A 71515-nucleotide genomic window follows, 5' to 3' on the forward strand; every position below is an offset into this window, starting at 1 on the left:
GACCATCAAGCTCCACTTACAATATTCTAAGGCTGAATTTCCAAACTTTTCTAAACTCCTTTAGCAAACCAACTCCAAACTCTTCTGAATCACAGGGTCAAGGTTAATCACAGCTCCAACCCAACTTCTCAGTACCAGTTTCTGGATTAGTCAGCTTTTCAGCACTGTGATCAAAATACTGACAAGAGCCATTTAGAGGAGGAAAAGTTTATTTTGGCTCATGGTTTCAGAGGTCCATGGCAAGCTGACCTCATTGCTGGGACCTAAGGTGAGATAGTACATCACAGCCAAGGAAAGCTGCTCAACTCATGGCCAACAGGAAGCAGAGACAACATCCTGTTCTTAAAGATAAGTAGAGTTAGGAGTTGGACGAGAGTTCAGCCAGGCTGCATGATTATTATGTGGGTAATTTGACTTGTCAAGAATCATAAGATGATTAAAAACTCTATTGTTTGAACAGCTTCAGCACTCCAAGGAATAGAACATTTATATCTTCCATATTTGAGTATTGTTTAAAGGTTTTGTGTTTCTTTTTTCAAACTTTCCAAAATAATCAAGAAATGGTTCTCTGGGTTTTGGAGGGACATTGTTGAATCTTTTTCCAATCCATAGTTTTAGGGAAGACTTGGGAAACAGCCTGAGCTGATTCTTGTGCCCTTTTAGCTCTTGGCTATCTTAATTAATTAATTAATTTATTTTCATTAACATCCTCTATAGATTTGTCTATCTAACCTCAGTTAGCCAGATTTTAGCTTTTAGTTTTCTCACATATACAAGTTGATAAAGATGAGAGTGGCCTGGCTTATATGTTCAAATAATGAATTCCTTGGCTATCCCTACTGGGTCAGGGAACCCTTAATGATGGTACCTAACTTAGCCTTAGTCCAAGGGATGCACAATGTTGAAGGCCCCTCTTGACATGTGCCAATTCCCATGACAGAGAGATCAAACCTTGTGAGCGGCTGGTGATGACAAGACAGCAGTGCTGGTGAAGCAGAAAGGGAAGAGAAGAGATGAGGTGAGGCAATGGAGGGAGCAGAGGGCATAGAGGAAGAAGCAGCGATGGAAGAGTTTTATCCAGAGATAGTCTCTGTTGGTTTTTTATGTAGCTCAGTGGTTCAGCCCTTGCCTAGCATGTGGGAGACTCTTGGTTCCATCTCCAGCATCACAGAGAAAAACATTTTGATTTACCAGTTGCAGAGAGGCTATAGGCTGCATTTAGAAGTGTCCAAGTACCATTTAAAACAAGTCTTTCATTCTTTTTTCTTCTTTCTTGGTTTTAAAACTGGATTTTGCCAAATGAGCAAACCAATTTGGAATTTCAAAATATCTTGTTTTGGTGATTGGAGACTTTTTTTTTAACCATTTCTTTTTTTTAAAAAATTATTTTTTATGTAATTTTTAAATTTGTATATGACAGCAGAATGCATTACATTTCTTATTACATATATAGAGCACAATTTTTCATATCTCTGGTTGTACACACAGTATATTCACACCAAATCGTGTCTTCACACATGTACTTTGGATAGTAATGATTGATTGGAGTTTAGGATCATCCTTAGTCAGATTAGACCACTTTCCAAGGTACCTGAAAGATGAGGCTTCTTAAGTGTCATGCATGAGACTAGCTGGGGCACAAATGGAGAGTCCCGAGTAGAGAGATCCACTGTGGAACATTGGCTTCCTGTAACTTTGGTTCCTGTTCTGGGTCAAGTGTGTTGCTTGTGGGTATGGCTCCCCTAAGGAGTCACCATGGAGAACCTAACACCTCTTCATGTGTCACAGGAATTCAACTGCCTATGGTAAGTGTGGTGCTTGAGGTGCCAGGTTAGCAGCCACTACTTGCACCTCCTGGAGAGCCAAAAGTTTCCTAAAGATGTTCTTCTGGTGGCAGAACCCATGAGACCACTGCAGGCCACAGACCAACAGCTCAACCCTTCTACTGGGCTCTATTCATCTAGGACACACTTTTGGTGTGGAAGGGGCAATATTCCTTTCTGCAGCAGGGTTCATGTGTGGTGATGATAAGGAGCATAGGTTGGTGGCTTTCCAGAGACAGGTCTAATGAAACGGATTACTTAAACAATCCTAATTACCTTATGTGTGCACATAAGAACCCCTATGGGCAAGAAAAAAAAGCCTTATTTTAAGATTTTAAGTTACCCTAATCCTGGGAAAGGAGGCAATGGCCATCCCCCCAGCAGAGATAGAGACCGAACTTAGTGCCTCATGAGTCTAATGATGGTGTAACCACCACTAAAAAATTTTGGAGGCTCAAGTTTCATAAGAAATTCACCCCTATAATGTCTCACCCCTCTGGGACCCCATTGCTATAGTTAGGATCCTTGTGTCCCCATAGAGGTCCATGTGCTATTGAGAGGCAAGGAAGGATTTAGAGGTGGGGCCTAATGGGAGGTCTCCAGGTCATTGGGGGCGTGCCCTTGAAGCAGGTAGTAGGACTTCCTCTCTTTTGTTTTCTGGCCATGAAGTGGGTGGTTTTGCTCTACTGTGCATCCTGCCATGATTGGCTGCCAGAAGCCCATAGCAAAACTTATCATGGAAGGAAACTTTGAAAACTGAGTCCAAGGTGGACTGCCAAAGTTGAGGGGAAGATTTGCTCCAAGATCCCATCGTGGTTGCAAGCAATGTTACCTTGAAACACAAAATCTTCTACAAGTCAATAAAAGAAGGATTTCCTCTGAGCCAAGAGTGAGAATGGCCATCTGGGAAAACAGTCTAGTTTCCCAGAATAAGGCTCCAAGATGGCACCTGTGGGGACTCATATTAGAGATCCAAACAACAACAGTGGAACAACACGAGGGCTACAGCAAGTTATTTGTTAAGTCCTTTCAGTCAACAAGAAGAGAATACGTCACTCAACAGGCTGTTGTTCACTTATGATAAATATACTGGTGGCATAATTCTGGAATCCCAACAACTTCTGAGGCAAGAATTGAGGCAAGTGTGAGCAACTTTGTGAGACTGTCTCAAAATGAGAAAAAAAAATTCAAAGGGGGCTGGAGATATAGATCAGTGGTAGAGTGCCCCTGGGTTAAAAAAAGAGAGAGAGGTAAGCAGAAACAAGGCATTCCTAAAATTATTTGTACTCCAATTAGCGTGTCTATAAGGAATTGGATTGAAATGGTTAAAGGTCAAGATTGACTAGATCATGAGATTTTGGAACCCTGGAGGCTGGGACTGCTGTCTGACAACCCATGTCTACCAGACCTGGTGGAAATTGCAGACCACCTTTTTTTTTTTTTTTTATTGGTTGTTCAAAAACATTACAAAGCTCTTGACATATCATAATTCATACATTTGATTCAAGTGGGTTATGAACTCCCATTTTTACCCCGTATACAGATTGCTGAATCACATTGGTTACACATCCACGTTTTTACATATTGCCATACTAGTGACTGTTGTATTCTGCTCTTTCCTATCCTCTACTATCTCCCCTCCCCTCCCCTCCCATCTTCTTTCTCTACCCCATCTACTGTAATTAATTTCTCTCGATTTTTTTCCCTTTCCCCTCACATCCTCTTATATGTAATTTTGTATAACAATGAGGGTCTCCTTCAATTTCCATGTAATTTCCCTTCTATCTCCCTTTCCCTCCCACCTCTCATCCCTGTTTAATGTTAATCTTTTTCTCATGCTCTTCCTCCCTGCTCTGTTTTTAGTTGCTCTCCTTATATCAAAGAAGACATTTGGCATTTGTTTTTTAGGGATTAGCTAGCTTCACTTAGCATAATCTGCTCTAATGCCACCCATTTCCCTGCAAATTCCATGATTTTGTCATTTTTTAGTGCGGAGTAATACTCCATTGTGTATAAATGCCACATTTTTTAATCCATTCATCTATTGAAGGGCATCTGAGTTGGTTCCACAGTCTAGCTATTGTGAATTGTGCTGCTATGAACATCGATGTAGCAGTATCCCTATAGTACGCTCTTTTAAGGACATCAGGGAATAGTCTGAAAAGGGCAATAGCTGGGTCAAATGGTGGTTCCATTCCCAGCTTTCCCAGGAGTCTCCATACTGCTTTCCAAATTGGCCACACCAATTTGCAGTCCCACTAGCAATGTACAAGTGTACCCTTTTCCCAACATCCTCGCCAGCACTTGTTGTTGTTTGACTTCATAATGGCTGCCAATCTTACTGGAGTGAGATGGTATCTTAGGGTGGTTTTAATTTGCATTTCTCTGACTGCTAGAGATGATGAGCATTTTTTCATGTACTTGTTGATTGATTGTATATCCTCCTCTGAGAAGTGTCTGTTCAGGTCCTTGGCCCATTTGTTGATTGGGTTATTTGTTTTCGTATTGCTTAATTTTTTGAGTTCTTTGTATACTCTGGATATTAGGACTCTATCTGAAGTGTGAGGAGTAAAGATTTGTTCCCAGGTTGTAGGCTCCCTATTTACCTCTCTTATTGTTTCTTTTGCTGAGAAAAAACTTTTTAGTTTGAGTAAGTCCCATTTGTTGATTCTTGTTTTTAACTCATGTGCTATGGGTGTCCTATTAAGGAATTTGGAGCCAGACCCCACAATATGTAGATTGGAGCCAACTTTTTTTCTATCAGATGCAGAGTCTCTGATTTGATATCAAGCTCCTTGATCCATTTTGAGTTAACTTTTGTGCATGGCGAGAGAAAGGGATTCAGTTTCATTTTGTTGCATATGGATTTCCAGTTTTCCCAGCACCATTTGTTGAAGATGCTATCCTTCCTCCATTGCATGCTTTTAGCCCCTTTATCAAATATAAGATAGTTGTAATTTTGTGGATTGGTTTCTGTGTCCTCTATTCTGTACCATTAGTCCACCCGCCTGTTTTGGTTCAGGTACCATGCTGTTTTTGTTACTATTGCTCTGTAATATAGTTTGAAATCTGGTATCGCTATACCACCTGATTCACACTTCCTGCTTAGAATTGCTTTTGCTATTCTGGGTCTTTTGTTTTTACATATGAATTTCATGATTGCTTTATGTATTTCTACAAGAAATGCTGTTGGGATTTTGATTGACATTGCATTGAACCTATAGAGAACTTTTGGTAATATCGCCATTTTGATGATGTTAGTTCTGCCTATCCACGAACAGGGTATATTTTTCCATCTTCTAAGATCTTCTTCTATTTTTCTCTTTAGGGTTCTGTAGTTTTCATTGTATAAATCTTTCACTTCTTTTGTTAGGTTGATTCCCAAGTATTTTATTTTATTTTATTTTTTTGAGGATATTGGGGTGGTTTTCCTCATTTCCATTTCAGAGGATTTGAGGCTGATGTACAGGAATGCCTTTGATTTATGCGTGTTGATTTTATATCCTGCCACTTTGCTGAATTCATTTATTAGCTCTAGTAGTTTCTTTGTAGACCCTTTTGGGTCTTCTAGGTATAGGATCATATCATCTGCAAATAATGATAATTTAAGTTCTTCTTTTCCTATCTTAATGCCTTTAATTTCTTTTCAGACCTCCTTTTTTTAAGTCTTCAAAGTTAAGGGGTGTGGTCTGTCTGGCTTGCTGGATGACAGACCCCATTCTGAGTGCTTTACATGTTACTTACTCCTTGTAATAACTCTCAGAGGTGGAACTGGGTATTATTCTTCCCATTTTGCAGAGAGGTGATGCGACTTACCCAAAGACACGCTGGAGAGGGTGGAGTTGGGAGTGGCCCAGGCATCCTGGTTCTGAAGCCCACTTTTTGCACCTCTCCACCATCTGCCTTACATAAAAGTGCCAGGTGGGGTGGGGCGGGGACGGCTATGGGCAGGCAGCAGGGAATAACCACTGTGAGCCACCTGTACACACCCAGGAGGGTGTGTGGGGTTGTTTTTGTAGCGTGACCAACCATTCCAGTTTTGCTGGGACTATTCACCCTGGTTCTTGACCTCTTCGCGTACTAGCAGCATAAGGATCAGAAACCCACTGGGAGAGACTCTGGGGTCCATATTGCCCATACAACGAGGCTTTTCACCCCATACGGGCAGGTCTCCAGCAGGCCCTTAACCCAGACACAGGGAGGAATTCCCGAGGAGGACCGCTGTGCTGGCTGCACCCCAGGGCAGTATCTGTCTCCTGCTCAGCAGTTGCTAAGAGGTTCTGGAGGACAGGTGGGAATCCTGCAGGCTCTCCCCTGGAGCACTGACCTCAGACTCCATCTAACTACAGTGGGAATATACATTTGCAGGGAGATTAACTCTGTTATCCTAATTTAGGAATCACTGTCATGTCCAGCTTTGAATCTGAACTCACTAAAGCCCAAACTGACATCTGAGGAGTGAGCCAGGCCATGGACTTAGACCCACCGTCCTGAGACCTGCCCAGTCCCATTAAGGCCCTGCCCTTGAGATGCAGGATGCGCAGGAGCTGGGCAGAACTATGCCTGGTCTAGAGGGGAAGAAAAAGTTCTGTGTGCTGAGGGCCCCCAGGGGCTACCAGAGCCAGGAAGGAAGGTACGTGGAGAGAGGACTGTGACACCATCCTGGGGCTGAGGGATCCCCAGTCAAGGGCTCAGGCTAAAGGCTGTTGGTTCCAAGTGGCAGATTGCACACATTTATCTATGTGCACTCTCCTCTGGAATTCCAAGAAAATGACACATCCAGATGTTTGGAAATGCTCATCTACCAGGACAAAGATGACATGTGAGCCCGTAACACCCAACGAGAGAAAGCAACCAAATTCTGGATGCTAGGAAGCAGATGGTAAGGGGGACTGGCAAGGGACAGAGGAGGTTGGCCCCTGACTGTGAGGAGAACCACTGGGACCCAAGACAGCTTGAAGAACCCCAGAGAGGTTCAGAGGTTGGAGGGACCAGGACCTTGAGGTGTGGGCAGGACTACACTCCGGGAGCAATTGGACATCTAGGTCCCCTACCCCAGTTGGCACAGACACGATGAAACCCCTCCCCACCATGGCAGGGACCCCCTGGCTGGAGAGTCTGGAAGGGTAATCTGAGGTGATGGTCACACAGGGCTCAGGACTGGCTGGCACATTCAGCTCCTTAGCACTCAGATGGCCTTTTCGGTTTTGCTCTCTTACTCTTCTCCTCTGGGTCACAAGGAGGCTCAAAGACTTAAGCATGAACAGGTGACATGGAGAGCAGCACCTGGTGTCCTATTAACCAGCCTTCCACTTATCCACACATCCCTCCTCACCCTCTGGGTTACTTAATGTGGCAGAAATGGCTGGTGGCCTTCCAATATCTATCTACTGTTCTCTTCTTTAGTAACAGAGCCTCCCTTTTTATCTGGGTACCTTGCTTTCCGGCTGAAAGACATTTCCCAGTCTCTTTGCAATTATTTGGGCCATGTGATTTTACAAGTAGAAGTTGTAAAGAAATCTAGGGACCTGGAGCTTTCAGAGAGGCATAGCAGCTTCTCTTCTTCCACTCTGATCTCTGAACAGCAAATGTGATGGCTACTGCTCCGGCAGCCATACTGGACAATGAGGAGAGTGGCTGCACACAGGAATGACAGCAGAGAGATGGAAGGTGCCATCTTCATGGGGTTGCCCTACCAGCCTTGAGTGGCTGTCTCTGGGCTTCTTTAATATGTCAGAGAAATACACTTCTATCTTGTTTTTACTACTATCCTTTGGAGGGTCTCTCTTGTGTGCCAGTGATGCTAATCCTGATGTGAGTTGAGATGTGAGTTGAAGGACAATCTCTCTGTTGTCTTTTCATTGAGACATCCTATGAGAATCAGCAGGGACCTTAAGTGTATGGAGTCCACAGGTTCAAGGACTATCTGGTGTACAAATTTTTGTTGTTTTTATTTTTCTGGAATTGAACCCAGGGGCACTGGGTTCAATTCAATTAACCACTGAGCCACATCCCTTAGCACTTAATTTTTTATTTTATTATTTTTTTTAATTTGGAGCTAGGGTCTTGCTAGAGAGTTGTCTATGTGTTATCTTATGAACCAGGGATGTCCATGGAAATCCTTATACATGAATTGGGGACATCTATGGCTTATCCCATGAGCTAGCATGAGTATGTGCTATCCCCACTCCCCAGATGAGTAAACCAAGGTTTAGAAGGATTTGCTGAAAGCCACAGAGCTGTGATTGGGGGAGCTGAGATTCCTGATCATCTGCATTCCATATCTGTCTGTCAACATTTGAGTTTGCAACCTTTGACCTCCTAACCCTGCTCAGTTTCATAGAGGAAAACACTAGAGATAAGGAGGAGGAAATATTTACAACCATGTCCCAGAACAGTGATCCTTTCACTTTCTGAATGTAGCCCTCATAGCTCTGAGGCTTATTTTTTAAAAAAATACTTTTTTCTCTCTTCTCCCCTCCCCCACTCCCTATCAAGATTAGGGAGACAGGGTTACCTTTTCCTCCCCTAGTTGACTGCCCTCCCACACACCCACTACAGGAAGGAGATGCCTGCTGGAGATCTGGGGAGTGACTATCTCCCAGATTCACAAATGAATCCTGTCACACCATCAGGGAGCCCTGGGACCCCCTACCAGAGCACACCTGGAATGTAACCCTTAAGGTTCCTTTAAAACCCCTCTGTGCCCCCTGATAGGAGAGTCACAGCCTTTGGGACAGGAGTCCCTTGTGTTTCTCCTTTGCTAGCAAAGCCATAAACCTTCTTTTTCCTTTTTCTCAAAACCGTGTCCTCATTATTAAATCGGCATTGATTGGCATTGGGGACAGGGACAGAGCTTTCAGCTACAGTCATACTGTGTCAAATTGGGGAGCTGGTTCCCTGCTGCACCATGAGCAACGAGTGGGTTTCCCCTCTATTGTCAGTGCCTGGAACAGAGCCAGCCTAGGAGACTGTGAGCTGAACAAACAGGGGACCCACCCTCAGCCACATGGAGCCAGAGCAGAGCCGAATGCAAACCCAGGACTCCTGCCTGCCCATGCCTCTTCCTGCCACCAGGCTCTTGTCCAACCTAACCTGCTTTCTTCTGATGCTGACAGAAAACAAGCACACTGGCTCTGACATCTAGCACATTCACACCCAACCCCGGTTGCACTTCTCACCAGCTGTGCCCACTTTGAGCCTTGGTTCTTCCCCCAGTGATGGGGCTAATCATGGTGTCCACCTCACAGGGAAGACAAGGTGAGATCATACATGTGATCCCCTCTCAGGGTGACCAGCATATAATAGGTGCTCAATAAATAATAGCTATTGTGATCTTTTGTGTGAACATGTGTGATGGGGAGGCATGACTGCAGACACCTGGGAATCCTCACCCTTAGGCATCAACTTGCCCTCCCTTAACCCAGGCAGCAGAAGTCCTGCTGCCCATGAGGGCTTCTGCTGCACCCCAGGACGATGGTCTGAACTGCCCACTTACATCCTGCTATTTCTCCAACACACAAATACTCTTCTCTCCACCAGGCCCCAGACTAGGGCAGGAGATCTGGAGAGAAAATTGGCATTGGGGACAGGAACAGAGTAACTGTCTTGATTAGATTATCAAGATTAGCCAAGGCCATGTGACTTTTTGATGCAAGGAATGTGATGGCAAGTCTCTTGGGAAGGGAACAAGAGTCTTCCTCAGGAAAGGTGCCCCACTCCCAGGGTTTGCTGGGAGTGCTGAATACATTTCCCAGGCTCCCCTACAACTCCACATGGCCAGGTGCAAAAGCTGTGGTGGCCTGGAGTGAAACCTAAGGCTTCCAAGTCTGGGTCTCCCCAAGCCCTGATACTCTCTCCCCCTTGAATGCATGGAATAAAGATCACAGACAGGGTGACCTTGAGCAATAGGCTGCAGCCTCAGCCTGAGGTCCCAGAAGGATTGAGAGGACAAGGACTCCCACCCAGAATTGTTACCCCAGCAAGAACTCTATGTGCATCATGTGGGGGTTATTTGTAATATTCTCTGTGCTACAGGAGCTAGGGTTACCCTCACTAATGTATCTTCCTTGAAAGAAAAAAAAAATTCATGTAGTTTTTCCCCTTCAAAACTTTAACAGTTACATTTGCTGTCTTGGTACTGTGTTACCAAAGCTATCCTTGCAATTGCAACTGAGTTCTTGGTTTCTCTGGAGAGAACTCCTGACCAGTTTTCTGGTGTTCTTGTATTCTTTCACATTGGGATTCATTATTTCTCTTTTGTTTTTCTCTTGCTTTGTTTTGTTCTGTCAAAGTGAATCAGATCTCAGACTAGATTTTTCAGAAAGGCTATGTGAGTTAGAATTCCTGCATGTGTGAGAACATAGCTCTGATGCCTCCTTAGATCAACTCATGATGTGAGCATAACACGTCTGGGGAAGGTGTCTGTCTCCATCCCTCCTCCAGCTGTCTGTGGACATGTGCCCTCTGTGTGTGATGTAACTCAGTAACTCAGGGTCAGCTTGTCTCACCCAGGGTCCTGGTAGGAGCCAGGTGATGCACTACAAAAGAAAAAGAAAAACAAAAACAAAAACAAAAAAAGAGGACATTTAATTAAGGAATTATTTTAAAAGGTGTGGCCAGGGGTGGTGGGTAGTCAGTGTCTACCCAGAGGCTCTCGTGTCCTTGGCATCACTGCTACATGGCAATGGCTACTTATGCTAATGCCTCAGCCTCAATATCTATCATCTATCTATCATCTATCTATCTATCTATCTATCTATCTATCTATCTATCTATCATCTATCTATCTATCTATCTATCATCTATCTATCTATCATCTATCTATCTATCTATCTATCTATCTATCATCTATCTATCTATCTATCTATCATCTATCTATCTATCTATCTACCTATCATCTATCTATCTATCTATCATCTATCTATCTATCTATCTATCTATCTATCTATCATCTATCTATCATCTATCTATCTATCTATCTATCATCTATCTATCTATCATCTATCTATCTATCTATCTATCTATCTATCTATCATCTATCTATCTATCATCCATCTATCTATCTATCTATCTATCTATCTATCTATCTATCTATCATCTATCTATCTATCTATCTATCATCTATCTATCTATCTATCTATCATCTATCTATCTATCTATCTATCTATCATCTATCTATCTATCTATCTATCTATCTATCATCTATCTATCTATCTATCTATCTATCATCTATCTATCTATCTATCTATCTATCATCTATCTATCTATCTATCTATCTATCTATCTATCTATCTATCTATCTCTCCCCTCAGGTGTTAACCAGCTGTGGGAGTGAGCTTAGCCAGTTATGCTGATCTCACTGAAAGTGCCAGGAAGTTAGTGCCCTGGAAGCAGTCCTAGAAATACAGAGCAGGCCTGGGGATGGAGCTCAAGGGTAGTGTCCTTGCCCAACATGTGGAGGTCCTGGGTTCAATCCCCAGCACTACACAAAGCAAATACCAGAGTGGGTGGATAAGCCCTCAGCTTCCTGGCCCCTCAGTTGGGGTGACTCAGACACATTGTCCATCATCTCCCAGAACTGACTGGGCCCTGAGCTCCAGGAGCAGAGGCAGTAACCTGCCCACACTGGCTTCCTCCGCTCCCTGTCTTATTCCTGCTCTATCCCTCCTGTGTGTCCTGGGATTTCTTCCCAGGTCAACTATTTGCATTCCAAAGTATCTCAGCCTCTGCTTCTGGGGAAATCCTACTCCAGAGAACAGAGTTTAGGGAAAGAACAGGTCATACAGTAACTGGGGGCTGGTTTAGGAAGGAAGGAAGGAAGGAAGGAAGGAAGGAAGGAAGAAAGAAACTAACTTTACCCTTGGAGAAAGGGCAGGAGGGGACCTGGAGAGGGAGGGGACTGTATGGAGAGGAAGGCCTGCCATCAGCCAGAGCCATGGCAGAGCCATGACCACCCCCATGACTGCAGGGAGGGAGAGAGAATAAACACCTGGCTTCTGCCTCCCTCTCGCCCAATCTGCCTGTGCCCATCATTGACTAAATAAAGCCAGAAGCCAGAGGCAAGGGGACCTATGGTGTTACCCACAGTGCAAGGCTGGGGGCACAGAGCTGTGGCAAAAGGTAGAGTGCGCCTGGAGGACACACAGGGTCCTCAGCATAGACTCTGCTTTCCTGGGTATCTAGTCTGCCCAGAAGGCAGAATTCCAGTAACCTAGGATCTGGGAAAAGGGTTTTTCCAGGTTTTAGGATGAAATTGCCCCCTCACCCCCAACATTCCAGCTCAAAAGAACAGCCCTCTCACTAGCTATCACAATTGTGTAGGCCAGGAGTTGGGGCTGGGCTCGGCTGGGTACTTCTGTTCTTCATGGTATTGTCTAAAGTCAGGCTTCCAGCTGATCTGGAGGGTCCAGCATGGCGTCAGGAACATATCCAACTTCTGGGTGGGCTTGGCTGAAGGGCAGGGCTCAGGTGGCCCGTGAACTGGAGTGGCTGAATATGGGCTCTCTAGGAAGATGATGGTCTCTTCTAGCAGCTCAGGGCTCCAAGAAAGAATGTAAAATGGAATTAATAATCCCAGTGGAATTAAAGACTTCTTATGACCTAGACTCCATGTTCAGGGATATTGCTTCTGCCATGTTCTATCAGTTGGTGAGTCACTCGGGCCAGCTCAGGTGCCAGAGGAAGGAAATTAGACTCAACCTTGCACTGAGGGGAACAGTAAAGAACTCCCTTTAACTAACTGTAAGTCATCCAGGTTGACCAGGGTTTTAGGAACATGCCGGGAAGCGGTGGGGCTGATTTTGGAGAGATACTTGAATGTCAGGACAGGATGAGGAGATGATGATTAGGTGGAGATTCTAGAGTTAAATTCAAATTCAAATCCCAGTTCTGCATTCTACTTACAATGTATGAGCCAGGCATGTTGTTCCCTCTGACTCAGAGTCCTTACCTGTAAAATGAAAACAGTTCCTGCTTTGCAGGGCATCTGGACAGATTCAACGGGATGGTTTGGATAAAGAACTTCCAGGGTAGCTGGGGCCAAGGGCATTATCAGCATGGCAGCATAAATATTTATCCTGAATTATACCGAGAGATCTTCACAAAGTGACTCTGGAGCTTTGATAATATATAGAAAGGATTATTTTAGACTCTCTCTCATTCCCATAGACAATCCAGCCCCAGGTTCAGCTAATTTTTTTTTGTGTGTGTGTGTGCAGAAGATTGAACTCAGGGCCACTGGACCACTGAGCCACACCCCAGCCCTATTTTGTATTTTATTTAAAGACAGGGTCTCACTGAGTTGCTTAGCACCTCACTTTTACCGAGGCTGGCTTTGAACTCGCTATCCTCCTGCCTCAGCCTCCCAAGGCGCTGAAATTATAGGCCTGTGCCACCAAGTTTGCCCCAGGCCCAGCTAATTTTGCTTGAACATATGTAGCTTGAATCTGAGTCTCCCGTCTTCCCTACTGTCACCACCATCTTCCATCCAGACCACAGCTGTTGCTCCTTTCTGGTCTTGGACTCTCAACTGAACTCCAACAATGAATTCTTCCCTTCATGGCAGGGCACTCAGTCTTCTCAACCTGTGCTGTGGACTCAGAATGCCTAGGGGATCTTGTTAAAACACACATTCTGATAGTGGCTCCAGAGACCTAGAATGGGGTCTGAGATTGTCCATTTATTTTCTTCTCATTTTTTCCCCAGTACTGGGGATTGAACCCAGGAGCACTCTACCACTGAGTTGTATCCAACCCCTTTTTATTTGTTTATTTTGAGACAGGATCTAAGTTGCTGAAGCTGGCCTTCAACTTGCAATCCTCCTGCCTCAGCCTTCCCATGCACTAACTATGCCTGACTCTGAGAGTGTCCCTTTCTACCCAGCTCCCCTGGGATGGTGATGCTGATGGTTCCCAGGCCACACTTTGAGCAGCTGGAGAATACCCTCCCCCCCAAATAAAAGCTTGATCCTGGCTTGTAAACACTTAAAACCCTTCATGGATTCCCTAGCACTCTCGGGGGAAAGATGAAACCTCACTCAGTCCCACAGGCCCCACATGATCTATTTTGCACCTGACTCTGTAGTCCTTACCCTCTCACGCTCTTTCCCCCTTATTTATGAATTCGTTAATTTATTTATCTATCATTTTGAAGCAAAACCAGCATCCCACCCCAGACTGGAATACTATCAATAACTTGAGCAGCCCTTTGTGCTCCACTTGTGAGATAGTGTTCTTCGAATATTTATGTTTATCTTTCCTTTGCTTTATATTTTTCCTTACTGATGAGTGTATCTAAATATGTATGTTTTGGGTTTTGCTCTTATTTATTCTAAAAATTGCACCATAGTGTGTGTAGCTTTCGGGATTTTTTTTTTTAAACTCACATTATCTATTAGTAGATGTCTGTTTTTCTCTTGCTTTTGTTTTGTTTTTAAACAGGGATTTGCCTAGACTATCCTCCAACTTGCAATCCTCCTGCCTCAGACTCCAGACTCACTGGAGTCATAGGTGAGCTCAACCACACCCAGATACCAGATGCCCCTGGTGCGGTCTGTGGCTGAAATCATTCAGTTTCACTGCTGTAAAGGAGGCCACGGTGTGGATATTTCAGTTGATTTGCTCATCCTCCTGTGAATGGGCCTTAGGGTGCCTCCATTACAGCCAGTGAGGGTGTGAATGTTTGGTACAGGTCTCTGTCTGGGCAGGATTCTCCGGGTAATTGCTCAGACTTACTGTGTCCTGGTCCCCTGGGGGTCTCCAGCCACCCTGGGTTTTCTTTCATCCCCAGCGCCCTGGAGGCTTCTGCACCGTGACCCCTCCATTGGAGCTCTCTAATCACACAGATCTGTCCAGAGATTCTGCAGAGAGCTTGGATCTGACACGTAGACCCAAGCCTCCAAGGCTTCGGAAGCTCACCGGTCCCCTCACCCCACCGACCCCCCCAACCCGGCCGCCTCTAGCTCTGGCCTGCACACAGTAGGCGCCCAGGCAGCAGCAGAAGGGTGGATTGTTGTTGGAAGCGCCGGGAAGGAGGTAGAGCCCGGCTAGGCGGCTGCGGCCGAGCCCACAGGTGGCTCTGCAGGAGTTTTCGTGTCTGTGACAGCCCACCAGATCCCGGGGTCAGGAATACCATGAAAGGCGCGGGTCCCAGGGCTGCAAGGCTGGGGCTCCGGGGCGGGGCGGGGCCTGCGGGCGGGGCGGGGCGAGCGGGTGGGCGGGGCGAGCGGGCGAGCGGGGCGGGCGGGGCGGGCGGGGCGGGCGGGGCGAGCGGGCGGGGCCTGTGGGCCTGGCCCATAAAGAGCAGCGTGGCGGGCAGAGGACTGTGAGGGCCACGCGGAAGAGGACCTGCCACTGAGCCAGAGGAAACCCACCGGCCTTTGGCGGAAGGAGCAGCGCCGGGACGCACGCTTGGCACCATGACCCAGAGGCCCACCTTCGACAAGCCCAAAGTGAGCGCGGGCCGGGGCTCCGGGTTCGGGTCTGGCTCCCGATCTTTCGGGGTTTAGGGGGCCCAGCCGCAGGCGTGCTCACCCCAGAAGCACCCCGGAGCTCCTGCGGGCGCTTTCTTCCCTAGGATCAAGTCTCCGCCCGCCTCCGGGTGTTCAATGGGCGGCAATGAGGCAGGGAACGTCCAGAACCCGCGGGCGTCCCTGGCCGGCCTGCGGTTCTGCTTCTGCCCCTGACTTGTTCTCTGGTCTCAGCCTCCCCGTCTGCCAAATGCGCGCCTCGCGTCGCAGCATTGAGCAGCTGTGTGAACCTAGGCAGGGGCTGGGCGTCTCTGAATCTCAGCGTTATCGTAGTCCTGAGGTCTATGTCTGTAGGCACCTAGCTTTGAGCCAGGGCGCACTGAGGATCAAAGCAGCAGTGAACTTTATAATGGCTTTCCCCGCGCCAAGGAGCCCAGGTTTGTGGATGCCCCCATGGGATGAACCCTGAGCCAAGCCAGGAAGGGGAGGGAAGCGAGGGCGGCGCGCCCCTTCCTATGCTGAGGCCAAGGGACTGTGAAACCTGGGCTTCGAGCCACAGTAGGATTCAGTGGGGCCAGGACAGGGCCCCTGCCCCCAAGAGAGAGCCCCTGCTCTCTCTGCCCACCAGCTGTGGAGTCTTTGTGGCATCTTGGGAACAGCGGAATCAGGGTGGGTCTGGGTCCACTTGGCCTGCTTTGCAGCTCTACAGATTCTGTATGGGGAGGGGCGGGTCCCAGGAGTCCACCAAGTCCTGCGAATCAGCCAATAGGGTGTTGAGACTGAGAAGCCTGGGGACCTAGTCAACTGCAGCTGGTCTCAACTTATCCAAGAGAGGACAGCAGATATCACAAAAATTTTAGTGAGAATCATGGGGGACAGGGGGAGGAGATAGGAGCAGGCAGGCCTGGACCCCATTACTGATGCCCCCACCACAGAGAATGCTCCGCTACACCCTGTCACAAGTAAGGAGTGTCGGGACAGCCCTACTACCCCAACCCAGGCCTCCATAGCGTCTTGTCTAGAAGCCCCTGCCCATCATTGCTGCTCATCAGTGCCTTTTGCCTTTGAAGGCATTTATTTTTTATTTTTAAAATGTTTATGCTTTAGATTCCCTCTACCCTTGGGCTGCCAACCCCCATACCCTGATGTGAATGTAAGGGAATAAGGGTGAAGCACCTCGATTGGGTGTGAGGTGGAAATTATGGAGCCAATAACAGGTGACACTTCTATAGTGTTTGGTATGTGCACCAATTTTGTATCAGTCCTACAGGGAGGCCTCATACTGTGGTTCACTGTTCTGGGGTCTCATCCAGTCTCCTCATCTGATTCCTACTGGCAGGTCATTTCTTCCCTCTGAGCCTCAGTTTCCACATCTGGGGAATAGGGCACCATTTGCTTGCATGGGTGTCTGGATGCTTGAGAGTAATGATGGCATGTCACCTGACATGTCTGAGATATGACAGATCTTGTGTCATTGAGCTGGCAGAAGGGTAGGAGAGGATCTGCTGTGTCTGGGCCTTCCTGTGGGTGATCAGATAATATGTATGACTACTGGTTATCACAGGAGACACTTAACCGAGGGCTGGTTTTTCTGTGCCAGGCACCAGCCTAAACACATAACTACAAGAATTTATTGGATACTGGCAATGACCCTGTGAAGCAGCCAGACTCATCCCCATTTAGAGATGAAGAACCCGCACAGAGAACTTAACTAGGCCCGAGTTCAAAGCAGCTGAGTTGAGATCTGAGACCTGGGAAGGAGGCTTTGAAATTCTGTGCCCCTAACCACCTCTCCTGAGCTCTGTTTGTGGGAGCCTTGGGGATGGGGATGCTGGTATCTAGATGTAGACATCTGAGAGAGGGGCATTTGCTGGGTTCTTTAGCTTCTCAAACCTGTCACTCGCTGGGGCCCAGGACCTGGCCAGCTTTAAGAGACCAGCATAGATGGTACTTTTCAAACTTCATGTGCACCCAAATCAACTGGCTTTGAGTGTTTGAATATTTGGGCTCTTGTTGGGTCTACAGACACCTGTAAGAAGCAAAGCCCTCGGATGTGGCTATCCCATTTGATTATCATTCCAACAAATGCTTCCCAAGAACTTTCTGGGCACTGGAGAAGGAGGCAAGGGGGTAGATGTATGTCCCTTATCACTCTTTGTTCCCAGGAAGCAGGGCTAGAAAATCCTGTGGTCCTCAGGTGTTATTTGTCGGGAGGGCAGGGCTGACCACACACCATTTTTGTAATTATAACAATAGCTGTCCTGTGAGTGGCCTTGGGTACCCTCTGGCAATTTTTCCTCAGAATTCTGGATGACCAACAAGGCAGATGTCTTCATCCCCAATTATAGATGAAGAAACTGAGACCTATAGAGGTGAGGGAACTTGCCCAAGGCTACCCAAAATCTGAGCACCTTGAAGCTATAGACTGGCATGTGAAGCACCCTGGCTGGGGAGGGGCTGTGCTATCTCTTCCCCATGCAGAGGGATTGGGACTACCTGAAGCACCAGTGGCTTTTTCTTTCACACACTTAAATATCTACTCTCTACCAGGCACAGTTCTAACTGCTTTGCATATGTTAACTCATTACATGCTCACATAGCCTTACATATGAGGAAACTGACTCAGAGAGGGGAGGAACTTGCCAAAGTCACACAGCCAGAAAGCAGCAAAGCTAGATTTGAACCCAGATGGACCTAAAACTCAAGTGAATTCTATTAACTGTTTTCTGTTTTGCTACATTCTCATTCCCACTTTGTCGGTGGGGGTTTGGGGTAGTAGAAGGAGGAAGGAGGGTGTGGGCAGTGAAATTAGAATCAGGGTGGCAACTTGGCCTTGCACTTAAGATACACCAGGGTTGAATACCTGCCTCACCATTACAAGTCTTGAACCTCAGCTACTTCTTCCATAAAGTGAATTGAAAAACACCAATGTCTTTCTGGGCTTGGGAGCACATACCTGTAATCTGGCTTTAGGAGGCTGAGGCAGGAGGAACATAAGTTTGAGGCCAGTCTGGGCAAATTAGTTGATCCCCAGTACCAAAAACAAAAACCAAAACAACAACAACAACAAAAGCAAACAAAAAATTCAAAACACAATGTCCTGGGGTTCTTGGGGAAAACTGAGGTGCCAGTGTTTCTTCTGCAGTGATTGGCAGGCCCTCGGGTGTGGGTGTCTTAGCTGTGGGGTCTTTGGAAAGCCGCCCACACACAGAATGGCACTCCTTTGTGTCCCTGTGACAAAGCCTCTGATTGCTCTTGTCTTGGCTCTCAGTGCCTTTCAGTAACCAGAGCCACCTGTCAGAACAAAAAGGCCACCAGGACAGCCTGCCTACTATGGGGATGGTTGCTGGGAGGAGAATGAAGGAGACTGGGTTTCATTAAAGCCTTTTGTTTGACAGAAAAGGACAAGGACCCAAGAGGGGAATTGACCTGTGGGTCCACAGGGAGGCAAGGAGGCCAGCCAGCCTCATGATTCCACATCCAACCTCAGCATGGTCTGTGTGGGGGGTGGGGGGAGCTGGGAGGACTTGTCCTCCCGCCCAGGCATTCTGAGATGATTTCTATCTTGCCCCTCTCAGGATGCTTGGGTGGGAGGACAAGTCGGGGAAGGTGACAGTATGGTCTGACCTTGGACCACAGTGGTATGGAGGAGCCCGAGGTGAAGGTTGATGGTGCTGAGGGAGGTTCACCCTCACCCCTAAGTGCACCAAGGTCCCAGAGCAGCTGGGGGGCAGATAGCCACTGTGGTTTTGGTGCCTGTAATCTGGCTTTAGGAGGCTGAGGGAGGTAGAAGAGCTGAGGATTTGATCTTGAGCCCTAGACTGGGCCTGGGTTGCCCAGGTCTGAGTCCTGATCTCCCATTTATTAGCGAGGGAATTTGAATAAGCTACTTCACCGTGCCTCCGTTTTTCCCCGTAAGATGGGAATTTTACCCACCTGCATCTCACAAACCTGAAGCCTGGGCTCAGCATGGACACCAGAGCTAGCTGCTGTTGATTAGTGAGCAGCAGCAGCAGCTGCAGCCTAGTTGTGAGTCGTGCTGCTTGACTTTCCCATGGTATACCCAGCCCTGGCCTCGCAGGGTGCGGGGGGCTTGTTGCAGCAGTGAGAACTTTTGGATTTAGGGTCAAAACAATTTCTGGCCGTGGTATCCATTAGTCTCTGACACTCATCAGTCTTACGTTGATCTCTCTGAGGCTTAGTCTGGTCACCTAAAAAGTGGGAGTAACTGGGTCATTTCTAGGCTGTGTCCCCACATAGTTTCCCTTAAGCAGAAAGCACATCTTGCCATCTGGGAAACCCCTGGGGAGGCTCACGGCAGCAACAGAGAGCTCAGCCAGGCAAACAAGGGACTGCTCGGCCAACACCTTCTACTCTGTATCTAGCAGCTGCAGAAGCCCAGAGTGGGCTGAGTATGAAGGGCTTCCTGGAGGAGGCAGGGCTGAAACTGTGTGTGGACCCAGGGCTGCTGTCTACTGACCGACCCCCGCCCCCCCCAAAAAAAATTCAGTTGAGAGACATGGGGGCATGAGGCACTGACCCTGGCACCACCCAGCTTGTTGTCAAGAGCAGAGTTGGGAAGGAAGGGCTCGTAGCTGGCAGTCAGCACCTGTGGCTCATCTGGGTTCTGGCTGCAGTGCTGAGGCCCCCAGGGCTGGTCAGGCCCTGTCTGGATTCTTTTCCAGGCCCAAGGTGGGAAGTCAGTCCCTTCCTTACAGCAGAGAGAGGACCCGGCATTGCAGACGTGGTGCAGGGGAGGAGATGGCAATCACTGGTTCATTTGAGCATGTTTTGTAGTGCCAGGTGCTGTGCCAGCACTGAGGGTACAGCAAGTTGACACAGACAAGGTCCCTGCCATGGGGGGCGGGGGTGGGGGGTGGGGAGACAGATGTGTTATATAAATGAGCCAAAGGTCAGCGGATGAGAACAAGACAGAGTTGTTTTGGGGTGGGGGGAGGGCTCAGAGCCAAGGAGAAGACATCTGAATGGTTTGCAGCCCATCTTGCTGACCCTGTGGTTGTCAGGTGCCTGAGTCAGACCTGGGAGTATCTGGGCAAGGGGTCCAAGACCTGGGTCCTCACTCTGGCTCTGCCATTGACAACTGGTGGCCTAGGGTGATGCAGGGTGGGAATGCTCCTCCCTGGGCCTCACCTGGCTGGCTCGCATGTCTTGAGACAGACATAGTAAGCATCTGCTGCTAACTGAGGCTGCGTCACTCTGAGCTGAGGCTGCACCTCAGCCCAGGGAAGGTTTCCTGGGCCAGCTGTGGTGAGTGCAGAGGAAGGAGACAGATGTGTCATATAAATAAGCCAAAGGTCAGCGGATGAAAACAAGGAAGGAGGGTGAGATTGCTCCCCAGAGAGGTCAGGAGGCCAGGCACAGGCTTGGCAGGAGGGCCAAGGAGGGGCTGAGGCCTGTGGGTGGAACTCCAGCTCAGAGGCGGGAGGAGTTGGGTCCCAACCTAGCTCTACCATCATCAATCAGTGTGACCCTGGGAAGGTCACTGTGGTCTCCAAGCTGAGCTTGGCCATCACCATGCTGAACATTGTCAGTTGCTGTACCCATTTGAAGAGAGCCCTGGCTCTCTCTTGCATTGACATTTAAACGCTTTTCCCAGAAGTCATCTCACAGATCCTTCGTGTCCCCTTTCCTGTTCACTGCCTGAGTTCCCTGCTCTCAGAGGCTCTGAGGAAGTAGCCCAACTCCCTGTGGTGGCAGGAGCCCCATCTGGGTGGTCCTGCCTGGCAACATCCCCTGTCTCATGACCCCCTTCTCTGAACCTGAGCTTCAGTTCCTCCATCTGCCCCAGTTCTCTTGCTGCTTGGAGTTTGCAGTGCTGTTCCCTGTGCCTGGAATGTTCTTCCTGCCCGTCCCTCTCCTGTGCTGCCTCACTGGCTCCTCTGCATCCTTCAGCATACTGCAGCTCGAGGCCTGCTTTCCTGGGAGGCCACCACTGGCCTCCAGCTGGGCTCAGTTCTTTGGCCTGTTGCTCTCCATTTAGGGCTATGTTTGTATTTCCTGAGGGCCATCTTGTTTTGAGCCTGTACATTTATCCATGTGACATTTGCCTGACCCCTGTCCCCTGTACTAGAAGGCATGTGCCATGGGATCCCCTCCCCCAGCCTCATTTCTCAGCAGCCTCTTACAGCTCTCATCTCTCAGCCTCCATCATCCCCTCCAACGTTTAGGCCAAGTTAAAAAAAAAACAAACTTCTCTTGAACCCACATCCACCTCCTGCCCTCTCACAGGCCATTTGTTTCCCATTCAGGGATAAAATTTATGAAATAGTCAAAAATTTCTCCATTTTCTTACTCAACCCCCCCCCCCCCCAATTCAGTATGGATTCTGCCCCTGCTTAGGCCTCTCTAGGGCACTTATTCTCAACTTGACTGCATGTTAAAAAAAAAAAAAAAAAAAAAAAAAGTAGATCTTTAAAGAAAGTAGGGCTGGGGTGTAGCTCAAAGATACAGCACTTAACCTAGCAGGTGGAGGAGACCTGGGTTCATTCTGCAGCTGAGCCTTTTGTTCAAACACACACACACACACACACACACACACACACACACACACACAAGCTAGGCCTGGATCGTGATATGAGTGATCTGGGGCTCGAGCATTTGTGACATTCTAAAGGTCCCCTGGTGCTCCTAATGGGTTTAAAACTACTCCAGGGTCTCCAGTGTCTACATTCTTAAACCAAGGGGTGTTTTTCTGCCCGCATACCCTTGACTTCTGGGGAGGCCTGGCTGTATGTGTTTCCTGTAACAAATTACCAAATACCAGGAAGCCTAAAACCACAGAAATTTATTCCCTTATAGTTCTAAGTGCCAGAAGTCTAAAATCAGGGTGGCAGCGGGGCTATTCACCCTCTGAGGACTCGGGAAGGGGTCCCATTCTGTCTTTTCCAGCCTCAGGGAGCACTGGTCTCTGGCTTGGTGATCACAGTGCTACTTCCTGTGGGTGCATATCTCTGTCTCTGTGATAAGGACACAAGGTTGTGTCAAGGCCCACCAGGTTGTCCAGAGAAAGTACTTTCTCTCAAGATTTTTGATAGTCCCATATTCTGCCATATAAGGTCATATTTTACAGGATCTGGTGATTGGGCTATAGACAGCTTTAGGGGAGTCAGCATCGAGAGCCCACTATGCAGACCTGTGGGGCACTGCTCCCCCTTGAGGTCCCATGGCCAGGCCCTGCTGCTCATCAGGCAACTCTGTCCCTCCTACTTCTGCCTCCCTGGCTCAGCCCTGGAGTGCTGGCCTGTCAAGGCCTGGGCCTAGGCCCAAGCCTCTCCTTAATGTGCTGTCTCTGACTGCAGCTGCAGGTGCCATCTCCCACCTGGGTCTCAGAGTGCCACCTGACCCTGGTATCACTCTGTCTGTGAGACAGTTGACAGCAGGTGACCTCCCTTCCCTGAGCCTCTGCTTTCTCAAATGTCTCAAAGGTGGCTCCGGCTGAACAAGCCAGCCATGCCACTCTCCCCACGTCCCTGTCCTCATCCTTAGGATCTGGCTGTCTTCCGGGGCTCTCTACCTTAGGCTGTGGGAATCACCACCCACCCAGGCCTACTCTGAAGTGTTTGTTTCCTTTGACAGCTTTCTGTCCCCATTTTCCCCTGTCTACCTCGTGACAGGGGGTCCAAGCCTCTCTGTCACCCTCTCCCTCTGGCCAGTTTTGAGCCCTGCATGGCTGCTCCATGGCCTCAGGAGAAAGCCCAGCTCCCTAGGGCTGCAGAGCCTGCCTGGCTGGTCCTGCCCTGCAGTACCCCTCTCCCAGGACCTCCTTCTCTGAACCTGGCCTTCAGTTCCTCCATACATCCCATTTTCTCTTGTTCTGTCTGCCCAGAATGTTCTTCCTGCCTTCCTCCCCACTCTTGCCTGGTTAGCTCCTCCGTGTGGAGCTCAGGGCCTGTTTCCCTGGGGAGGCCACCACTGCTGGCTCCAGCTGGGCTCAGTTCTTTGGTTTGTTACTCTTGCAGGATTTATGCTTGTGTTTCCTGAGGGGCCATCTTGGTTTGAGACTGCACATTTATCCACGTGACATTGGTTTGATACCTCTGTCCCTTGCTGGACCGCATGTGACACAGGAACAAGACTTCATCCCTTTTGCTTTGGTCTGCCCCCCTAGCACCCAGCAGTGCTACATAATTTTTATTAATTGATTTTTCTGTTCTGGGGTGCTCTACAACCCAGCTGCATCCCCAGCCCTTTTTAATTTTTTTTTTTTTTTTTTATTTTGAGACAGGGTCTTGCTCTGTTGCCCAGGCTGGCCTGGGACCTGTGATCCTCTTGCCTCAGCCTCCTGAGTTGTTGGGACTCCAGGTGTGGGCCACCTAACCTGGCACTGTTTTTTAGTGAAAGGTTGGCGGTGGACTCGTATTTATCTTTTGCTGTGTGTCTATGTGTCAGGTGCTCCAGGTGCATTAATGTGGTTGACCTCATGAAGCCTTAGGAGGAAGGCATATTGTTCTTCCCATTTGACAGATGAGGTTATGGAGATACAGAGAGTGGAGACTTTCTTCAGGTCACATGGGAAGTGAATGGAGAAGCCAGGATGCCAGCGGTCACTGCGTGATGCTCTCAGAATAGTATAACTGCCTCTGTTATATCTTCCCCATAGCCTTATGAGGGTTAAGCATAAGAAAGTAGAGATTCAGAGAGGGGAGGATACTTGCTCTAGGTCACACAGCTGCTTGGCAGATCTCTGGGCTACAGGGTCCTAATGCTGAGTGTGCTTTAGCCAGGGGTGGGAATTAAATTATTTGGTCAGGGACCCAACAGCTAACTTGACCCCCAAGTCTGGGTGTGAGGACTGTTGTTCCTCACCAGGTGGAAGACCGTAGGAGAGATCTGAGCACCTTGAGGTCCTGCCTGTAGGAGGCTTGGCATCTCTGGTCCTTGCCAGTCCTGTGGGCCCCGCCAAGTCTCCTCTGTAAGGGCCAGCTCCCTAGTTGCTGCTCTTCCTCACCAGGCACCTCACTTTCTTGTCTGGGCCTCCAAGTCCCAGAGGTGATCCTTTTCTGGTGGAGATGTCAGTGGGGATTGTTTTTTCTTCCTTGGCCTGGGAAGTTTCCTCTCTGACCTGGAATAGGTCCCGGCACCTGCCGTGCCTCTTACCAGCTCACAGTGAATGCCCTGGTTGGAAGGCAGGGGCTGTTCCCCTGGGGCCATACCTGAGTGCCACAATGTCTTTTATAAATCCTAACAATTATTCTTAGACGAGGCCTGTAAAGTCCCATTGTGTTTGAATTGAGGAAGCTGAGGCTTAGGAGACATCAAGCACCTTATCTGAGGTCCCACAGCCAGAGAAGGAGCAGCACTAGAGTAAAGCCAGACGGGTGGTCTCCAAGCCCCTGCTGGTAGTCTTGGCTTTGTGACCAAGATGTGAGATGAGAATGAGTCCATGGGGAGTGTTCGCCAAGACCACCAAGTATCCAGTACCCTACCTAGAGTACTAGAAAGACCTCGTGCTGCTGAATACCAATCCCCCAACTTGCATCCTGAACTTTAAAATGTGATGCAGGTTCTCACTGTGGTATCTGTAGTCCTTAGTCCTCTCTGCTGAACTTGGATTTGGTTTAGTGAGGTGGCTGAGAGTAGGAGCTATCTGAGAGGTGGCTGGGGCTCAAGGGTTCCCATGGGACCTTGGCTGGCCTTGTGGTTAAGAGCACAATCTTAGGAATTGGCTCTGCCATTGCCTGGCTGGGGTTAGGAGCAGGGCCCTGGGTCAGATGCCTGTTGACATTGCTTGCTCCATGGCCTCGGACAAGAAATTTAACCTCTCTGAGCCTCAGTATCCTCAATTGTGAAAGAGAGATAGCAGCTGAGCCCACCCCATGGTGAGGGTTAAATCAAAGCATGTGGTCAGTGTCCAGGCAATGGTGGCCAGTGGTCCTCATGGTTGATGTTAATAACCCCTGAAAGTTTCTTCAGGCACCCATGGGTGTTCCCTCTCTGTTCCTTCTGCCCCTTGCAGGTAGAACTGCATGTCCACCTGGATGGAGCCATCAAGCCTGAAACCATCTTATACTACGGCAGGTAAGTCCATAGCCAGGAGCTGCCTCCCCAGAGGTTGAGTGAGTCCACGGCTCCTCAAAATTTCCTAGAAAAGTCCAGGGTCACTGCTTTTTATGGGTCCTTGTGGAAATCAAGCCAGCCCATGGGCAGAAGAAGGTGGTCTGTGGAGACATTTTCTCTCTGTGCACTTGGCCTCTATGGGTTGAGGTCAGCTAGGGCCTCCTTCTGGAGCTGTCTGGGAGATGCCCCCATCCCACCACTCCTCTCTGCATCCTTCACCTGTTTGCTGCCCATTCACTGTTTGGAGCTGGAAGGACTCAGTTCACCCCCATGATCTTCAAAAGTTCACCAAACTTGAACGTTCTATCCTGTAAAACAGGATCCTCTCAGGTGTCCAGGCACCTGCCCCTCAGGAGAAAACTAGTGGCCCTGAGAGTTTGTCCCTGACTCGGGAGCACCTCTTCCACCCCCCAAGACTGTTCTGGTGAGCGCTCCCTCCACCTTGGTGCTCTTCCGGTGACCCTTTGCCCTGGGAGGCTGCTGGTGTGATTTCCTTAGCGTGTAACACGGGCACACTGGCATTGCTGGTGCTCCACCCACTCCTCAGCGTTCTGCCTCATCCCCTCTTGAGGTGGGTACTCTGGTGCCCCACTTCATAGGTGAGGACACAGAGCCATGGCAGGTGCAATAGTTTGCCTGGTAAACTCAGGGCAGAGGTTTGAGCAGGAGTGGACCCCAGTCCATGTCCCCCACCATTACACATGCAGTTGGAGGTTTTGGAGAGGTAATACAGGAAACCCACTTAGCTCAGGGCCTCCTACCCATAAACAGCCCAGGACGATTGTGTTATCAATCAGCACCTCATGGCTCCAGCGAATGGAGTGAATCTTGGGCTTATTTCTGCCTTCCCTTTGCCCACTTGGTACTGCCAACTATTGCCACAGAGCCCCAGCGAGGTCCTCGGGGTGAGACAATGGGGTTGAATCTAATCACCGCCGCGAAGGGGTCAGAGAGCGCTCATTAGCGAAAGTATGAAGGCCAGAGCGCAGGGGCAGGGTGGTGGGGAAACGGAGGGAGGAGTCATTATGGCGGCTGGTCTGATTTCCCGTGTCTCCTGCCACCTCTGTGGACCCTGGAGAGAGGGTGGGCAGGTGCCAGCTGGAGTTTGGCCTGGAGTCAGCAGACAGGGGCCTGGACGTGGGTGTGGAGTTGACAGGGCTGGAAGGGGGAGCCACTGGCATGTGGCCTACAGATCCAACCCACGGCATCTCCTGTATCGGTGCCTCTCTTCTCACACTTTCTTCTTCCTTCAGGTCCGGACTCCTTCCGCCTTCTCCAGGGGCCTCTTTCACCTCTTCTCAGTCTCCTTCACGACCTGTCAGCTTTCTCCAAAGCACACTCCGAACCTGGCCACTCTCTCTTCCTGTTGCTGTCTCTGTCTCTCTCTTGTCCCTTTTATCTTAAAAGTGGGGAAACTGAAGCTTAGGTTATTCCCTTGGCCCTGAGAATAACCTTCCAACTGTGTACAGATGCCTCCAGTGTCCACTCTGGCCTCCCCATCTCCTGGGAAGGGCCACCATCAAAGTCATTGTCTTCACACAGTCTGACGGCTTGTTCGCCCACAGGTTCTGCAGGGTCCAGTGACTGGACATGGACTTATGGAGGTGGCCTTGGGACAAGCTGGCCAGCAGTGGGAGACTCGACACTGGGGGTTATCATAGGGTGCCAGGCATCTGTCCTCTATATACCAGGACCACACAGGGTCACCTTGTCCCCTACAGTAAATAGCCATAGAAGGCTGACTGGCAGGCTGGTGGGCACCCACCTGGTGCCTAGTGGGTCCCCATAGGGAACTAAGGCTACCAGGTAGGAAGGGGCATATTCACAGGGGCTTGGGGAATAGGCAGTTACATATGAAAAGACTTTAAAAAGTTCATCTTCAGTGCTGGGGATGCAAACGTGATAGGCAAGCACTCTCCACCGAGCCACCTCCCCAGCCCCTTGAAGTCCCTTAAAAAAAATATTATTTCAAGGATGCAGCATCTTCTCAACTCCTTAAGGATGTTCCCTCTAGTTTTTTTTTTTGTGTGTGTGTGTGTTTCCTCTTCTCTGCTTTGTTCCCTGAGTGACTATTATCTGCTCTTGTTTTGTCTCTCGTGTTGGAAGCATTTCCTTGGTTGTCACTTCTCTCTCCCCCCGCCCCTCTCTCTCTCTCTCTCTCTCTCTCTCTCTCTCTCTCTCTTCCCTTTTATCATAAGTGGGGAAACTGAAGCCTAGGATGAGCCCTGTGCCAGGATCCAGGTGGGATGGGAGGAGGAGGCAGGAGCACTTGTAGAAGGAGGCGGCCTGAGCTGGCACTACCTTCCCATAGCCACAGGGGGGCAGGGACACCAGTGGGTAAAGGGGGCTCTGAGCAACAGGGGTATTCTCAGCAGGTTTCCAAGGTCCAGCCTGTCCAGGAGCTGGGGAAAGGAGGGGACAGAGCTCTACGCTGGATGGCCAGCTCATTGAGCCCTCCCACCTCATGAGCTGCCACACACCTCCTCCTAGTGTGCTAGACCAGGCAGGCCACTCTGATGTGCCAGAGGAGGGTGGAGGGGGAAATCCTGTCCCAATTTCTACCTCAGGCATTGTGAGGCTGCAGTTATTGCCCCTGATAACCCCTGCCTGGGCACAGGACCAGCTGGCTCTAGTCACTCCTGGGGCTTGGGAAGAAGTCCTGGGCTGGTCCTGGCACTTGCAGATGCTGGCCCAGCAGGGACGAGGAAGGTATGTGACATGGAAACTTCAACCCCTGCTTGTCACTCTTGAGATCTGCTGACTTCCCCTGGCTTAGGGCCAGAAGGTCTGGGAAGAATTCCAGTCCTGATTCTATAGGGGCTGGACCTCATTTTTCCCATCCGTCTGAGGGAAGGAGTTGGATGGAGAGTCCCTGGGTTTCCTGCTAGGCTCCGAGTGGAGTCTTCCATCCCACCCCGTCAGGCCTGGCTGAATCATCCACCCTCACTGTCTTCTTCTCAGGAAGCGAGGGATCGCCCTCCCAGCCAACACGGCAGAGGAGCTGCAGAACATCATTGGCATGGACAAGCCCCTGTCTCTGTCCGAGTTCTTGGGCAAGTTTGACTACTACATGCCTGCTATCGCGTGAGTGAGCCCAACCGACGGGACCCAGGGTAGTGAGCATCTCTGTGCCTAGGACCAGGTCTAGGCCTCAGCCTCTGGGAACCACAGAGGGGCCTTTTGGACACATCTCTCCAATGTCTTTGGGCCTTGGTTGTCCCTTCTGAAAAGTGGATGTGATGAATGGAAATGCCTGCAATATCTACAAAAAAGTGGCAGAACATGGGAGTTAAGAACGCTGATGCTAATCTCAGACTCTGGGGTAGAGTAACAGCAACATTGGGCAGTTACCTTCTTTGGGCCTCAGTTTTCCCATCTGTATAATAGGGCTGGCATTTGGAAGGGACCCAGCACTGTCCTCAGCAGATCCTTCTCACTTGGAAGATTGGAAGATAATTACTCCCTCTGTAGACACCAGGCACTGGGGCCTGTGTAGTATAGCTCTCATTGCTTCCTTTTTTGTTTTTGTTTTTGCAGAACTAGTGGTAGAACCCAGAGGCACTCTACCACTGAGCTACATTCCCAACCTTTTTTAAATTTTGAGTCAGGATGTCACTGAATTGCCCAGGTTGATCTTGAACTTGTGATTTTCCTGCCTCAGTCTCCTGCGTAGCTGGGACCACAGGCATGTGCCACTGTGCCTGACTTGCTTCCATTCTTAACAGCAGAAATCTCTTAGGCAAAGATGAGTATAATACATGTACAGCTTACAGATTTAGATTTGACTTTATAAGTTGTCAGTAGTCCTGCAAGGTAAACATGGCCCTCATTTGCAGAGGCTCTGGGTGGTGAAGGAGCTTGTCAAGACCACAGAACTGGCCAGGGAGAAGCTACAATTCTCCCCTGGTCATGCCTCAATCCTCATTCTGGTCATGCCTCAGACCTCCTGGCCCGAGGAGAGGGCCCCACAGCAGGCAAGGATCTGTCTTAGCATTCAGTCCTGTAGACTCAGGAGACAAGAGACAGGGTGGGGTGGTCTGGGGAAGCTTCCTAGAGGTGGAAGGGTGGTCATCTGTGAGGGACAGAGGTGTGTGACATCATGCTAGACTTGAGGAAAGTATTGCAAGATGGGCCAGAGAGGAGGGTGTGTGAGGTGGCCCAGATGGGCTGCTGAGAGACAAGACAGAGCGCAGAATCCGGGGAAGGATGAGGTGGGCCCAGGCTGCTGACTCCTTGCTGGAAGCCTCTGGGCTCAGTGTTGAAGGTACCTCTGCCCTCTCCCATTGCCGCAGTCTGGCTGGGCACAATTCAAGAACCATTTTCAAAAGAAACGAACTTTATTTTTAGAACACACACACCAAAACACACAGCTCCTCAGGAAAACCCCTCAGAGCCCAACTGCCACCACCGGCTTCCCACAAGCCTCTCAACTTCCCTCACTCCTCCTGCTCTTGAGGCTGATTGGCTGGGTCGCATGGATGGAGCCTAAAAGAGTCCCCCAATGAGCAGCTCTGTGGTCTGAAAGGGCGGGGAAACAGCCCAATGAGCATCACCGCAGAGGAGCCAATCAGTTGGCAGCTAGAAGTTTGCTGGGGCCGCTGTGAGCCAATCATCAGCTGGCAGCTGGAAGTTTGCCGGGGCCCCTTCGGCTGTGGCTCTCAACAGCCCATGGCCTGGTGAGCAGACATGCAGGGACAAGTGTCTCTTCTCCCCACAATACCCCTATGCCGACCACACAGGTGCACAAGTGGAGCTCCAGCCCACACTATGGTCCCTCATGAGGCCACCATCTCCCATGCCACTGGGCAGCTCCCATCTCATTAGGCAGAAGAGGCCCAAGTACCTGGAGGCCTGAGTTGGGCAGACCGTTAGATACCATCTGTCCAAAGCTGCATGGTCCATGAAAGTCTGTCCTCCCTGCCCCCATGCCACCACCACAGATGACAGACAGGGAGCCCCATCTGGACCCTATCTAGACCCAGGGAAACAGGTCCAGAGAAGACATGGGGTCAAAGCCAGCATGCCACGAATCCAGGGCTTCTCTTCCTCAGTTCAGGGCCTTGTGTTGTGAGGCGGAGGCTGGCTTCCGGGGCCTGGGTTCGGGGAGGGGTTTAAGGCTCCTTTTTGCCTGTCTTGACTCAATGAGTGGGTGGGGACATTATTAAGCCATGAAAAGGGTCCAGAGGTGGACATGGGACAGTGCCAGACCCTTTCACATCTAAGCCCCTTCCCTGCCCCAGTTCCCTGTCTTCTGTGTCCTTTGGAGTAAAAGCCAGGGGCCACCTGTCAAGGGCACAGACTGTCTGCTCTGGGTCCTTACCTCCTGACCCTGTCCCCACCACGTCCCCTGCTTACTCCTCCCCTGTCCTTGGACACCAGGCACACTGTGACCTGGGTCTTCTGCCCTTGCTGATCCCTCTGCCTCGAACTCACCTTCTTCACATCTCAGCTCTGATGTCCCTTTCTCAGTGAGGCCTTCCCTGACCACAGTCTTGAGAGTCACAGTGGCCTGTTCTGCTTCCTTGGTGTCTGTAGAACTGGCAGCCGTGGGGCCTACTGCGCATCACACACTCGCTGGCCGGCCTCTTGCTGGATAGCGGCCTCTACGGGACAGGGACCTCCCCTCCTGCCCACAGCACACCCAGTGCCTAGGACCATGTGGCCACAGTGCTGGGACTCAACACCCTCTTGGGGAACGAACGAGTGACAGCTGTGGGGAGGGGCAGTGGCCAGGTGTGTGGGGGCGAGTGAGCAGCCCCCTCCCTAGGGCAGGTCTGAGGCCCAGGGCCCTGGCCTGTCCCCGGAGGAGCCAGCTTCCTGCCTCCTCTGCCTTCAGGACCCCTCCTCCCAGGCAGGGCCCACCTTCCCACCTGGGCTCTCAGGGCTCCCTTACTAACCCTTATGTTCCACTCTTCTTGGTGGAAACTTCCAGGTAGGCACAGTTCTCTGGCGTTTGGTCAATGCTCACAAAGGCCCTTGCAGGTGGGTTTATGCCTTACTTCTGGAGCCAATACTCGGCAGCAGCAACCAAAATACTTTTAGCATCTGTAGGCTCTGCTCCAAGCACTAGCCTAGGTGTGATATTGATATTGAACTCATCGGTTTTCATGATAACTTTTGATGTGTCAGAGAGGGTGACTAACCCAGAGTCACACAGCAGATAAGTTCATGGTGGTGAAGGAGCTTGTCAGGACCACAGAATGGGCCAGGGAGAAGCTAAAATTCTCACCCTGGTCATGCCTCAATCCTCATTCTGGTCATGCGTCAGTCCTCCTGTAGCTTATGGAGAGTAGATTCTAGTTGGGGAGACAGGAGTGGTTTCTAAAAGCTGTGTGATAAATAATCTCAAGTGTGATAAGGGCCGTGGAGAAAAATGAAGGACAGGGAATCTACCATGCGACCAGCGCAATGGTTTCATTAATGAGGTTCTTGGCATTAAAGTTAGCTAGCGAGATCGAAATAAACACACAGACTCAGTTACCTTTTTCTATGACCAGGTCCAAGACGGCTCCCCTCTCTGGTTCCCTCCTCTAACCGCCCGGCAGGGCAGCAAGGATTACTCAGGGCTAGCAGGAGAGAGAGAGAGCGAGCACGCCAGGGAGTAGCCTTTTATTGGGGAGCAAGAAATTCAGGGGAGAATTCCATCCAATGAAGGTTGAAGGGGGGCCGCACTCCAAGGTCAGGGTCAGTGATTGGGCCTCCGGGGTCAGTGGTCAGTTACACCCCCACATGGACAGGTTCTCTCAACAGGAGAGGGCCGGGGAAAGCTCCGACACAGCCAGAGCGCCTCAGACCCTAACCGGGAGTCACCCAGTCATGTGTGAGAATGGCTCCCAACAAGGGAAGGGGGTGAAGATTGACAGAGGTGCCTCCTATAAGCAGGTGGTCAGGGAAGGCCACTGAGGCCAGGATGCTATAAAAGGAGGGAAAAATTACAGGATGGGCCAGGGCAGGGAATTTGCCCTTTGGTGGAGGGGGCTGCTACCCAAAGGCCTGAAGTGGAAATGACCAAGTTTGACTGCCCTTGGCCAGAAAGAAGATCTGGTGGCCTCAGAGAATGGGTGAGAAGGAAGACACTGGGAAGCCTGGCGAGAGCCAATCGTGCCTGTGAGCTGGGCGTGAATTTGAAGCTCACTCCTCCCAGCTGGAGGAGAGGAGCAATATTCTTTGATTCCCTTTTTGTCTTTGTGGTGCTGGGAATAGACCTAGGGCCTGGGGGAAGGTAGGCAGGTGTTCCACCCCTGAGCTGCACCCCAGCCCCGGCTCCACTTTCAAAAGCTTGCTCCAGAGGCTATGTGGAGAGTGGGGTGCAGGGTAAGCATGGAGACAGGCCAGGCAGCGGCCATGGGTGAAACCAGGGTAGGCGTGGCTTGGAAGTAGAGCTGCAGGTCTGGGATCCTACCCAGCAGATGCCCAGAGCTTGCGGCTGGGGAATGAGGGATTGGGGACCAGAAAAGGTTGGGGTCAGCCTCATTTGTTCCTGGAGCTCCCAGGGGGCTGGTCCCAACCCTGTTCTTCCCTTCCCAGAGGCTCCAGAGAAGCCATCAAAAGAATTGCCTATGAGTTTGTGGAGATGAAGGCCAAAGAGGGCGTGGTGTATGTGGAGGTGCGCTACAGCCCACACCTGCTGGCCAACTCCAAAGTGGAACCGATTCCCTGGAACCAGGCTGAGTGAGTGACAAACCTGGAGAGGAGCTGGGCTGAGGGTGTCTGTGCCACCAATCTGAGGTCAGAGGCAGAACCACTGGGAGCTCCTGAACTTGATCTTGGTCTTGATCCATGGCCTCATGAAGAGGGGCTTAACTTGGCCATAGAGATATGGTCCCCCTCCCTCAGCTGGAGGTTCATGATTTACCCTGGACAAAAGTGTTGGCTGTGTCTCACGCCCATGGCTCTGGATGCAGGCCTGCTGTCAGGGCAGGCTAACCCACTTAGCCAGCAGCTCTAAGGGTCCTGCTCAGTCCCCTAGTAGGAATGAGTCTGGCCTGTTCTTCCCCCACACTGGGCCCCCGTGGATTTAGAGTGACATCATGAACCCGCTTGCCCCACCTTCAGAGTCTTGATTCTGATCCCCGTGGAAGGCAGTAATCCCCAGGCTGAGCTTCGTCGTGCTCTCTCTCCACCCAGAGGTGCGGAGGGGTGGCCTACACCCCCACACCGGGATCTAGAAGTGCCCAGACTGCTCTAAGAAAGCTGGCAGGGGGTGCTGTGGCTCAGGGTCGTCTCTGTGAGTCTTTCCTCAGAGGAAGTGGGCAGTGGGGGAGACTCCCCCGCCACCTCTCAGTGGGGGCTATTCCAGGCCTTCCCTCTGCCTCAGGCTGTCACTACTCCTTTCCACACAGAGGGGACCTCACCCCAGATGAAGTGGTGGACATAGTGGGCCAGGGCCTGAAGGAGGGGGAGCAAGACTTTGGGATCAAGGTGCGATCCATCCTGTGCTGCATGCGCCACCAGCCCAGTGAGTACCATCAGTGCCTGCCCAGCTGCCCAGCTGACCCTGGCCCCAATCTTCTGCCTGGCCATGGGGCCGTACGTGGCCTCCTCCCCATGGTATCCCCTGAGCACATCAGCAGGGTCCTGGAGCTCCCAAAGGCACCAGAGGCCTCCTAGGCTGGCTCCGAACTTCCTGGTGACACTCTCCTCCCCAGGAAGACCAGACCTTGACAACTAACTACATGACCTGCAGAAAGCTCAAAACCAGAGGAGCCTGAACAATTGAAAATAAATAGCCCATAGTTCTCCCCTGAGACCCTGTGGGCCCAGCCTCATCCTGTCCAGGCCACAGAACCCTTGCATGGGCCTGATTTCTGGGATTGCTGAGAGGAAGTCCTTGTCCCTGAACCTGATCAAATCTTTAGGGCTTTAGCTTCTTGAAGCAGAGCCCATCGTGTGCCCTTAGGCAGGCAGGTCATATCACCTCCCTGGGCCTCAGTGACATATTGTCACAAGAGGATCGTGCTCGTCTCATCCCTCCACCGTAAGAATCTGTGGGAACAAAGCCAAGGGTCAGTGCCAACCTGCAGGGCCCACCCTGGGCAGCGATTCACATGCCTTGTCTCTAGCCCTTGCAGCAGCTCCGAGGTGGGACTACCGTGGTTTATTCCCATCTGATAGATGGGAAACCGAGGCAGAGAAAGGCGAAGCCTCTTGGCCCCTCAGGAAGGCACAAAGCCCCGAGTTAAATCCAGAACCGTGTGGTTCTGAAGCTTGTGTTCATTTATTCTTTGTCAACAAAAGGACGACAGGCTGAGGGTAACTCATGCATTCCTGGTATGGCTGGCAATGCCAGTGTGAGTTGCACTGGAGATACAATGTTAAGCTCTGTGTCCTCCCCTTTAATTGGGGGGACTGATTGGCATTGAGTTGGGGAACAGCTCAGACTCTGTCCTTGGTACTTTATACACGGCCTCGGCAAAGCCTCACCAGGTCCCTGTGTAGAGGTGGTGGGTTTTCTCTGGGAAGGGAGGAGTCCGAGGCGCGGAGCAATGCAATTTGACAAAGGCCATGTGTTTGACTCAGCAGCCAGGATTTGAGACAAGACACTGGGATCTTTGTCCTGTGCTGGCCTCCGATGGGTGCGTAGGACAGCAGGTAGGAGGGCTGAGGGATCCCGCTCCACCATGCTGCTGATGGAGCCCTGGTGGGCGTCTCACCACAGACTGGTCCCTGGAAGTGGTGGAGCTGTGTAAGAAGTACCAGCATCATACTGTGGTGGCCATTGACCTGGCTGGTGATGAGACCATCAAAGGAAGCAGCTACTTCCCCGGGCACGTGGAGGCCTACGAGGTGGGCCTGTGGAAGGGGAGGCTGGCCCTGGGTGAGCTTGTAGGAAGAACTCACACAGATGGGGAGTGTGGGGCCTGCTGCATCCCTGAATGTGTCTTGGCTAGGGGCTTGGGATTGGGTATAAAGGAAAGTCCTATGTAGCACTGAAATCTTGTGTTTAAACCTGCATCTGCTTATGATTTTCTGTGTGATTTGGGGGCAAGATTGTTTCTTCTCTGAGTCACTGTTTCCTTGGTTCACACTTGCTGGTTGGCCTTTGTCCTGCTACTTAGCTCTTCTGAGCTTGTTTCCCCTTGGTAAGATGGGTGTTATAATACTATGACTCTCAGATGGTGTACACAAACCATTTCAAACAGTTCCTGACACATGGTAACTGTGGAAGAACTAAGAGCCACAAGCACTTAGATGGTGATTGGAGGAATCAAGACCAGGCTGCCCAGTGCTGTAGAAGCAGCCAAGCCTGGTGGTGGGGACAGTTCAACCTGCCCATACTCAAACCGAAAGTGCAGCGAAGGGTGGGCCTGTGGGTCCTGACTGGCTCTTCCCCTTCTAGGAGGCAGTAAGGAGCGGCATCCACCGCACCGTCCATGCAGGAGAGTCGAGTCCTGCAGAAGTGGTCCAAGAGGTAAGAGCCACTGGCCCTGGAGTGGCCCTTGTTCCCTGCCTCCCTCCACCCTCTCTTCCTACTCAGCTCCATCTGCTGCTCCACAGGCTGTGGACATACTCAAAACAGAGAGGGTGGGACATGGCTACCACACCCTGGATGACCAGGCCCTCTACAACAGGCTGCGGCAGGAAAACATGCACTTTGAGGTGAGGGGGCCAGCAGGTAGGGGGAACCGGCCTTGGCTGTCCCATCCCCTCCTGAACAGAGCAATAGAAAGCCAGGAGAGTGGGTCTGGGTTGTGGCTCAGTGGTAGAATGCTTGCCTAGCATGTGTGGGGCACTGGGTTCGATCCTCAGCACCACATTAAAAAAATTTTTAAATAAAGTTCTTTAAAAAAATGCAAAACAGTGGTTTAAAAGAAAAAAGAAAGAAAGAAAAAGAAAGAAAGCCAGGAGGGTCCCAAGAGCTGAGGAGTAGACTAGCCGGCAGGAGCGGCCAGTGGTTGTTCCAGTGCTAGACATGGATCGTTTGTAGGGCTCAGCCACATGGAGGCCAGCAAGAATGTTGACCCTGGCCACCCCAGGGTGCAGGGACAGGGTGGCGCAACCTGGGGCTGCCTGCCATCCACATATCTGCTCTTGCAGGTCTGCCCCTGGTCTAGCTACCTCACAGGCGCCTGGAAGCCAGACAAGGAGCACGCAGTCATTCGGTGAGGTCTGGTTCCTGGGACCCATTTGATTTTGTTCGTGGGAAGCCAAGGATGGGAAGGCAGTGCAGGGCTGAGGACTGGCCCACCCTGTGGGATCCCTTTGGGAAGCAGCTTAGCTGTCCTTACCTTCCACACGGGGAACCTGGAACTCAGATGTGCTAGAACTTGGCTGAGGTCACCCACCTACCCTCTGGCAGAGCTGGGGCCCATAGCTCCCCCAGTCATGGCAGAAAACGCACAACCTAGAGGAAAACTTCCACTCTCTTCTTCCTGGGCCTCCAAGGTCAGTCTTGCCTGTGTTCGCTGCTCCTGGGGCCTCGGGGTGCTCTTGGTTCCACTTTCCCGGCTGTCAGGCCAAAGCCCTTCTGTCTGTGACTGAGTGCTGGGACGTGGTGTCAGACTCTGGGAGAGCCAAGCTGCCTTCCCCTGAGGAGGATGAGGATAGCCATAACTCAGAGTGACTATGGCGGCCAGTGCTGGCCTGCCTGCCACGCTTAGTGAAGGGAAGGAGTGTGTGATGGCGAGGGTCCCCAGCTGGCCTTGGGAATCTGGAGTCGAGGTGCCCCAGTGGGGGCTTTCCGGGGCATGTGGGCAGACAGCCCGCGGGCTACGAAGGCTCAGGAGCCATCTGCACAGTCATGGTGCCTAAAGGGGAAGCAAAGACACCAGGAGATCGTGGAGCCAGAGGCTATGTTCCAGAGGCCAGGAACATTCAAGGGACAGGAAGAAGACATAGGTAGATGGAAAACCAAAAGTGTCAACAAAAATCTAGTGAAAGCACTTCAAGTAGTGTCAAATTCTGCTACAAAAGTCAAAGTAAGGGGGTCTGGGTTGTGGTTCAGTGGTAGAGCACTCGCCTGGCACGTGCGAGGCCCTGGTTCGATCCTCAGCACCACATAAAAAAATAAATAAAACAAAGGCATTAAAAAGCTAATAATTTTTAAAAAAAATTCAAATAAGGCAACAGCTAGGAAAACTCCATTACATTTAATAAGACAGGGGTCAGGTCAGGGATGCTGCCAAGAGGGGAGTGGAGGGAGGGGACTGAGGACTGGTTGGGGAAGGGTGTGGAGCACCGTCCCTGAGCATGGGCAGGAGGATGGTGGCTGGAGGGCCACTGCTTTCTCAGCGCCCCAGCCGCCACTCTCCCTGCTCTCCCATCAGGCCCCTCCTCTGCCTGGCTCTGGACTGATGGGATACATTAGGGTCTTAAGTTGCTAGTTAGGTGGCTTTGGACAAAGTCCCCTGAGCTCTGTGATGTGTTTCCTACTCTACCAGAATATGCTCCTTCAGGTCTAAGGCTGTGACGATCAGAGGGGGCTGGGAACCAACATGCAGGGACCATTCACAGGAGAGTGAGGAGGCTCTTCTCCCTCCCTCACCCCAGGTTCAAGAATGACCAGGCCAACTACTCACTCAACTCAGATGACCCGCTCATCTTCAAGTCCACCCTGGACACTGACTACCACATGACCAAACAGGACATGGGCTTCACTGAGGAGGATTTTAAGCAACTGGTGAGTGGTTCCTTGCCCTGGGCCTCAGGGCTTTGTGAGGCCTGCAGGTCATGTCCAGGGCTTGGGACCCCCAGTGAATGGGAGTGGGTTTGTTGATGGGAGTCCACCATAAGCCAAGCCTACTGCCAGCTGCCTTCTGCAGAGGGGATATCTTGGTGATGGCGTCTTGGGTTTAGCCTCTGCTTGGGCCGAGCATCTTCAAAGACTCCCTTCCCCAGAATGGTGTGCCTAGCTGTAGAAATGTGTTCTTAGATCCCAGGCTGAGCCCGGGACCTGGGGACATGATACCATTACTCCCTCCAAGGGTCTCTGGCCCCACACTTCCAAGGATCTCCCAGTCTCCAACCTTCTCAGCACATCCTGTATCATGTAGTGCCACTTTAAGAGCACTCTGCTCTGCCACTTGCTGCCATGTGACCCGGGACAAGTCCTTCCCCTGAGCTCTCCTGCCTGTGCTCTAAGGAGGATAGACTACCAGTAGGTTGCCAAGGGCTCCCTTCCTTGCTGTCTGGTTCTATGTGGTCTGTCACCCTGGCCCTTCTAGAACATCAGTGCAGCGAAGTCCAGTTTCCTCCCAGAGGATGAGAAGGAGGAGCTCCTTGACCAGCTCTACAGAGCCTACAAGATGCTGCCAGCTGCCTCTGGTATGCTCCTATCTGGGCGACTGCCTTACCCTGGCTCTACAACTTTCTGTGACTTCTATTAAGAACCCTTCTTCTCTCAGGCAATAACAAGAATGGGCAATGAGTGCCTGGCTCCTGGGCCAGGGTTGGTGACAGCTTCAACCGATGGGTTTATTTCTGTAGAGCCAGCCCAAGGGCAGTATTGTGAAGGCCAGTCCCAAACTCCAGGCTTCTCTAAGGCTGTCTAAAGCCAAAGCCCAGGAGTTTTGGACCAGATCCTGGCTCATTCTGCTCCCTCCTTCCTGTGGCCTTGGAAAGGCATCTTATTCTCCTTGCCATCTAAAGAAGGGAGCTCCTTCCTGGTTTTGGAGTTCTCTGAGTTTTACAGAATCCAGGGACTGTGAGTGTTGGCCTGATCTTTCTGCTTCTCTGACCTGACCAGCAGGGCAGAACCCCTGAAGACAGCATGGCCCCCTCTCCAAGCCCTCACCCTGTGGATGGAGTCTTCACAACTCTGGGATCAAGCAACATTCTTACCTGTATTCCTTCCCGGAAGACTGATTTTAAGAGCTACTGATGCTCTCAAGCCTATATAAACACAGAACTCAGCATGGCTGCATCTCTCCTCTGATTATGTGCCTTGGCCAGGGACCAGGCCCTAGCAAATGGAATGAATGATTCTGAAACCCTCCCCGTAAGGCAATACTTGCTGAAAATCTTGTGGGAGACCAACCTTATATGTGACTGGGTTACACTCCCCGGCTGGGTGCTGAGGCGCTCAGTCGTAGAGCTTTCCCCACCCTTCTTGGGTGCAAGGGTCACTGTCTGCTGCATGGGTGTGTCTTGCTATAGCCCCATGAGTGAAGCTATGCTCACCTGTTCCTTTGTAATATAACCACTTGCCCTGTTTAGGATAGAATCTTCCATGGAAGTGCCTTGTGTGTGTCCCCTTTTCTTATTGTGCCCTTGGGTGTGGCCTATCCAGATGTCAGTCAACCTGCTGACAGTGGACATCATGAAGATACTAAGTCCCCTGAAACCTGACCCCTTGCCTCATTTGAATAATTTCCCTCAATAAAAGAGGTCAGCAGGTGCTCTGGGCTCTCTCTCTTTTCCTGAGGACCCTTAAGGTCAGAGGAGCTGTCACAGCGACCCCAAAGAAAAAGGTATTTGTGTCTCTTGTGTGATTATTTCGTGCAGCCCAGTTAGCCCAGTTTAACTGGAGTGACCCCTGAGCCTTATAGTTGTGAGAACAGAAACCTGGCAATTGGTGTCCAATGTGGGCCGAAAGGTCTGTGTCTTTAAACCGCCAGGACAAAAGGGACAAATGCTGGCTCTTAAGGGGACTCCAATTTAAATATTAAAAGTTTAGTGAAGTTGAAAGTTTTCTCCAGAAGTTAAGCATGCTTAGGATTGCAGAGTATTGTGGGCTGAATTTTAGAACGTAAGTGAATTAGACAAAAGGAAAATATGTGATGTTAAAATTTTTAATGTTGGGATATAATTGTAGAGACTTTAAATAAATATAGATATTAAAAAGGGAGAGAAAATGTTGTGAGTTTACCTGGAGAGAAATAAGTTTCAATTTTCTATTGTTTTTGTCAATACACAAAAAGTATGTACAGACCTTTTTGCTACATGATTGTCCTATGAATCAGAATGGCTATAATTCAGCCGCTGGGGACAGAGATTTTAGCTGCTGCTTGCTATGGGTTCCTAGCCCCAGTGGCCAGCAGTGCTTTTAACCCTTAAATGACTTGACCTAAATGCCGAACACAGACTGATCTGATGGTAACTCTGGCGTCTGCCGCTAAGAACTTTTGGAGTACCCACATGACTCAGAAAAAAGTGCAGGAAGCATGGGTACACAGGCTGCAACCGCAGGTCGCAGAGACAAAGCAAGCTGCTACCGCAGTAGGATCTTGGCCTGGCAGGAGAAAATTCAGACAAAATCAAACAAAATTCAATTGACTAGGAAAATTTGGGGAACTTTTGCCCTGACAATGGGCAGCAGATTCCATGTTGTTTGCATCACCATGGTAACCATGAGGTGCCTGGCCGGAAGAGGGAGCTTCCTGGTCCCACCTCCCACACTTTCGGGGCTTCTGATTGGTTCTTCTATAGGCCCTCAGACAGGACTTCTAGTCTCGTCTTCCAGCCACTAACCTGTACTTCCTCTTTCAGATTGCTACCAGAGCTACTCAGAGCCTGTATTTTTAAGAACGCCTATCTGTAAATGCTAACGAAAGATATCTTTTTCAGACAAAATTTAATTCCACAGATTTCTGTGTTGCAGCCCTAAATTTAAGTTAGTTCTGAGTTAAATAATGTGACTTTTCTCTATAGTTGTGTTACTAAATAATGTTCTATTAATAAGAGATATCTAACATGCTTGTTTGTATTTAACTTTAATTTTGGAGGTTATGGGGATGCATTTGCTCGCCACAGGAACAAAAGCTGACATTGTTCATGTGATGACCAAAAAATCCTTATTCTCATTCCTAACTATTAAAAGTAAATATGTATTCTGAAGAATCTTATTTCAGTTACATTAGTTGACGTCACATAAAAGAGTGCAATCCTGAGTAAAAATAAATTGAAATGGATCCAAGTATTTTAAAAACCACGTGGTTACATAAAGTTAATACAATTATAAGTTATGTCCTTACTCTTAATCTATAAAATAATTAACACATGTCTAATTGTTTAATTAATTTTTATTTGCCTAATTGTTTTTCTTCAACAGAAAACCCATAATTTATATGTTTTATACATACATTTATCAGATACTTTGCTTTTCAGTTACAGATATTTGAGATAAATGTATTTACTATAAATTTGCTTTTAAGTAAAAATACAATCTTCAAGTAGTTTCTAATTCTCAAAGTTATTGTTCAAACTCATAAGATGATAAATATAATTCTGTCTACAAAATATCTAAAAAATTTAACTATATTTTCATTGATGTTTCTTATCAAAGTACAATAATTTGTTTATAGATTCTAAGGTTTTCAGAAATTGTTCCAAAGTATAACTAGAAAAAAATTCTGAAAGAAAAAGATGCTTCAAGAAAGAGAAAGCACACATTGGATCCTAAAAAGAAGAAAGAAATCATTTTTCGGTAAAACAAGTTCTTTATATTCATATTTCAATGATAAAAGTATTTTCCTAAATAAAAATATTTTTATATTATTATCTAAACAAATGATGTAAAAAGTTAGAACAATTAAAAAAAAGATTTATATATACTGGACTGAGTATAAAAATTTTAACTGATTAATTCAAGAATATTTCAGGCTATTTTCCTAGTTTGACTACACTGATGTGAGCTAAGATTTTATCCATATTTTAACATGATAAGCATCTATTAAAATGTAAGTTTATTTCCTTAAAGATCCTTATTGCCTAATAATTCTTACTGTTTAAGACAAAGATTAATTTTGGTAAATAAATTCACATCATTCATTAAACACTAAATATATTGAACTACTAACTTGGATCCCAATTTTGACAATTGTCCTTTGAGATTAAATTTGTTTGATTGTAAGGCACTGAGACACTGTTGATTCTTACATATTTTGTTTGTTAGATAATTATGAGATTTAAAAAAACATTTTGTTAGGACTGAAGTTCTCCAAATTTAAGCTTTATGTTACTTTTGAGCAATAAAGTTTAGAAACTTAAAAAATTCATTGATATTATATATAAAGTTCTCTGGCTTGACCTATTATCTATAAAAAATACAGTAAGATTTATATAGTGCTCCCTACACTGGGAAATAATCATATTTTTAAAAGACAATTAAGAGATACCTATTTAAGAGATAATATTCTAAAATATACAGATATTTTGAAACCTTCTCTCAAAAAGAGATTGAGGGTTATTTCTAAATTGTTAGGATGGATCGACTAGTCTATATTGGAAAATTATAATAATCAATAAAAGGTAAATCTATTCTTAATCATTTAAATGCTTGTACTATTATCTATAACTTAAACTAATGATACTATGACTTATGCCAAGCCTTTATTCAATTTTATTAAATTAAAAAAAAGGAGGAATACAGGACCCCAGAGAGACACACACTGGATTTTACAAATATTTCAAGTTTTTTCTTAAAATTGTAATATTGAGAGTCTTAATGTTACTGAGCATGATTCATAAATTAAATCAGATATCAAAGGAGAGTTTTAACTAGTCATCATGATAATGACTGAGAAACCTGGCCTAGGAAGGTCAATTTCCAGCCCAGAGTTTACAACCATGCAGCTTCATGAGCTTGTCAGGTAAGTAAAAATTATGAAAAGGCTTGTATGGACCCATTTCCCAGGTCCACTTTTAATGTGTCTTGCAGTGTGGACTGGAAAGTCCACCCATGAAACTAGATTAATTGTCCTGACTGTAATGGTCAGTTATACCTATATATTGATTCTGTGGTAAACAGACTGTCTGGAAGTATCTTTTGAGAAAAAGACAGTGTTGAAATAACGGATTGTTCCACATCCTTATAGATGGCGGCTATGGACCAGATGTGAGTAACACCAACTAAGGGCCAGTTATCTATGAGGGATCATGCCCTGAATCTTAGTACTGATCTCTTCATCTATCTGTGTCTCTTGGCTTTGTCACAATATTACTGTTTGTCTGTCGGTGGCCTTTCTCCTTCCTTCCTGAACGCAGCCCCACCAGCCCAGTGCTGTGAGCTGGGCACTCCATGGAGAAGAAACCTGAGTTTGCTGATCCTAAGGTAAATGCTGGTGTGGAGGCCACAGGGGCATTATCTATCAAGGAGACAGAGAGCCCTCTTGGGGACAATGCCTTGCGCGCTCCACATCACCCTGTTTGGCCCCAGAGGATGGCTGGTTAGTCAATGACGGGTAAGATTCCTCAAGGGAGGGACAACCTAAGACAGGCACAGTCACAGAGGGGCCATGAGGAGAAAATTTGGGGGCCAACAGAGGTGAGGCACAGAATCTCACCCCTCCACTTGTACAAAGGCCTAATTCTTTACCCCTTCTGAGACAGATCTCCTGCCCATGGCTGCTTTACTCCCCACATCCAGCTCAGATCAGAACCCAAGTGACAGAGACCTAGTCAATAGTGACTGCCTGCTCACACAGCAGGAGACAACTGCAGCTGCAGGAATGGGCCATGTCTGGATGCTTTTCTCTTTCTTGATTCCCATTTTTTTTCTATGCTTTTCCCCTTTTTCTTTCTTCTCTCATCAGGGTTCTCCTTTAGCAATAAATTTAATAAAGAGGAGGAAATGTTAGAATAGCCTTCAATTGCAACTAACAGCTACGAGCATTTAGAGTTTCCTCACAGTATGGTTACATTAGACAGAAGATGATTGGCCTATGGATATTATCTTGCTTATGTATGATTGACGGGCATGCCTCACTCAAACCCTATAATAGTTGTGTGCATTCCAAAAAGAAACTGAGCTACTAGACATCAACTTGAGGTTTGTCTCCAGCCAGTTATCACCAGCTCCCGTGACTTAGGTAGCCAAAATAGCCGAGCAACAAATTGACCACATCAGTGACAGGAATGTATGCGAGACAGCAGATGAGAAACCCAAGCCAGCCAATTATGCTGGACTTTAGTGACTAAGACTACATTTACCCAAAAGGACAATTGTTGGAAAGATTATTAAAATAGATTTTTCCAAGAGTATTTATATTACTGACCTAATTAACTCCATAAATGTGAGAGTTAAGAGAAAAAATGATAAATACCCTGTAGCCTGTAAAAATACAACTTATTGCATCATTAGTTATTGCCAGCTAATATTTCAGAGCTATAATATGCTGAAGTTAATATTCAGGCTTTAAAACAGGTGTATGTCAATTGACTAGACCTAGGCAAACTGCTGGTCTCATATTTGCTGAAGTGACTACTTTAAATATTATTCCTTACTTATTCAATTGCAGCATTTGTGGCTATGTCTTAAAACTTACAGTGGATGGATTTTCTTAATATTTGACTTAAATTACTTACAAAATCCTTCATGGTCAGATAAGTGCTGATGGAAGGATGAGAACTAAATAATGATGTTCTAGAAGACAATGTAATAAATAATGTGAGTGAGCTCTTTGCTCTGTGGTTTATGGAGAGGCCTAAATGCCATGGCAATGAAAATGCCAAACACAATGCATCCCAATAAAATTGGAAAAAGATTAAAAATCTTCTGATGAGTGTTTGGCCAAGTAATAATAATCCAGATTATTGTGTTGATTGTGTTATGAAGATGATATGTTTTTCTACTAATTTTTTTGTGAAGATGATATATTTTCTACTAATTCTTTTTGTATTTCAATAGCAGTTCGTGATGACCTTGGACCAAGAGTCAAGTGACTGAAAGAAAATTTCTCAGTTACATTTTTTTTTATATTAAGAAAGGGAGAATATGTGGGAGACCAACCTTACACATGACTGAGTACACTCCAACCTTACACTTCCCGGCTGGGTGCTGAGGTGCTCAGTTGCAGAAATGTGGCAGAGCTTTCCCCACCCTTCTTGGCTTCGAGGGTCGCTGTCTCGTGCATGGGTGTGTCTTGCTACAGCCCCATGGGTGAACCTATGCTCACCTGTTTCTTTGTAATATAACCTCTTGCCCTATTTAGGATAGAATCTTCCATGGAAGTGCATTGTGTGTGTTCTCTTCTCTTACTGTGCCTTTGGGTATGGCCTAACAGGTGTCAGTCAACCTGCTGACAGTGGACATCATGAAGATACTCAGCCCCCTGAAACCTGACCCCTTGCCTCATTTGAATAGCTCCTCTCAATAAAAGGGGTCAGTTTTTGCTCTTGCTCTTTCTCTTCCTGCGGACCCTTAAAGTCAGAGGAGCCATCACAGCGACCCCAAAGAAAAAAGGTATTTGTGTCTCTTGTGTGGTTATTTCATGCAGCCCAGTTAGCCCAGTTTAACTGGAGTGACCCCTGAACCTTTTAGTCACGAGAACAGAAACCAGGCAAAATCTGGTGCTCAATAAAGCAGCTGGTGTCTGATATCACGCAGCCTGTGGTGTGTGCTGCTGTGGTCGCGGCCCGTGACCTGATGGTAGGAATGAAAGGAATTCCTGGGACAAGCAGCAGGGCCCAAGGGCCTCATGGAGGCTTCAAATGGGAAGCTGGGGCATCCAGTGCAAGAGCCCAGGTTCTTCCTTCCCCCAGAATACACAAGGCTCCCACACTCCCACTCTACTCTAGGATTCAAGGGGAACCATGCTTTCAGGTTCTTGAAGCCGTGAATGGGGTGAAAGAGGGTGAGGCAGAGGAGGACTCATCAGAGGTCACCACCTAGGAGTGTGCTGGCAGCCACATCTTCTCAGTAGCTCACTGCGAGCCTGGGTGGCAAGGGAGCCCAGCTAATTGCAAACCCTGGGAATCAAAGCTTGGTCCTGATTTTGCTGTTTAAAAAAGAGAGTACCTGAAACAAGTCACACAAATCCTTATTTATTTCCTGAGACCTAAGTGTCACTTATCTTGGTAAAAAGGGCACAGAATTGCTCATTTAGTTTTAGAGCCCAGATTTCTCTAAAACCGGATCTGCGAGTGCCCCCAACCTGTGTGCGGTGATGTGGGGCGCTCCCCCTGCTCCCCTGGTTGAGAGGGGTCTCGTCCCTGGAGGTGTGAGTCCCCTCCACTCTGGGTGAAGTGCAGTGGGGAGCTCCCTCTGGCACCCAGGGTTTAGAGGCCTCCCCTCTAGGGGGCGGAGTCCCCTGTACGGTGGGTGTGGTGGTGTCTGGAGCCCTCATAATATCTGGGGACTTCCCATGGACATTCCTCTGGTTGACCACCCAGGCACAGTGTGAGCCCTCTTCAGCTCTGACAAATGTCCCACACATCACCAGAGAAGGGTGACCTGCTGAAGCTGCAGTGCTTCTCTGGGATAGGTGTGACCCACCAAGGTGCTGATCAACATGCTGACTGGAGGACATCATGAAAAAAGACTCCAGCCCTGAAGCCTTATCCCTGCCTTGCTGTGCCCCCTTAAATAAACCATGGGAGTGAGTTTCTATTTGTTGATGAACACACACACACTATATATATATATTCTAATGTGGTGCTGAATATTGAACCCAGTGCTTCATGTATGTTAGGCAAGTACTCTACCAGTGTGCCAGAAACCCAGCCTTGATTTTCTACTTGTCTAGCTCCAGCTCCTGTGTGGACTGAACCTATCAAGGCTCCATCCCTTTAAAACTAATTCTGACTTTGTCTTTTGTCCTTCACTAACTATTCTTGACTTTGATTTCATAGGTAGCTTACACCCTCAAAAAAACAGGAAAAAGAAAACCCCAATGAGGTGCTGGTGGCCTCCTCAGATGTATATTGATCTATCAGTCCATCAGTTTATCCGTTCATCTATATGGCCTATACAAACCAAAGATTCTTTGAATGTCAGTGTGTTTTAGAGCTATAAAGATCTCAAGACCAAAAACTGTGAGGATTGCTGTTTTGGAAGATTTTGGAGTGGAAGGTGTTGTTTCAGGCAGCCACAAGGGATCTACTTGCTTCTCTATTTAACTTAAGCTAAGGTCATTCTACAGGACACAAATTCACAGAGACCCAAGACCCAGGACACTAGGTCAAATTAGCTATCGGAGATTATGAACTTCTGGACCATGGACCTTTGCATAGGGCATTAGCACAGATGCAGCAGGAAAGTACTCATCAGCTAGTAACTGTTTGTGAGGTTATTTTTGCTATTTTGCATTTTTCATTCATAAACCTTAAGTGCCCATGCCCTTCCATTCTAAAATGTAATGCTGATCACCCTATTAAATCTGCAAATGCAAAGTTGGGATGTCCTGAATCACACAATTCTGTATTGCTGAGATAAAAGCAAACTAATTTCTCTGTAGAAATATAAATCAATCACATTGAAGCAGGTACCCACCTCAACTTAGGGCACTGCCCACAGCTCAGCCCAGGATTGGGGCCAGGAGGGGTTGGCACCTCCACAGCAGAGGGTCTTCCCTGCAAAGCTCCACCCTGACAGGCTGCACCTGATGGGTGCTGCTGGGATGCCCATAGCCCTGGCACCTCCCTGCTCTCCTGAGTTCTCTGCATGTGGACAAAGAGGTCCCCCTTCAGCATTGGCTGCCATCAAAAGGGGCAGTGTATGAAGCAGAAAGTCCTTGGCACAGGCCAGAATAGGTCAATTCCTCATCACAGGCAGCACTCTGAGGGGCCTGATGCTCCTGCTTTCTCTCACAGAGGTGTATAGGGCTCAGAGCCATGTTAGCAGGTCAGTGTTTCAGAGAACTCTGGGTCTGAGCATGAACAGACCCAGGAGAGGCAAAAGCATGAAAAACTTACTGGGTCCTGCAATAGCCTCTGCATGAACAAACATACATAGGCTCCCAGCTTCTAGGTCAATTCTAGGGTCACTCACCAAACACCAGGGCCTTTGATGCACCTGAGGGTTAAATGAAGGTGAGTGAAACCCTGGACCTTTGTTCACCTAGACTGTGGACTTGCATTTTTATTTTGACACAAGCACCCCTATGCAAATAATTAACGTGGTATCCCTAAGAAACAAATAAGCTGTAAACTTTCCAAGATTTTGAAAGATAAAACCAGCTTCAACAGGAAAGCCACCCACCTGTGCCCTATCAGGTCTGCCCAACTCGATGGCAGTCCCTCCAGCCGCCACCAGAGGGTACCCTGATCGCCTCCAAGACTCAGGCTCTGCAAAAGGAGCTCACAGGTAGAGATTCACACCTGCTTTCTAGGGAAGAGCCACAGTCTCCCAAAAGTGAAGACTGGAAAAGAAACAGTGTGCCCTCCCTGAGGTCCACCATCCAAGTGCTCAACATTTACCCAATCTTGTTAAATCCATCCCATCCATTGTCCCCTTATAGTTAAAGCAAATCTGAAATGTGGTATGCAACATCTTATGAAGTATTCAGTGTTTCCTTCCTCCAGAAAGTATTTTCCCAAATATTTTTCAGAAATATTTTCCCAAAATCCCACCCAAAACATCACACCTAATAATATGACCACAAACCCTTAATGTCACTTAATAGCCAGGTGATCTAATGGCTTCCAGGTGATCTTACAAAAGCTTCCTGGCTGTGGGTCTATTAAAACCCACATGCACACAGGCACGCCTGATGCTGTCTGTCTCCACAGGTCTTCTGAATTCAGAGCATCCCCCTGTGCTTGAGGTTTGTTTGCTTCCTTGTCAGGTTTTCTCTTTGTTTAACTTTGGCAAAACATTTTGTTGAAGGAGTTGGATGCCTGCCATGTTCCACAGACCCCAGGTGTGGTTCAATGGCTCTGGCACCCTGTGCTCCTTGAGCCAGCTGTGGATTCCTGTTGTCTCCCACCCAGAGGAATGGAACAAAGGACATGTGACCCTCTGGCCTCTGTCATCTTGACCATGAAATTTACTGTCCTCTTTGACCTAATTGTGTGAGCAGCCACTCAGGAGCAAGGGTGAGATCCCCCTTTTGCCTATTGGTGAGAACAGTAAGACCAACAGCATGCTGACCTGGAAGGCAGGTTGCATAGGAAAGTCAGGATTGGTGCTTTATTTTATCCACATCACTTTTCTTAATGAAGTGTTGGCCTCTCAGAACCTTAGATTTTGTTTGGTGGTGTCGCTGAGCTGAGGACTGAGCCCAGCACCCTGCACACACTAAGCTGGCTCTCTAATCCTGAGCTTTGCACAGACCCAGTATCTGAGTCATTTCAATCCTTTCTTTTTTATCTAATGCAAACTGAAGTACTCTTAGAGCTCCCTGTGCATCAGTTAAGCCCCACCATCACTCTTGAGAGTGGGCCCTGGCTGCCCCAGGCAGTGGGAACCTTCCCTTCATGCCACCTGAATCTCTGAGCATTCACCAGGATCCAGGGAGCATGTTACCTCCTGGTGAGGAGAGGAGGTCCAGCTCAGCTCTGCATTTCCTACCAGAAGTGGCAGCAGCCTTTTGTCCCAGGAGCTCTCATCCTGAGCATGGTGAGCTGAGGAGGGACAGTGTGAGGCCCCTGGTTCAAGACAGACCTCCCCATGGTCCCTGAGTTCCAGAGCAGCACTGAGATTTGCAGTGCATGAGAAAGAGGAGGCACGTGGTTTGAGGGGCATCAGGACAGGGAGGCACTCCTGGGGTGCCTGGCACCTACAGACGCCTCTGCCCTGGCCCTGCTCCCTTTTTTGCCCCTTCACCCACCATGCAGAGTCCTCTCAGGGACACTGCTGACTCAGGTCCAGGAGCGCCATGTCTCTAAGTCCACCCTGCCTAGGCTGTGTCCCCACCAGTCCTCAGTAATCCATGACATGGTGAATGCCAGGCCCAGGCTGCTGTTGAATGCATCCCACCCATTGTCTCCCTATAGTGATTAGATCTTAAAGCAAATCTCAGACCTGGTATGCAACATTGTATGAATTATTCTATGTCTTTTTTCCAGAAAGGATTTTGTAAATATTTTCCCCAAACCACAGCCAAACATCACACCTAATAACATTACCACAAACCCTTAATGTCACTTAATACCCAGGTGGTTTAATGGCTTTCAGGTGATCTTACAAAAGCCCTGTGCCCTTCTCACACTCCCCAGAGGGACATCCCGTGTCCACCTCAGGCCCCTTTCCCCTGAGCTCTCAGTGCCACAGGGTCCTCACTATATACTGCCATCCATTAGAGTGGGCTTCAAAATGTGGTCTGCTCTATTCCCAGCATGTCACAGCCTCGTTGATGCAAATTTCCGGTCCTGCTGGGTCACCCAGGAAAGCCCGCTGTGGAGGAGAAGGGTCCAGCCTGGAGCAGGCTGCTCCAGAGCAGTCACTGGTATTCAGATCAGCTAAGGGGCAGGTATTGTGGCCTCCTCCTCTGGTGTGTGTCCCTCTGGTGGCAACCTGAAGAATTGCATGGGGAGTTTCACTTGACACCAGGACTCACATAGGGGGAGTGCCTACAAGTCCCCATGACTATGGCCTAGAGGGAAGGTCTCCAAGTCAGGACCACAGCCATGTCCCTGACAGGGCCCCCATGTAAATGCATGCAAGTCACAAGACATTCAGATCTTGCCTTAGCTCAGGTCTCTTTTGGCTGGAATACCAAAGTAGGGAATTGAGCCCTAACAAATGTGAGCAAAGTGGAAATCCTGAGGAAATGCCTGATATTTAAAGTCAAAAGGCTTCACTAACACCCACGACCACATTTAGCACTCTTGGTGGCCAACAAGGCCTCCTTGGGAAGGACGAGGTGAGCCAGGAGCAGGAGTGGTGTGAACATCAAGGGCAAGGTCACCTGCCCTAGCTACAGGGCAGGAATTTACCATGGAACAAGGAGGTCAGCACTCTGTGTTGGACCCCACCTCAGGGCAGGACTCCTGGAATTTCCTCAGGTGTCACCTGGAAACATCTAAATGGCCAAAACTCTGTCCTCAGTCTGTCCACTCCTGGGTGTTCCTGCTGCCCTCTGGCCTCTCTGATGCCATGACTGTCATTCTGCCACCAGGGCCCCCCTCTGGTCAGGCAGCCTGAGCCAAATATGTCTAGTGAGAGCCCCCAGGGATGGTCTTGCCCAGTGGAGACAAATGCCCAAAGGCAGCTTCAGACCCAAAGTGTCCTTTGCCAGCTTGGGGTCCAGTCTCTGAAGGCCGGGCTCTGCAGCCTCCTACTCCACCCAGCACAAGCCCTCTCCAGCATTGTATTTTTCTGGACATCATCTGGGTTCCCTAGGGAAAATCATACCTTTCTGAATCTTAGGGATGTGGTTTAATATTTTTGCTAAAACAAGAAAGAGAGCTTGAGAAGGTGCAGGAGAAGATGGACAGTGGAAGAGAGAGATGCTAATACTCAGCTTGACCCAGAGCAAGACCTGGAGGGGAGAATACTCAGCAGAAGTGAGGACAGCCTTGATGTGCTATCAGTGGACTGGACACAGCTGTGGAAAGAAGCTCTGAGCTTGATGAGTCTCAATAGAAACCACCCCGAGAGAGATCAAAGGGAACCAGTGCTTCAAATACATTAGAACAGAACCTTCAAGAACTCTGGACTCCTAACCCAGTGTGACCTGCACATGCTGGGAAACTCAAAGGAGAAGAAATTCCTGAAATAATGAGAAGTGAGGATTTCTCTGGAATTTACATGGAGGCACTAACCACAGGAAACTCAGAGCACAACAGACCCAGAGCAGGTACAGGTCCTCCATCATTTACAAACCACAATAATTGAGGTTTGTAAAGGAGTCAGAGGAAATATCCTTGTCAGGTTGGTGGCAATGACTTAGGACAAAGCAGCCCACGTGTGAAGGAAACATCAATCAGGTGCAGACTGAAACACCTGTCAATCAGCAGGGTCTTCTGGCCAATTCTGGAGTTCAGCCAGTTCCCCAACCAACTGCAGAGGGACAAGGGACTCTAAAAACATTTTTTCCTGTCCCAAGCCCTTCTCTTCCTGCCATAAGCCCCATAAAATTCCAGTCCTGTCAAGCTCCCACGCGGTTTCTCCTCAGACTCTTCTACTGTCCACTCTGTGGGTCTGATCGAGTTCCACCAGGGGCGAGTCGCAAATAAAGCCTCATTCAGCAGCCTTTTAAAGTCAGTCTCCTTTGGTAACCTCTTGCCTTGCCTGATCTCACAATCCCCTTCCCTAGACAGGACCATCTGACATGGACCTTGCTTCAGACCCTGTATTAGGGTTTGGAGATGAGGTGTGCCCCAGACTTCCTGTGCTAATGATGGATGTTCAGAGGTGAAATGAATGGATCATGAAATCTGGAGCCTCATTAGTCCTTTTTTATTTGGGCAGTCTGGGTATTAACTCTGGGTACATGGGGTGTGGCTGGAGCAGGTGGTGTCTGGGCCCAGGCCCTGGAATGCACATCTTCCTCGCAGTTTCTTCCCCTCTCTGCTTCTTTACCTGCCATGAGTTGAGCAGCTTTCTCAACCATGCCCTCCAGCCACAGTGTTCTGTCTTACTTTGAGCACAAAGCAATGGAACCAGCCAAGCAGGGACTGAACCTCAGAAACCACGAGCCAAAGTAAATTTTCATCCTCTCAATTGTTCTTGTCAGCTATTTTTGGCCACAGGGGCACAAAAGCTGACTAACACAGAAATTGGCACTATAGGTGGGGTCCTTGCAATAACACTACCTGCCCATGTGGTTCAGAAGCATTTAGATCTTGTTGCTGAGAGAAGTTTGGAAAAGGTTGGTGTTGCAGGACAGCAAAGCCTTACAATGTGGTAAGCAGAGCTTAATGGGTGAATCACACTTCTGATTCTCAGAAGACCAGAACACTGACAGAAATATGGCCAGTGCTTAGACAGTTTCAGAGGGGAGTGGGAACTCTATTGGCAATTCACCTGCATGTCATTTGTGTTATATCCTGGGTAAGAACTTGCCTCAATTTACCCCATATCCTCAGACTTTTTGTGAGGCCAAATTCAAAGGTGATGGACTAAGTAATCTGGTAGAGGAAATTTCAAGGCAGCTCAGTATTTAGTCAGAGGCTTGGACTTTGCTCACAGATTTTAGTCAGGTTTACTATGCAAATCAGGACCAGAAAGTAGGGATGAAGGTTTTTTTTAAAAAATAGCATTTTGGGAGCAGGAAGCCGCGACAGCCGCCCAGCCAGACCGGAGCAGGAAGCCGCGACAGCCGCCCAGCCAGACCGGAGCAGGAAGCCGCGACAGCCGCCAGCCAGACCGGAGCAGGAAGGCGCCAGCCGCTCAGCCAGACCGGAGGAGGAAGTCCGGGTCCCGCCCCGAGCGCTAGTCTCCAGGAAGCCCATCAACCCTTAAAACCCATCAAAGTGGGTGTGGCTACCAGCACAGTTTCAGCTCATCCAGGTACCCGGTTTCCAACTCCCCCACCCTTAGCTGCGATAACTCAAAATATTTCCCACAAGCTTTTGGGGATTGTAGCTATCAACACAAAACAACAACTGTAGAGGCACCTGGTTTCTACCTCAGAGACTAGAGTAGGGAAGATACAGGTGGAAGCTCATTTCCCTTCACACTGGCTATACCCACCACCCTGAATACAGAGGCTCAAACTAGGAATAGACAATGCCCCCTACTGGAAGCAAGGAAAACAGTGTGCTGAGAGACTTTTTTTTTTTTCCTCTCTTTCTCTTTTCTTCTCTCTCTTCCACAACTTCAGCATATGTGAAACCAAGAACTGAGCATGAACAACTGAATTACCAAAGTAATATAATATAGAGGAATTGCATATACCCCACCTCCCCCCCATTTTTCTTCTGTATTTCTATCTTACTTCCCTTTCCCTTCTCTTATTTCTCTTTTCTTCCTTGTTATTTCTTTTCTTTTCTTTTTTTTAAATTCATATTCTCTCTATACCACTTTCAATCTCCTAACTTTTGCTATCTATACATAGGGTAACTATCTAAATAGGAGGTTGAGTCTATACATTCTTCCATAAATTACCAGTCGAGTGGTTAGAGTTCTCCAAAGGTGCTAAGTTAGTTTAACCTCATTCCCTCACTCCTTTCTCTTTAAGTATAACATCCTTCGTCTGAAATTAAGTTTTCTATATGCTACCAGATATGGTATGCCTTTTATGAAACTAAGGAATATATTCTTAAGTAATAATTAAATCCAATATCTATAGTCTTAGAATCTAACTATAAATGTATTAATAATGAAAACTTGTCCTTAGATAATGTACTGTTGATATTGGGATCTGTTAACATTGTCTTTCTCCGAAAAAGAGGGATATTGGAGCTATTCAAGAACAATACAAATATATAAGGGGAAAAACATTAGCTCAACAGTTTCACAAAGCTAGAAAGAATCATGAGCAGTATGAAAAGACAAGGAAAGAAAGGACCACAAACAATACAGGTCAATTCAACATTAGATGAGGTAATATCTGCAGCTGATGGAATGTCAGACAAAGAGTTCAGGATATACATGCTTCAGATGATCTGGAGTCTCAAGGAAGACATTATTCATCAAATTCAGACAATGAAAAATCACTTTGACAATGAATTACATAAACAAATCCAAGAAGCAAAAGATCAACTCTATAGGGAGATAGAGGATATAAAAAACAAACAAACAGAAATCCTGGAAATGCAGGAAACAATAAACCAAATTAAAAACTCAAATGAGAGTATTACCAGCAGAGTAGAACACTTGGAAGATAGAACTTCAGACAACGAAGACAAAGTTTTTCAACTTGAAAAGACCATAGACAGCTCAGCGAGAATGTTAAGAAATCATGAGCAGAACATTCAAGAATTATGGGATAACATCAAGAAATCAAACCTAAGAGTTATTGGGATACAAGAGGGTACAGAGGTCCAAACCAAGGGAATGAGTAATCTATTCAATGAAATAATACTAGAAAACTTCCCAGACTTAAAGAATGAAAAAGGAATCCAAATACTAGAAGCCTACAGGACACCGAATATACAAAATCATAAGAGATCCACACCAAGACATATAATAATGAAGATGCCCAACATACAGAATAAGGAGAGAATCTTAAAAGCCACAAGAGAGAGGAAGCAGATTACATTTAAGGGTAAACCAATCAGGATAACTGCTGACCTTTCAACACAGACTCTGAAAGCTAGAAGATCCTGGAACAACATATTTCAAACGCTGAAAGAAAAAGGGTTCCAACCAAGAATCATGTATCCAGCGAAATTAAGCTTCAGGATTGAAGATGAAATAAAAATCTTCCACGATAAGCAAAAGTTAAAAGAATTTGCAGCTAGAAAACCAGCTCTTCAAAACATCCTTGGCAAAACATTTCAGGAAGAGGAAATGAAAAATAACAATGAAAACCAACAACGGGAGGTAGTACAATAAAGGAAAAACTAAGCATAGAGGAAAAACTAATCATGTTAAGTGTCATACATAACCAAATATGGCTGGAAATACAAACCATATCTCAATAGTAACCCTAAATGTTAATGGCTTAAATGCACCAATCAAAAGACATAGGCTAGTAGAATGGATTAAAAAAAAAGATCCAACAATATGCTGCCTACAGGAGACTCATCTGATAGGAAAAGACATATACAGACTGAAAGTGAAAGGTTGGGAAAAATCATATCACTCATACGGACCCCGGAAGCAAGCAGGGGTGTCCATACTTGTATCAAATAAAATAGACTTCAAGCCAAAGTTAATCAAAAGGGATAAACAAGGACAATACATACTGCTCAAGGGAACCATACACCAACAAGACTTGACGATCATTAATATATATGCCCCAAACAATGGTGCAGCTACGTTCATCAAACAAACTCTTCTCAAGTTCAAGAGTCTAATAGACCACAACACAATAATCATGGGAGATTTTAATACACCTCTCTCACCAATGGACAGATCTTCCAAACAAAAATTGAATAAAGAAACCATAGAGCTCAATAATACAATAAATAACTTAGACTTAATTGATATATACAGAATATACCACCCAACATCAAGCGGATACACTTTCTTCTCAGCAGCACATGGTTCCTTCTCAAAAATAGACCATATATTATGTCACAGGGCAAAGCTTAGCAATTACAAAGGAGTTGAGATACTACCATGCATTTTATCTGATCATAATGGAATGAAATTGGAAATCAATAATAGAAGGAGAAAGGAAAAACCCTACATCACATGGAGATTAAACAATATGCTACTGAATGAACAAAGGGTTACAGAAGACATCAAAGAGGAAATTAAAAAATTCTTAGAGGTAAACGAAAACTCAGAAACAACATATCGAAATCTTTGGGACACTATGAAAGCAGTACTAAGAGGAAAATTCATTTCATGGAGTTCATTCCTTAAAAGAAGGAAAAGCCAACAAATAAATGACCTCATACTACACCTCAAAGCCTTAGAAAAAGAAGAACAAATCAGCAGCAAATACAGTAGAAGGCAAGAAATAATTAAAATTAGAGCAGAAATCAATGAAATCGAAACAAAAGAAACAATCGAAAAAATTGACAAAACTAAAAGTTGGTTCTTTGAAAAAATAAATAAGATTGATAGACCACTAGCCACACTAACAAAGAGAAGAAGAGAGAGAACCCAAATTACTAGCTTACGGGATGAAAAAGGCAACATCACAACAGACAATTCAGAAATACAGACGATAATTAGAAATTATTTTGAAACCCTATACTCTAATAAAATAGAAGATAGTGAAGGCATAGATAAATTCCTTGAGACATATGAACTACCCAGATTGAATCAGGAAGATATAAACAACCCAAACAGATCAATATCAAGGGAGGAAATAGAAGAAGCCATCAAAAGACTACCAACCAAGAAAAGCCCAGGACCGGATGGATATACAGCAGAGTTTTACAAAACATTTAAAGAGGAACTAATACCAATACTCCATAATCTATTTCAGGAGATAGAAAAAGAGGGAGAACTCCCAAATTCATTCTATGAGGCCAATATCACCCTGATTCCCAAACCAGAGAAGGACACCTCAAAGAAAGAAAACAACAGACCAATATCCCTAATGAATTTAGATGCAAAAATCCTCAATAAAATTCTGGCAAATCGTATACAAAAACATATCAAAAAGATTGTGCACCATGATCAAGTAGGATTCATCCCTGGGATGCAAGGCTGGTTCAATATACGGAAATCAATAAACGTTATTCACCACATCAATAGACTTAAAGATAAGAACCATATGATCATCTCGGTGGACGCAGAAAAAGCATTCGACAAAGTACAGCATCCCTTTATGTTCAAAACATTAGAAAAACTAGGGATAACAGGAACTTACCTCAAAATTATAAAAGCTATATATGCTAAGCCTCAGGCTAGCATCATTCTAAATGGAAAAAAACTGAAGGCATTCCCTCTAAAATCTGGAACAAGACAGGGATGCCCTCTCTCACCACTTCTATTCAATATAGTTCTCGAAACACTGGCCAGAGCAATTAGACAGACGAAAGAAATTAAAGGCATAAAAATAGGAAAAGAAGAACTTAAATTATCACTATTTGCGGATGATATGATCCTATACCTAGAAGACACAAAAGGGTCTACAAAGAAACTACTAGAGCTAATAAATGAATTCAGCAAAGTGGCTGGATATAAAATCAACACGCATAAATCAAAGGCATTCCTGTATATCAACGACAAATCTTCTGAACTGGAAATGAGGACATCTACCCCATTCACAATATCCTCAAAAAAAATAAAATACTTGGGAATCAACCTAACAAAAGAGGTGAAAGATTTATACAATGAAAACTACAGAATCCTAAAGAGAGAAATAGAAGAAGATCTCAGAAGATAGAAAAATATACCCTGTTCATGGATAGGCAGAACTAACATCATTAAAATGGCAATATTACCAAAAGTTCTCTATAGGTTCAATGCAATGCCAATCAAAATCCCAACGGCATTTCTTGTAGAAATAGATAAAGCAATCATGAAATTCATATGGAAAAATAAAAGACCCAGAATAGCAAAAGCAATTCTAAGCAGGAAGTGTGAATCAGGAGGTGTAGCGATACCAGATTTCAAACTGTACTACAAAGCAATAGTAACAAAAACAGCATGGTACTGGTACCAAAACAGGCGGGTGGACCAATGGTATAGAATAGAGGACACAGAAACCAATCCACAAAATTACAACTATCTTATATTCGATAAAGGGGCTAAAAGCATGCAATGGAGGAAGGATAGCATCTTCAACAAATGGTGCTGGGAAAACTGGAAATCCATATGCAATAAAATGAAACTGAATCCCCTCCTCTCGCCATGCACAAAAGTTAACTCAAAATGGATCAAGGACCTTGATATCAAATCAGAGACTATGCGTCTGATAGATGAAAAGGTTGGCTCCGATCTACATATTGTGGGGTCGGGCTCCAAATTCCTTAATAGGACACCCATAGCACAAGAGTTAAAAACAAGAATCAACAAATGGGACTTACTTAAACTAAAAAGTTTTTTCTCAGCAAGAGAAACAATAAGAGAGGTAAATAGGGAGCCTACATCATGGGAACAAATTTTTACTCCTCACACTTCAGATAGAGCCCTAATATCCAGAGTATACAAAGAACTCAAAAAATTAAACAATAAGAAAACAAATAACCCAATCAACAAATGGGCCAAAGACCTGAACAGACACTTCTCAGAGGAGGACATACAATCAATCAACAAGTACATGAAAAAATGCTCAACATCTCTAGCAGTCAGAGAAATGCAAATCAAAACCACCCTAAGATACCACCTCACTCCAGTAAGATTGGCAGCCATTATGAAGTCGAACAATAACAAGTGCTGGCGAGGATGTGGGGAAAAGGGTACTCTTATACATTGCTGGTGGAACTGCAAAATGGTGAGGCCAATATGGAAAGCAGTATGGAGATTCCTGGGAAAGCTGGGAATGGAACCACCATTTGACCCAGCTATTGCCCTTCTCGGACTATTCCCTGAAGACCTCAAAAGAGCGTACTACAGGGATACTGCCACATCGATGTTCATAGCAGCACAATTCACAATAGCTAGACTGTGGAACCAACCCCGATGCCCCTCAATAGATGAATGGATAAAAAAAATGTGGCATTTATACACAATGGAGTACTACGCAGCACTAAGAAATGACAAAATCATGGAATTTGCAGGGAAATGGATGGCACTAGAGCGGATTATGCTAAGTGAAGCTAGCCAATCCCTAAAAAACAAATGCCAAATGTCTTCTTTGATATAATGAGAGCAACCAAGAACAGAGCAGGGAGGAAGAGCAGGAGGAAAAGATTAACATTAAGCAGAGTCATGAAGTGGGAGGGAAAGGGAGAGAAAAGGGAAATTGCTTGGAAATGGAAGGAGACCCTCATTGTTATACAAAATTACATATAAGAGTTTGTGAGGGGAATGGGAAAAAAATAAGGAGAGAAATGAATTACAGTAGATGGGGTAGAGAGAGAAGATGGGAGGGGAGGGGAGGGGGGATATAGAGGATAGGAAAGGTAGCAGAATACAACAGTTACTATTATGGTATTATGTAAAAATGTGGATGTGTAACCGATGTGGTTCTGCAATCTTTGTAATGTTTTGAATAACCAATAAAAAAAAAAAAAAGAAGAAAAAAAAATAGCATTTTGCCCACAAATGTGCATGTATAACTAAGGCCAAGAAAGTCTTGGTTTTTTTTTTTTGGGGGGTTTTGTTTTTGTTGTTGTTGATGATTTTTTTTTTTGAGATTATGGAAACTAAAAGTTGCTAGGTAGTTTGCACAGAGACAATAGAAAGATGGCTTGAGGGCATCTCCGGGATTGGCAAGACTACTGGAGATGAGTTACAGGCTAAAGGGTATCAGAGGGGAAATTAATTTGTGAAGAGACAGTGGGGGCCCACTGCTCACATGGGGGGACCTAGGAAATTGTTTCACCATGCTCATTTCCCCAGGCACACGGAGGCTGCTGCAGTTTTGATCCCAGGGTCCCAGGTACTATGCAAGATGGTGTTGAGCCTTGGAATTATCCATGTGGAGACTTTTCTGCAGGAATGCAGGATTCTGGAGGAGTTCGGGGTTCACAGAGTCTTCCATTAATATTTCAAAGGAAGCCCTGTGAAGCCAGGCAAAGAGTAGAAGGGTCAGAGTCCTACAGTCTGCCTCAGAAGGTGATGCAGATGCTGGGAAGATGAAGCCAAAGAAATTAAGAGGTGCCAGTTATGTGGGCTGTCTCCTGAGAACAGCAGCTGGCTGTGTGGAGAGACAGGCTAACAGATACTCCATGTGCATGGCAACTGGCAAGGCCACGGAGGCAGGGCTGCCCAAGTGCTTTGGAAATCACATCTTCCTGCTATGTGACCCTGACACTATAGGTGGAGCTACACAAAATGATTGCCCAGCATGTTTAGGTCTTGCTGTATTTAGGTCTCCCCACTGGGCAGGGCTGGTATCAGCTCTCTTCAATCAGTCTCTGCTACCCAAATGAGGCTCTGCCCTGAGTTTGTGCTGTCAGAGACAACAGGCTACAAATGTGCCTGTCATTAGCAGTTATGGTTCTGCTCCACATCGCAGAAACACAGGAAGTGTCCAGCTGCTCAGACACAGGTGGAAGCAGGGCTAGCACTTCAGGAGGTGGCTAGAGCGAATGGCAGCAGAGTGTGGGGTCCTGATTGTGTCCAGGGTTCCAGTCAGAGGAAGTCTTGACTGCGGCTGTGGCTCTGCACTCTGGACATGCAGCTCGTGTGACTCTAGGCAGGAGGACTCAGCTCCACAGTGCTCTGTATAAAACTCAGAAGGCTCAGTAAATGCAGGCAGGTCTCAGTTTGTTCCCTGACCTGCTCTGTGGTAACCAGGCCCTGCCTTGGCCAATAACATCTCAGCTTCTGCAGGCTTCTGAATGTATTTAGGGACACAGCATAGAGCCTGATTGTAGGTAGTCACTATTTTAGAGCTTTTCCTATATTTAGAGATCATTGTATATTCACTGTGGCCCCTCATGTGACATAGCAGCAGGAAGAAAAGTCCTCATCTTTACTGTAAAAAAGTTCTCCCCAAATGAGAAGTTCCAGGTGACAAGTCCTGCTTCCCCACATATTGAATTTTGAATATTAGAGAAGCTCAAAACTTGACTTGACCCACAGGTTGGGGGCTTGTCCCACCCCCCTACAGTGAGTGACATGCAGAGGCCACAAGCGCATTTGGTACTGTCAGCTGATGAACCATAGCAGGTCAAATCCTAGAGATGGTGGATTTTCCTAAAAGTCTCCAGTTTGAAAAGTATAAATCACAGATTTTTTCCATCTGACACGTTCACACCAACTGGAATGCACTGGTAAAATATTGTGATGTGTCTTTCTTAATTTCCTAGTGAAAGGTCAGCCATTCAGATCTACTGACAGAGTGGCTGTTGGTAGGTCAGGAAGATGAGGGGACTGAGCTCTCAGGCTTGCTTGCATGGGGGGAGAAATAGGCAGGGGCAGTGAGGAGGGTCCGTAAGATTTGATCATCATATTGATACCACCGGTTACTGGTGACAAGTCCTGCTTCCCCACATGTTGAACTTTGAACATTAGAGAAGGATGCTGAGGCAAGCATATGAGACAGAGTTTATTTTAAAAGAGGTAACATAGACTTCTCCTGCGAGGGAGAAGGGAGCCTTAGCTTGTATCCTAGTATCCCAAGAAGCAAAGTGTTCTGCCCTTTTTATACATCCTAGGACTCCTTTGTTCTCCTGCTTTTCCCTCTTATCTTTCTTCTTCTTGCATATGTGACTAGGCCTAGGAATGCTTGGTGGGATGGCCAAAAGGTGGGAAATAGGTGGGCTGAAGGGGTAAGGGCAGGGTGGAGAAGACAAAGACATATCAATAACCCTGTAGGGAGGGGAAATTCCTGGGACAGGTTACCTTGGCAACAGGTTGGAGCAGGGGCAGGTTCTTGATAAGATCCCTCCTGGGGCAGTCTCCAACTTCCCAGAGTCACTCAAAATTGGCCTCCTGGATCCAACCTGACTCAATTTACTTATCTACACTGACTGCCTGTCTTATTCTGGCTTTATTTCCCACTCTAATTTTAGGAACTCCTTACTGGTGTAAGGAGAAAGGGCAATGATCTTTCTGGCTGCTTCAAAGCTGAGAGGAGGTGACATGAGGGAGTCATGTCAGCTTTGGAGTTCCCTTTTAGAAGTCAGGTTGGTTTGAAGTCTGGTTGGGGAAGAACAGGTTGTAAAGTCATCTGGGGATGTGTGCTTCTATGAGAGAGAAACAAAAAACATGAGTTTAATAAATGTTGCAGCAGCTGGAACATGTCAATGTATAATAGAAGTTTTCTCACCAGGAGGTGTGAAGGCTGAGAAGTTGTCCCCATAACAAAGTTGGAGAGGACAAGGCCTTTCTTTGGGAAAACAAGGTTGCAGAAGATAAGACCTTTAGTTGGGAAAGTACATTTTTACCATCCCCAGTTATCAGGAATGTAAATATAATATTCAATTTTTAATGTTACAGATGTCCATCCCCATAAGATCATTATAAGATGTAGTTAAATAATTCAATGTTATCTGACCTTGGAAAATATCTCTGGGTTTAATAGAGAACCTCTGAGTTTAATAGAGAACCTGTTGGGTGTGTGGGAGACTCCCTGCTTAAGTTTCCCTCTGGCAAAAACATCAAGGAATCCCTTATCCCTCCCCCTCCTCTCCAAAGGGTACCAAGCTGAAGAGTACCAAATTCAAAAGTTTTCTCAACCAATCCCCATGAGACACAGTGTCCACTCACAGTTTGTGAGTCACCCTGCCAATCAGCTCCCGCCACATTGCCTACACAACCCTTTTTAAGCCCAAGCTTTCAAGCTCATGCTCTCTGCCCTCTTCCTCTCTGCTCTCTGCCCTCTTGCTCTTCTTTCTCTCTCTACTCTTTTGCTTTCTCTCTGCTCTCTTCCTCTCCCTATCTGCCCTCCTCCTCTCCTCTCTTTGCTCTCTGTCTCTCCTGTTATTCCCTTTCAGGCAGCCCCCCAATTCTTGGTTGAATGTCCATCTCAGGTGTGTCACTCACCTTTCATAACCCTTTAATTCTGTTACTTAGGGCTGGATAATCATGCAAGCAAACATGAATCCTACCTGTGTAGGTTAGGAATAACTTTAGGCTTTAAACTAAAACTACTGTGGCATTTCCTATTGACACTTAGTTTTTATGATACTTATTCTTTTTCATATATTTATTTTTTAGTTGTAGTTGAACACAATATATTTTATTTATTTATTTATTTAATATGGTGCTGAGGATTAAACCCAGGACCTTGCACATGCTAGGAAAGTGCTCTACCACTGAGCCACAACCCAGCCCCAGTCTTACTTATTCTTGGGGGCTAACACAAGGTGTATACTTAAGTTATATTATTATTATTTTTATTTTTTAAATGCCCAGGAATAGCTGGGTTTTAGTTTTAGCTGTTTTTGCTAGGTGTTTAAGATGAAGCAGTCAAACTGACTTTTGTTTCTATCTATTGTTAACAGTCAGCTGAGTTTCCATGGGCGTCACTTGTAGGGGAACTTGAGAGCAGCTTCTTAGTTCTATTAGTGCCATTTGTGCTAACATGGGTCCAGGTCTTGCTTGACCATGTGGCTTCCTTTGGAAGCATCGGGAAGCTCCCTTCTCCAATGACCCTCCTCTTCATAGTAAATGCACTGATTGGCTTTCTATTTTCCAGGGGTCTCATTAAACTCCCTGATCAGGTGGTTATGTGGCCCAGAGTTGCAAACTCTTTAGAGAAGTCTCCTGTTTCCTGGATTCAGACTGACTCAGAGGGCAAGAGCCAAATATAGTTTTTTGTTTTTGTTTTTGTTGTTTGTTTGTTTTGGTGCTTTTAATTTAACTTTAATTTTTAAACTTGATCTTAAACATCTTGCAAATCAGTCTCACCAGTCTTAAATTAAAAGTACTGGGCTTTAATGTCTACCTCTCTATCCTGTAGGTGATGGCTTATTATCTTAAATTAACCCAGGATGTGTGTTCTTAAAGCAATACCCCTGAAAAACATCAATAGGCAATCTTTAGACCATTTATAAGGAAATTACAAGATAAAATTAATGAGAGTAATGACATATTTAGTTCGTGTAATAGCTACCTTGAATTTTGGCTTAGTTATACATTATATCCCCTGTTTGAGATCCTAGTAATCTTGACAAAAACCAACTTTTGAACACAACTTTAAATGAAGTAAAATATGGTCTTTCCGTGGAGTCATTCTGACATGTAGTTAGATGGGACACAGAACCTTATCTCAGGTAAGGTGGGGTTCTTCATAAATCTTAAGTGTTCTGGTTTTGAAGCTGATCTTTGCTTCTTAAATATCATTTCATAAAGTTTATATAAATTGTTGATTGAGGTCACATGAATATTAGCTAACACAATAAGATATCACATTTAAAACATGAATTAAAGAAAGGCTGAAAGCTTTTAACCTTTTGTGGAAAAGTAGAAAAATACTTTTGTGTTTTACAATATCAACCTTTACATAGATTAGGCTCTGATTAATTTAAAAATTCATTTAAATTGTACCCCAGTATAAAAAAGTAACATAAAACTTTATATGTCTTATTGATAACAGGTCCAGTTATAGAACATTAAATGATATAAAAAATCCCCAATGTTATTTTTTTTATGCCTAAAATTACCATACAACTTTAATTTGGAGAACACCAGCTTGATATAATGCTCTTTTAAAGCTTCTACCTTAAAAACTTGAATATCTGGAAGATATGAATGCATTTAATATGCAAGGAAGAGTAATAGCACCACAATTATATTGATGTTTTTATATTAACCAAATTTAGCTTTTAAAGAAATGACAGTAAAATGTTCTGAAATAATAGTTCTTTTTTAATGAGTTATTTAATTTCTTTTAAGGTTACTTGCTCTAGAAAAAAGAACAAAACTTAATAAACACAATGCTTTGGGTAAACTAATGTTTTAAGGAATATTTTTCCTTTTAACACATGAGTGGTTATAAAAACAAACTTACACATGCCTTCTTTATCACTTCCTTAAACCCTCTTATTTACTTCCTCACATAAAAACTTTTTAGAAACACTCTTTCCCCTTCTATTAAATATGGTTTCCATACCTAGAACATTCTGATTTCTCCTTCTCATCTGTTAACCTCCTTTTCTATTCACATTTTAAAGCAATCCTTGAATATTTTTGAATTTAGGCAAATTATTTCATTTTAATAAAAGAAATACTTTATTTTACTTACAGTACTCTTAATTGGAACAGTTGAAACTCTTGGGCCTTTATATATAGAAATCTTCTATAAACCTTTGTATATAGAATCACATCTGTTTACCATTTCATGAAAACACAATGTTTAAGTATATAGAACCTATTACATTTTTTTTTTTTTAGTGATGATAAGGCAACTTTAAATTCTTTTTTCTTCATTTACAAATTTATGAAAACATCAATACTTGATGGTATATTTAACATTTAGCATTTTAATCTTGTAGATTAATCAGATATCTAACAAAATTACTCATACATATGAGTAATCCCAAGTCAATTTTTTTTTTTTTACCAAAATATCAGACAAGTGTATTTAACAGTATTAGCCATTTCTTTTTGTTGAGGAAAAGTCCTAGAACCAAGGGATTTTAGACATTTTATAAACATCAACATTTTATTAGTTCTTTGACCACCTAGAAAAACTTGTAAGTTTAATTTTAAAGGCATCTTTATTTTTACCTATTTACCCAATTTAAATTGAACCATTTAAAATCACATGAATTAAAGATATTTGGATCTATTTTTTTAATTTTATGAGTGCTTCTTATATCTTCCAATTTTTATATCATGTACACACATATAACACAATACTAAATGCCTTGTAGCCTTTTACAGGTAAAATTTCCACTGCAATGTTTAAAGACTCCATAGTTGAATAAAAATAGAACTGATCAGAAAAATATTAACCTAGGTCTGTAGGATCAAAATCATAAGCAAAAATAAATAAATAAATAAATAAATACAGAAGCAAAGAAAAAAGCAAGAGTCCTAGAAAAAATAACTGGTTGGTAATTAGTAAAGTACCATACAATTTACTTTTTGGTTTAGTCTAGTTTGAGTACAGGTAAAAGACACTTTTACTTTTTTTTCCTTGGGCCTCAGATCAGTCTGAGCTTTCAGGCTTTTTCCATTTGCATTTCATTGTAAGTCCTGGCTGAATTCTGGAAGGAACAGGGAAAACTGCTATTCTGAGCCTAAGGCATTTTAACCATTTTTTTTTCTTTTTGGAAATTGAAAGGTTTGGATATTGAAAATTATGATACCTTATTTTCTATTAATGTTGAGAACAAAGCTATGATATTAAGCTCCTTACTGAGCAGGTCCATTATTTTCTGTGACCATTCCTAGGACCACAGTGACAAATTGCTAAAATTTTGCTCCATAGGTAAGTTGAGAAGAGGGGCTCAAATTAAGGCCCCGTTTAATGTCTTAAAGGCTTCAAAAACCTGTTTATAACTCAGAGGGGGAGTAAACTTTTTGGTAAATTTATCCTTTAAAATTAGGTGGCCCTTTATGAATTCAGGACTTAGGGCAGTGTTTTTATTGTCCTGAGTTTCTCATGAAAATATCAGGGTTTTCCTGGAATCCCTGAGTAATTTCAGAGACCTTGGAATAGTTAATGGGCTTTTGCTTGATCTTTCTGAGGGCTTCAAGGACCAACATTTGGAAATGTGTAATCTTCTAAGTAAGCATCCTGTTCATTATTTGGGTCCCAGTCAAGATGTTTCTGGGAATTGCCTGTGTTCTAGATAAATAATTAGGATTGTTGGTAGTTTGTGATGCTGGGGCATACCCAAGATGAAGGTCTATCCCCCAATTTTTTAGCCTCTTGCTTTAGGGTGGCTCCTTCTTACTGAGGGCTAAAGTTTGGCTAAGTAATAATATAATATCTTTCCAGGTGAGGTCAAGCACCTGGCATAAGTTTTGAAACATCCCAATATATTTATTTAGATCCCCCCCAAATTTCCCTGAATTTGTTCTTATTTAAGTTGGGGGAGGGTCCCCTTGATTTCTTTTCCTCAGTAGGTGATTCCTTAAGGGCTTCTCTCCTGGTAGACATTGAGGTTAGGCCTGACAGCACATGAAAATGAGGCACTTTCCTGATCATTTGTAATTTCTCAGTATGTAGACTAGTGGTCAATCTACACACTGTTTTGAGAGAGAAGATCCCACCTGAGTGATGGAAATTTTAAGTTTTCTACCGCATCAGAGAAAACTCTTTATCTGATATATTAGGGACATGTCCCTAAACTTGAGCTTCATTATGGTCCAGAAAACCTGTCTCTCATCACCTGGCTTTGCCAAAGTTAATTCTGGCTTTCTTTGACAAAGTGCTAGGGTCCTAGTTTGCCCTATGCCAGAGACCCTTGGAGAATTGAGACTTAAGGGCATTACTGCTTTCCTCTCTGCCACTATAACTCCTGATTATGAAAAAAGAGAATAATTGTGTTTGTCTTAATCTTTTGTGCCTAATTGCTGTCCTGTAGTCTAAAGGAATCTCCTAGGGGTAAGGGGAACATCTATTGGTTGTTAAGTGCATAACAAATACTATTTTCCAGAGAAATTTATGGGAGGAGTTGGTCAAAATAGAGTGCCTCCCTCTTGCAGCATTTTTGTTTTTTAAATACATCTGAGCATAGGAGGACTAATGGGAGAGTATAAATTGGCTTGTGAAGGCTAACTATGTGAACAAAGGAAACCTGATGTTTTCTTACTAATAATCCCTTGTCTTTCTCTCAGTCCTAAAATCTTAATTGCTAGTGTTTCTGATTGGCAAAGGAAGGGAGCATCCAGAAGGGAATGGATGTGGGGTTGGGAGTGTTGCATGGCCTGATGTAGGCAAATGTCATTGGGGCTTTCCCTCAGTGCCACTCATCTACCATCACCTTAGATACCCCTTAGGGCAGTCGGAAGGAGTTTTCAGAGAAGGAACTTTAGGATTTTTGCCAGAGTGTATTCCAGGCCAGAAATTTCACAGTTGTTCCAAACTCCTTCATTCACCTCCACACTTCCAAGGCAGATTGGGACTAGGGACAGTGTGTACTCACACCAATTGCTCTCCAGGCCTGGACAGAAGAGTAGGAAGTGGCTTCAGCAGAATCCAACCTGACTGCTCTGTATTGAAAACATTATTGAGAGCTGCCTAGGCCATGTTTGAATTCAGGACCCCCAAAAGACCACCAGAGACCAAGATTGATGTAAGCATCAAAGAGGTGTTTATTTTGAGTTAGCTCAGTCCTTCGCGCAGGCACACAATAACTGGTGATGCTGAGAAGCCCCAAGCCCAGGGTTTGCACCAGTTTTAGACACTCTTTGGGGAAGGCAGGGACTCCACCTGCATCACAGCATCTCTTAGCAAATCACCACACACCGCAGGAAAATAATAAAACGACTCTAAAACATGATTAGCACATTCACTGGTGGGAAAAAATTGGGTAAAGGTGATTGGTTAGTACAAGAGGGGGGATTTATTTGAACTTATTGGTTTAACCACGAGGGGAGTACGTGCTAAACTACATAGTTTCCCAACCTGTTATCAACCACCATAAAGTACTGGGAGGGTCATCTGACATCCCAGGTATTTTACCTGTCTCATGCTGATTGGTGGTTGCTAGGGGGTTGCTTTGTGTCCTCACCTAGCCTGACTGAGTCAGGGACACCTGGCTCCACAGATCTCTCCTGTTATTTGTAGATAAACAACTCAGCAGGGTGGGTATGTGCCTAGGAGTGTTCTGTGGGTCTTTCCAAGGACAAGGGTCAAGCTCCCTTCCTTGGACAAGTTTTGCTCTGAGGTAGAGGCTGGTTTCTCACTCCAGGCCTGGACAGAAGAGTAGGAAGTTGTTGAGAACCACAGCCGAAGGGGCCCCAGCAAACTTTCAGACTGCCAGCTGATGAGCTGAAGGGGCCCCAGCAAACTTTCAGACTGCCAGCTGATGATTGGCTCACAGCGGCCCCAGCAACATCTAGCTGATTGGCTCCTCTGCGGTGATGCTCATTGGGCTGTTTCCCTGCCCTTTCAGACCACGGAGCTGCTCATTGGGGGACTTTTTTGGCTCCGCCCATGCAACCCAGCCAATCAGCCTCAAGAGCAGGAGGATTGTGGGAGGAAGAGGTTGTTGGGGTGTGTGGCTTGTGGGAAGCCGGTGGTGGCAGTTGGGCTCTGAGGGTTTTTTCCTGAGGAGCTGTTTTGTTTATCGTGTGTGGTTCTAAAAATAAAGTTAGTTTCTTTTGACAAGTGGCTCCTGAATTGTGCCCAGCCAGACTGCGGCATTTGGTGGCTCGCACGGGGAGCGACTGAGGGTAAGTAAACCGCTCGCCCCTGAGGGCAGGGTGAGAGGATGGGGAGCCATTTTAAGATTCCTCTTTTGTTTTGCTTCATTTTTGTTTTAAGTTGCCTGTCCCTGGAGATGAGTGAGACGGAAGAAAAACCGCTCACTTCTGAGGAAAAACTATTTACGTCTGAGGAACAGATAGGGAGAAAGGACGGATGCACATGTCAGGAGGATAGAAAGGCTATAATGAATTTTTATTGTTCCATTTTTATTTCATTCTGTCTCGGTTTTGTTTGGCGTCATCTTGTTGGGTTGTATTATAGTAGAAATACAGGATCAGAAACTAGTAAAAAACAAACTGAAAGAGTGTTAAGTAAATTGTTAGAGGAAGAAGGCATCTCAGTAAAATCAAGAACAGTCAGGGCATACGTTGATACAATGCAAAAATGTAGCCCATGGCTTTTTAAGGAGGAGTTGTTAAATATATCACAATGGAACCATCATGGTGAAGATTTAAAAAGAATAGAAAAGAACAGCCCAGGAACTCTGCCAGCTGGCACATTGGCATTGTGGGCATTGGTATCTGGTTTTCTTAGTCCAAAGCCTTCAATTCAGACAAAGGTAGAGGAAGGAGAAGACATATTGATTCAAGTAAATGAGGAGGTCTCTCAAGTTAGTCAGAAAGAGGAAAAGATTCAAGTAAAAGAGAAGGTCTTTCGAGCTAATCAGACAGAGAAAGAAAGTTTAGAGCAGAAAAAGCCATCAGGGGGAAAGTTACAAAAGGAGACTGCTACTAAAACCTTTCTATCACCAAAGGACGTAAGTGTCCAACTGACAAGGCCACCTCCATATGCTGAGAGGCCCCCAACCCCCGCAGTGGATAGTTCAGATCCTGAGACAGGATCTCAAGTATTAACATGCCCTGTATTTGAGGTAGGAGGGCAGCGAATTTACCATACTTTAAATTTCAAAACAGTGAAGCAGCTAAAAGAGGCTGTAACAACCTATGGTCCTCAAGCACCCTTCACTGTAAGCTTGGTCGAATCCATTACCAACTTGAACATGACGCCAGCAAATTGGGCTAATATGTGTAAAGCTGTGCTAAATGGAGGACAATACCTGTTATGGAAGGTTGCCAATGAGGAATTTTGCAAGGAGACAGCTAGGCGAAATGCAGCAGCTGGTTATCCTCAGAGAAATCTAGATATGTTGTTAGGAAAGGGACCTTATGAGGATCAGCAGCAACAAATTGCATATGATCCTGGTGTATATTTACAAATTGCTGTAGATGCAGTTAAGGCATTGAAGACTTTACAAGGACATGGAGGTTTACAAGGTCAATTATCTAAGATAATACAAGGAACTAATGAATCTTATGCTGAATTTGTAGATAGGCTTATTCAAACAGCTACCAGAGTTTTTGGGAATACAGAACAAGCAATGCCATTAATAAAACAACTGGCTTATGACCAAGCGAATCGTTGGTGCAGAGATATCATTAGACCATGGAAACATGAAGATTTAAACACATATATTAAATTATGTAGAGACATTAATGAACAAGAGCAAGTCATGGCAGCTGCAGTAAAAGAGGCTTTAGATGCCAGAGACATTAATGAACAAGGGAAAATTGTGGCAGCTGCAGTAAAACAGGCTTTAGATGCCAGAGACATTAATGAACAAGGGCAAATTGTGGCAGCTGCAGTAAAACAGGCTTTAGATTCCAGGCCAAGAACATGCTACAATTGTGAACAAACAGGACATTTTAAAAGGAATTGCCCCATAGGAGGAGGGTTTAACAAAACTAGGTATCAAAGGAGTAGAATACCGGGTATTTGCCCATGATGCCGTAGAGAGAGACATTGGGCTAATGAATGCTGTTCTCAAACCACCATAGAGGGTACTCCATTATCAAAAAACGAACAAGGACCAAGTGTTTATTCACAATATCGTGGAGAAAGGCATTGGGCTCCATTGCCAAAAAATGGACGGGGGGGCCCAATGCTCCGGGGCCCAAAACCACAAATATACGGAGCACTGGAGGAACCCAGCAACCCCATCAGGGTAGTGCCCAGGACACATTGTCCATCAGATCCCTCATCAGACAAACCAGAGGGAGCGCAGGGTTGGACATCTGCGCCTCCGCCAGATCAGTACT

At 46.4% G+C, this 71515-nt stretch overlaps 1 protein-coding gene across 5 annotated transcripts; it reads left to right on the top strand.

Annotated features, from left to right (window-relative positions):
• The first annotated feature begins 15136 nt into the window (after positions 1–15136).
• On the top strand, positions 15137–39703 carry LOC143395835 (adenosine deaminase-like). 5 transcript variants are annotated; one of them, XM_076851880.1, is made up of 12 exons: positions 15137–15273; positions 25268–25329; positions 28330–28452; positions 32896–33039; positions 33711–33826; positions 35027–35154; positions 35708–35779; positions 35866–35967; positions 36406–36470; positions 37858–37987; positions 38532–38631; positions 39053–39157. In XM_076851880.1, exons 1-12 carry the CDS (start codon positions 15241–15243, stop codon positions 39067–39069), a joined length of 1092 nt encoding a protein of 363 aa, XP_076707995.1. In that variant the 5' UTR covers positions 15137–15240; the 3' UTR covers positions 39070–39157. The 5 variants fall into 5 exon arrangements, with proteins under 5 accessions (XP_076707995.1, XP_076707996.1, XP_076707994.1 ...); XM_076851881.1 differs by having other exon boundaries at positions 39056–39157; XM_076851879.1 differs by lacking the exon at positions 38532–38631 and having other exon boundaries at positions 39056–39703.
• The last annotated feature ends 31812 nt before the right edge of the window (positions 39704–71515 follow it).

Source organism: Callospermophilus lateralis, chromosome 3, assembly GCF_048772815.1.
Source record: "Callospermophilus lateralis isolate mCalLat2 chromosome 3, mCalLat2.hap1, whole genome shotgun sequence".
Classification (NCBI taxonomy): Eukaryota; Metazoa; Chordata; class Mammalia; order Rodentia; family Sciuridae; genus Callospermophilus; species Callospermophilus lateralis.

What these genes read in the sequence shown, in the direction of transcription:
- LOC143395835 (XM_076851878.1), top strand. Translation starts at nt 15,241, where the DNA reads ATGACCCAGAGGCCCACCTTCGACAAGCCCAAA. An exon ending in CCACCTTCGACAAGCCCAAA is followed by an intron (nt 15,274 to 25,267) that starts GTGAGCGCGGGC and finishes TGCCCCTTGCAG; the next exon opens with GTAGAACTGCATGTCCACCT. An exon ending in AGGAAAACATGCACTTTGAG is followed by an intron (nt 35,968 to 36,405) that starts GTGAGGGGGCCA and finishes CTGCTCTTGCAG; the next exon opens with GTCTGCCCCTGGTCTAGCTA.